This window comes from Hevea brasiliensis, chromosome 4, assembly GCF_030052815.1.
Source record: "Hevea brasiliensis isolate MT/VB/25A 57/8 chromosome 4, ASM3005281v1, whole genome shotgun sequence".
NCBI lineage: Eukaryota > Viridiplantae > Streptophyta > Magnoliopsida > Malpighiales > Euphorbiaceae > Hevea > Hevea brasiliensis.
The window spans coordinates 114,533,719-114,594,666 of NC_079496.1; the positions used below are offsets into that span (position 1 = coordinate 114,533,719).

At 32.6% G+C, this 60,948-nt stretch overlaps 3 protein-coding genes, 1 long non-coding RNA gene and 1 pseudogene across 6 annotated transcripts; 4 read left to right on the forward strand and 1 right to left on the reverse strand.

The window, feature by feature from the left end:
* The first annotated feature begins 22,306 nt into the window (after positions 1 to 22,306).
* LOC131179503 (uncharacterized) lies at positions 22,307 to 24,641 on the forward strand. Its single transcript, XM_058146372.1, has 4 exons — positions 22,307 to 22,833; positions 23,407 to 23,724; positions 23,813 to 24,193; positions 24,278 to 24,641. The coding sequence occupies exons 1-4, from the start codon at positions 22,307 to 22,309 to the stop codon at positions 24,639 to 24,641; spliced, it is 1,590 nt and encodes a 529-aa protein (XP_058002355.1).
* Positions 24,642 to 25,997: 1,356 nt separating this feature from the next.
* Positions 25,998 to 26,420, forward strand: LOC131179348 (uncharacterized). Its single transcript, XR_009148369.1, has 3 exons — positions 25,998 to 26,025; positions 26,155 to 26,259; positions 26,374 to 26,420. It is a non-coding gene; the product is annotated as an uncharacterized LOC131179348 (long non-coding RNA).
* Positions 26,421 to 28,947: 2,527 nt separating this feature from the next.
* LOC110654061 (uncharacterized) lies at positions 28,948 to 34,813 on the forward strand. 3 transcript variants are annotated; one of them, XM_021809927.2, is made up of 10 exons: positions 28,948 to 29,282; positions 29,876 to 29,974; positions 30,072 to 30,186; positions 31,147 to 31,183; positions 31,358 to 31,427; positions 31,648 to 31,752; positions 32,947 to 33,097; positions 33,221 to 33,303; positions 34,092 to 34,185; positions 34,300 to 34,813. In XM_021809927.2, the coding sequence occupies exons 2-10, from the start codon at positions 29,944 to 29,946 to the stop codon at positions 34,391 to 34,393; spliced, it is 780 nt and encodes a 259-aa protein (XP_021665619.2). In that variant the 5' UTR covers positions 28,948 to 29,282; positions 29,876 to 29,943; the 3' UTR covers positions 34,394 to 34,813. The 3 variants fall into 3 exon arrangements, with proteins under 3 accessions (XP_021665619.2, XP_021665622.2, XP_021665621.2); XM_021809930.2 differs by having other exon boundaries at positions 28,948 to 29,114; positions 29,845 to 29,974; XM_021809929.2 differs by having other exon boundaries at positions 28,948 to 29,114.
* A 1,072-nt stretch (positions 34,814 to 35,885) lies between these two features.
* On the reverse strand, positions 35,886 to 48,542 carry LOC110646057 (CRC domain-containing protein TSO1-like; annotated as a pseudogene).
* Positions 48,543 to 55,080: 6,538 nt separating this feature from the next.
* Positions 55,081 to 56,174, forward strand: LOC110646065 (RNA-binding protein involved in heterochromatin assembly dri1-like). Its single transcript, XM_021799381.2, has 3 exons — positions 55,081 to 55,155; positions 55,347 to 55,729; positions 55,871 to 56,174. Exons 2-3 carry the CDS (start codon positions 55,371 to 55,373, stop codon positions 55,962 to 55,964), a joined length of 453 nt encoding a protein of 150 aa, XP_021655073.2. The 5' UTR covers positions 55,081 to 55,155; positions 55,347 to 55,370; the 3' UTR covers positions 55,965 to 56,174.
* Positions 56,175 to 60,948: the final 4,774 nt, after the last annotated feature.

Genomic DNA, 60,948 nt, shown 5'->3' on the forward strand with positions numbered 1-60,948 from the left:
ATCTACAGTAACATGAACAGTGACTGGAATCACTTTGTTGGATGGGTTCTTGCCATAATTTGGGGTAGGTTCCTTCATGAAAGTTGTTTGTCTATGTCTTATCTTGTTTCTGTAAAAATTTCAGGTCAATTGACCATATCTACAGTGAGTTATGGCCAAATGAACAGTTACTGTTCATTTGGTCATTTCTGCAGGTGCTGTTGCAGGGTATCCGGATTGGGGCCAACTTTTGGTCCTCTTGCTTTGGTCTTTTGGGCATGGTTTCTTCAGCAAAAATGTGCCATTATAAGTCTACTTTCATGTCCAATTGGCCAAACACCAATTGGACCAACACAGCCAAAGATATGGCAGTCCAAGTAGGCTGGAATCACAGCCACCCTGCTGCACTCATTAGGCAGCCCACCAATTCAGTTTGCATCACTCTAAATCTCTTCAAATTATGGTGAACTTGCCTCAAATGGTCACTAATTGACCATTAAAATGTTCTTTTTCAATTTCATAAGCTAAATCCAAGTTTCACTACCAAACCCTAGCTCATTTTCAAGGATTACACCAATTACCTTAGTTAGCACACCAATTCATCATACATATATATATATACCTTAAACATCATCTTTAGTCCACTCTAAGTCCATCAAAAACACTTAATCTTGTTCCTCCCTAGGGCTGCCAAAATTCATTGTATACATACACATAAATTCCATTCATTTAATTCACAAATTCTTGCTTATTTTAGGTCTCTAATCATGGAAAGAGAAAGATGTATGCATAATAGGCACTAACCTCTTGTAGGGCAGAATTTTTCCAAGCTTGACTTCACTTTTTTTCACTTTCTTCTCTTCTAATGGCTGCCCAAATTTAGCTCTAGTGATAAGGAAAATTTTTTTGTGAAGAGAGGGTGAGGTTTTGGTGTAGTTGGCTATGGAATCAAGCTCATTTGGAGCTTTAATGGTGGTTTTCCTCTTTTTGTTTTCTTTGGTGCGGGAATGAAATGAAGGGGCTGCTTCTTTAATTTTTGGCCATATTTATCTCTTTTTATTTGTTAATTGAATGTTTGTTTAAATGTGATTGGTGGTAGCTTTTTAAATGACATCATCATATGTCATAATTTGCTTTTTATTTCATTTTTCTTTTCTTTTCATCACTACTCATTTTCACTTTAATTTTTAATAATATTTATTCATATTTTAGACCATAATAATTATTTACTCAACTGGACAAGTCGGCCAAAAATCGTCTCTGAAGGCGAAATGACCAAAATGCCCTCCGTTTGGCTTAACGGGTCAAAATTGTCTGTACCGATTGAAAAAATTTTCTAAATATTTTCTTGGCATTCTAATGCCATAGGAACCTTAATGACCCTTCTCTGGAGTCCCAATAATTATTTTATGAATTTTTCCCCGGGTCTAGGGCTCCTCGTTGCGAGAACAGTAACTTCCCTCTGGTTACCCATCGCTTGGGCACCGGCTCGTTTAACTTGGTTGTGTTTTATTTCTAAAATTTTTCCTAAATTTTTCTTATTAATATTTGAGTTAATTATGGTTCCTGACTTTAGTTTAAATATTTTTCCGAATGTTCTAGCTGTCCGGACCGACACCGGTCACCGGAACAGTAGAATGTACGGAGTTGCTACCGGGAGGGTGTTACATGACTTATGTTCCTTATCCTATAGTATTCTATGAGATGCTTTTTTGTAGCACCTATTATAGGTATCTTATTTGGCATCTTTACTTGTCCTATGGCCCTATTGGTCAACACCTATGCATCTTCTCATTCCGATAATACTTGGAATTCCCAATCTACTTGTGTCATTACTAAGGTCCTCAAATCAACCCCTGTCCATCTTATATAACTAGTTATGTAGAGCTCTATCCAAGTGTTGAGCATTCTTATTCTATCTATTAATAGTAGAAAGTGGGCTGGGCCTCTTCTCTAACCTAACAAAAGTCTACGTATTCCTAAGCCATCCAGTCAAAACAACTTATCATATACTAATCCTTTTCTGAAAAGAGAGTTACTTATCTTCTGCTTAAAATTTCTTACAATCTGACGTGCTTCCTGACACATTGGTACTTAAATCGAGGCTCCATTATTCCTTTATCTTACCATTTTACCATAATTTGTTTTAAACATCCCTTAGTGTGTCCCTAGCGTACTTATTCCTTCTTATCATCATCATTGTAACCAACTCTACTGAGTTTTTCACCTATCCTTTGGATCTCATCTTTTTTCTTTTTTTTTTTTTTTTTTTTTTTCTGCTAGTGTCGATATCTTTCCAGCTTATTTTACTTATTCTTTAACCTTTGTCCTCTCTCACCCTTATGCCTTTCTTTCAAGGATATCCATCCCAACATCTACTTTGACTTTCTTTTTATCTCTTGGTCCTATCTTGATTACTAGTTCCATTACTTCTGGGATTCTAACCTTACGATTGACTCCTAGCAGCACATCTTTCACATTATGTAGCACTTGTAATTGACCCTAGAAAATTCCTTTTGTGTCTCATTTCCTAACTTAACTATTAGAACATTATCATTCCTAACTACCCTTTGTAGGAAATTGCTCATCATAGTTAGATAGGAGCCCTTGAAACTATAAGTTACAGCTGAACTAACATGGCTGTGGAAAATGTGTGCTAGGCTATAATTTCGATCAAGATACTTCACGTGTTCATTGTCCTTAATACAACCACACATACTGCCCACGGCTCTCCAGACTTCAACCTTAAAGTTACCCATCAGCAACAATTTCATCCACTAAAACTTATTAACAACTTGCTCTTCCTTTAGCTTATAGTTCAGAAGGGTTGCGAGCCCCGGTGACTAACTCAACTTAATTCCGATCACTACTCTGATCATCCTTTCATATATAACATCAGGTACACACTTACCGTCATTTTCTTTTTAAGAAGAATGTATACAGACTGGTGCCTATCAAGTTCTTAAATATTAGGTCATCACAACATTATTTCCCTTGCTTATGTAGACTTTTAGGGCCAAAGGTACGATCTTAACTTGAAGAGAAGGAGAAATCTCCTCCTACTGACATCAACACATCATTCATGTCTCTTGGTCTTCTCCCTGAAATTTCATCATCTATATAAGATATCAACTACAACAATCCTTCTATTGTACCATCGATTTGCCTAATATATCATCTTAAGATTTTCTATCTCCAATGGTACTCCATTTCTACCTTTTTATGACTACCTTAACTCTTTTGCATCCCTATATTCTACTGTATTCAAGAAGATACCTCTCACTAATAAACTATTCCAAAATGGATTCCAATCATGCTTTATGTCATAACTCTTATCCTTGTACTTCTCAATAACTTGTGACTGTCACTCATACATATCTCTTTCTGCTCTATCTCCTCCTATCGTTTTGTCACTCATTTTCATTAATGTTTCCTTATAAAGTGACTTTATTGGTCATACTAAAAATACTTACCTAATCCTTGATAGCAGACCCCATAATTGCTATCTCGCCACCTCTGCTCAGGTCCTAAGCCTATGTGCTATTTGCCACTATCCTTTTTGTTCGTCCTGCCTATTTGAACCATTAGGTTTAGTTTTATTTAACTTACTACTTATTAATTCACTCCTTTGCCTGATAGAATAGTTCAAGACACCATTGCACATCCTATTACTTTTACTTGCTCTGGTTGCATTTCTCAACTAACTTTTCTCATACTATTAGAAGTCTAAACGGACTTATCCCATTGCTACCTACTCCATCTTGGAAATTGGAATAGATAGAGTTTGATCCATATCCTGCAACTCTGAACCCCATGTTTTGGCTCCTGACACTGCCCAAACCATGACCTGCTCTAAGTCCTACGCTTTTGGATTCTATATCCTGATAACTATCCTCACTCATATGCCGTCGATCTAGGTTTTCTAATATTGCCTTTCAGTTCATCCTATTTACCTTGCTCAGGATGGCACTTTATATACCTTATATCACACTTTGATTATGACACCCCTTACCCGTCTACAGTATATCCGAGTAAGATATGTAATATAGTATACTGGAACACTCTATTTTATCTTAATCATTTTTTATTCTTTCTTAATTTATTTTTATCATTGTTTTGAATATAATTTGTGAAATATAATTCATTTAAGTCATTTATTGAAATTTAATTTATTTGAGGTTCCGAAAATTTTATAGAAAATCCGACAGAGTACCGGCTAAAAATGGAGAAAACAGTTCTTTGGAACCTGTGAAAAACACCTCCAATAATCATTTTCAATCATTCTCAAACTCCAATAATCATCAAAATCTCAATATTTTTCAACAACATTTCCATTTCTCAATCATTCATTTCTCATGGTATTCATATATAAGCAATAAATAAATACTCAATTTTCCATTCATAAACACAATTTCTACTATTTACATTAACATTAAAATACATTACATAAGTCTCAATTACAAAAGAGAAAATAAAAATTAGTTACAAAATACCAAAATGAAACCCAGTGTCCTACCAATGCACTGAAGATGGTGAGGTGACACGGACACTATGCAGAGCTGCAGGAGGTCTCACCTAATCTGTGGTCTACTGGGCTCTCGGTCAGTATCTCCAGAACCTACGCGTGGCAAAAGCAACGCGCTAAGCAATAATACTTAGTGGTGCCAATAATAAAATAAAAAGAAATAACAAGAAGTAAATATGCAGTGCATATATTGATGTCCCATTGCAAATAAATTTTCGATGAGTATTTGTAGTCTTACTTATTTTGTACTTGTTATATTCATTATTTCATTAAATTTATCCACTTTCATTTTTGGTTGCCCAAGTAACCTAAACTAGATGACTGGACTGGATAAACAGGTAAACTGACACTGGGTATCTAATATCTCGGGCCGTCACACTATCGGTCACATATGCATCTCTCGGTGTGCAACAGAACAGCTAATAAACTGTAATAATAATAGGCACAAGGCCAAATATCAACATAATGTCAGAATGGCTAAAAGCCATGAAATCACAGAATGACATAATGCCATGTGCAGTACTGCTAACTGAACCCTATTGGCATGCCAAGCTATCCAAACCAATCTTGTTAGGTATACTAGGACATTTCACACTTTTAAGTTTCACAATTTTTGGAATTTAAGTTTTAGTGTTACTATTCCATTCATTGGTCAACAAAAATGTTGACTTTTGCATAGGCAATAGGTACATTGGTTTTAATATCATCAATATACCACATTTTGCATTCAAAATTTGTTGGTATTGGTTACCAATACCATTTCTAAGCTTAATGTTAGTTGGGCAGAATTTTCACTTTTTATGTCTTGTTTTTACTGTTCCATTGATCAATTTTGCAGTGGGAATTTGGCAAACTGATCAACATGAAAGTTGTTTTTTATTTTGTCTAGTTGCATTTTCTTTTTTGAATCACTCAATTTGGAGTTTTGTAGCTTAAGTTATGGTCCAAAAACTACAACTGGCCAGATTGAAATTTTTCTAGACTGACCATATCTACTGTGCAGTGAACAGTGATTACAACTCACTTGTTGGATAGGTTCTGGTCATAATTTTGGGCTATGTTTCTTCATGAAAGTTGTTGGTCTATATCTCATCTTGTTGCTGGTAAAATTTCAGGTCAATTGGACCATTCTACACTAAGTTATGGCCAAATGACCAAATAATGTTTATTTGGTCATTTTGCAGAAACAGACTGCAGATCACCCGGATTAGGGTAAGCTTTTGGTCTACTTGGTTTGGTTTTATGGGCATAGTTTCTTCACCAAAGTTGTGCCATTATGTGTCTAGTTTCATGTCCAATTAGCCTTGCACCAATTGAACCTGTAAAATTCAAGTTATGGCTGCCCAAACCTGCTGGACTCATGTCCAATTCTGCAGGTCACCATGGGCAGCCACACCAACTGCAATTTCCACTAATCAAATCACCTCATTTCTTGTTTACACATAACCAAATGGTTACTAATTGACCATCAACACTCACTTTCACATCAAAAAGGCAATTTGGAGCACTCACACACCTGACAAGGTCAAACAATACATATATGGGAGCTAATCCCCTATACAGCCCTCTTAATCCAACATGTGCCAGCGAAGAACTCAAGTCAGACTTTCGCTTAATAAACCAAATCGGGGTCCCAGTGAAGAACTCAAGCCGTTTCTACCCCGAAGGACCGGGTCCCAGCGAAGATCTCAAGCCGTGTCTACCCGTCCTGTCCATAGTCAATACCATACCGCACGCACGCCAACTCATGCACACTGCTCTAAATTACCACAATAACATCTATGGTACTTTAACAATTATGAATGCAACATAAAATGTGCCTAGTGTTTAACTACATAAATACATATTTATATGTGATGTATGGGCATGCTTGAACATATAATAATATCAAAAGTATAATTAAAATTAATATTTTACTCACAGACTTAACCGTAGTCACTGTGGTGGCTGGACAGAGGACGAAGGCTGTCCCGGCTCACCTGAAAATTTTTATTATAATTATTTAGTACATTTGACTTAATACAAGCTAAGAAAAAAAAAATAAAAGATGTCTTAAGTCATGCGGAAAATCCGACAAAGTCTCCACTATACCTAGGACCTATCCAACCTGCAAAAGGGCTAAAAACGTACTTCTATATCCACAAACTATACATCCACAACTCAATCACATCACACAGCCCCTCTTGGGCCCATCCAAACAGTCATCAATCATAATATGTAAAATTACAGTTTAGTCCTCATAATTTATCCCTTTTGCAAAAACTACCCAAATGAGTTCTAAAAATTCTAAAACTTTGCCCCGTGGTCCTTAGCATCATTACTAAGCTAATGCAAAAGGAATTATAATTTTCTAAGCTACCACGAATATTTTATGAATTTTTAATCTAATTCAAGCACTAGAAAATTACGAAAAAGCAATGTTCGGGTTTACCTATGCCGATTTTGACTCAGGGGACGCACTTGGGACGTCTGACAATGGTGGGGTAGCCAAAATCTTGATCCAATTCCAAGACTTTTTCGGTAGCCTGTCTGTCTAGCCGAAAATTTGCAAACCCAGGCAACCGTCGAATTTTCCGCGAATTGAAGGTACCTACACGAAGCCCACAACACAGGGTTAGTATATAATTTTTACGAAATTTTCTAAGCTCATTTAGTGCTTGAAAAAATACTACGAAGTTTCATGGGACCCACTAAAAAACGGTATCGAAAAATTTTGAAATTTATATTAGCGTAAAGCTCTCGACGAGTGAAGTGCTCTGGTACTCTCGGTTTTCTCGTGGGGGTTCACGGTTTGCGAAAAATCTAACCCCAAAATCGAAATGGGCTAAAACTTTTCGGACAAAAATTGGGCAAACCGCTCGATGAATTTTAGTGTTCTTGGTGTCTATAGAAAGCTCTCGAGATGTAGATGGTGTTTGACATAAGACCCGACCCAATCGGTGACTGGATCGATCGAATTTCGGTTGGGAAGCCGAAACGATACGCTGCGCGTTGCACCTCTTCGCTCGTCATTTTTGATAGCCTGGAAGACCTGCTGGGGTGGGAGAAGGCTGAAGCGGCGCGCCGGCAAGGTGGGGAGGGCTAGGCGGTGGCGGCGCTGCATGGGGAGGAGGGAGGAGAGAGAAAATGGGAGAGAAAGGAAGAGAGGTCGAGCGCACGGTGGAAGGGAGAATAAGAAAAAGAAAGGCCGGTCCTATTCGATCGGTCCGATTCGGTTCGGTTTGATTCGGCCAGTCCAATTCAAGATACAAAATTTGAATTTTTACTCTACCTTGGGACCAAAAATGAGGCCTAAAAATTCCGAAAAAATTCTAAAAAACTCAAAAAAATTCGTAGAGTCCAAATATATTTTTAGTTTTGCCACATGATTTTTAAATTAATTTTTAAAAATCATCAAAGTTTTATATTTTTGAAAAATCGAACCCGATTTCTAAAATCCAAAAAATTTCAAATAATTTCCTAAAATTTAAATAAAATATTAATATTTATCCACAAAATAATAAATTTTAAAAAAATTAGGGGTGTTACAAAAATAGTAGTATTATATTATTTTACTATAGTTAAAATACTCTAACAACCTTTAAAATTAGTATAAATATTATGTTACAGAACAGTAAAAATGAGAAAGATAGTGTTTTGACTAAAGTTAAAATAGTGAATGTAATAATTTGAATTTTAAAAATATGAATTTTATATTTCTTTATATGGTATTTGAATATTATTTTAATAGTATCTAACTAATTTGTAATTTTTGTAAAAACCCTCATTTATATATTCTTAATATTATTTCTAAACATATTTTATAAATTATTTAATAGTTTAATTTAATTGAAATGATTAGTTTTAAATATTAATATTTAATCAATTAATAAGATATAGCATTATATTATTTCTAACATTGATTTTAAGAATTGATTTAATTGTTAGTAATTTGATTATTGTCATTATTATCAATATTGTCGATATTATTTATTTTATATTCTTTATCATTTTAATTTTAATTTATTAAGTAAGAGTTTATTATAAATACTAATAATATTTTATCTATATTTTGATTAGAATTTAATAAAGGTGTTTAATAAATATTATGTATGTAAATGTTAAAAGTATTAGTTTTATATATTATAATATATTATAAATTTAATTAAATATATATGTAAAAAAAAAAGAAGATATGAGGTGACTTTACGTGTGGCAGTGGGACTTCCACTGTCAGCTGAAAAAAAAAAATTAAAAGAAAATCAGGAGGAGCTCCCCCCCCCCCCCCCATCTCTCTCATCTCCTCACCTCTCTTCTTCTTCTTCCTTTCTACGGTGACCGGCCGGCGACCTCCTTAGCGGCTCCACACTCACTGGTGGCATCACTAATGGCGACAGCAATCCAGAATTCGGCTAGCAGTGGAGAGAGAGAGAGATAAATAAGGTCCTAAATTTTGAACACTCATATCTGGTGATCCCGACGTTTGATCGGAATGATTCCAGCAGCTATAAACTCCTGATAGAGAGCTCTTTCAGCTGAAACTAGCCTCGCCAGATTTGGTGGCCGTTTTCGGCACCGGCGAGGAGAGAGAAAATCAATTTTTTTTTCTGATGAGATTTCTGACAATCCAACCGTTGGATCGATGATTCAAGACCACCTATGGACTTAAGAGGAGGAGAGAAACATTTTAGCGTGCCCAGTTCCGGCAGATGTCGCCAGCAACTGACGACCGACCACTGTGCGCGGTGGTTTCGGCAGTGGCTCCAGCGAGCTTTGGGGATGATTCAACTTTCAGAGGCTTCCTCATAAGTTTTTGAAATCTTTGAGACACAGATAAACTTTGGGTAACATTATTTTCATTATTTCTCAGTCTGTGGTGCTTAAATACAATATTTCTTAAATAGGAAAAATTGGAGAAAAATTCTAAGAAAAATATATGATGAAAGTAAAATTATTTAGAGATGTTCTATGGTATTTGTTGAATTTTTAAGTGATTGTGGAATATTTTTGAAAAATATATATGGATTTTAGTTAGATTTTTAGCATTTGAGCATATAAGATCATTTGAATTTATGGTATTTAAATTTTATATGATTGGTTGAAGCTTGAGAATTGAGAGTTAAATATGTGAATATTGAATTAAGTTGAATTAGGAACATGTTAGCCATTGAAAACTTATGGAATTGAGTAATATTATTGAATAAAAAATTCATAAAATATTCATGGGGATTAGAAAATTAAAATTCCTTTTGAGATAGCTTTATAATCTTATTAAGGGCTGTAGGACAAAATTTTAGAATTTTTAGAGCTTGTTTGAGTGGATTTCTACAAAATGTCAATTATAGGGGCTAAAATGTAATTTTTCAAGTTTATAAGTATTGTCTGATTTGGAGGGCCCAGGAGGGGCCATATGATATTGATGAGATGTGATTATAGAAATTGGTAAATTAGAAGCATTATTTGGATCTTTTTGCAGGTTGGGTAGGTCTTAGGTACAGGAAAAACTCTGTAGAATTTTCGGCATAAATTATGATGTGTTTGCCTTTTTAAATTTATTTTTATTTGAATTAGCGCTAATAAATTCATAACAAAAATTATGTAGGTGATCAGAGTTAACTATCTTCCATCACCCAACCTGTACAGTAGTCTCTAGTGTATTATGAGTAGATACTGATTTTAATTATAATTTCAATATTATTATTTATATTCAAGTATGCCCATGCATCACTTATAAATATAGTTATATAGTTAATTACTAGGCACGCTCTATATTACATTGTATTTATGTGATAAATTTATTATTGTTGTTGTTTTATGGTAATTTGAAGCAGTGTGTGTGTTGGCTTGCGTGTGGTGTGTGATATTGATTATGTACAGGACGAGTAGATGCAGGTGGAGCTTGATTCGCTGGGACCCGATCCTTTATGGATAAGTCGGGGTAGGCCCAGCTTTAGATGTACTCGCTGGCCTCCGTATTTGGTTTATTAAGAGAAAGTCCAGCTTGAGATGTACTCGCTGGCAAGGGTTAGATTTAAAAGGGTTGCATAGGGGATCAACTCCTATATATATATATATATATTGTTTGAACACTATATGGGTGTGTGAGTGCTCCAAATTACTTTTGGTTGTTTATGAAGTGATTTGTATGAAAACTATGAAGGTGTTGCATTCCATTGGGATGCATTATGTTTAGGTAGTTAGAGAAATTGTACTTAAAATCGGTATTTTACTCTCTGAGTCGAACGCTCACCCTTGTTCATCCTATTTTTCCTGGCTACAGGAGGAGACATTTTTCAGAATAACCTGCTTCTTTCTTTGCAGGTTATCAATAATTACTTAATTATTTTATTATTTTCTAAATTTGTAATTTAGAACTCCGCATGTACTAGCAGTAGCATTAATCTTATTAGAGACTATATGAATTTAAGTTTTTGTATTAATAAATGAAAAATTTTTATAATTTTTAAATAGTTTGTAAATAATATAATAGGGTAGAGCATGGCTCCCCTAATTTTAGTTTCTGATAATTATTGAGTTAAGTTGGCTCAAAATAAAATTATAATAGTTTAATTTAAATTATTTTATATGCATGTTGGGCCTAAATTGTAGGCCTAGTCATGGGTTTGGAAACAATAAGGTTTATTACGAGCCTCGGGGGCTTTAGGCTAGTCCAGATCCTAGTGTCAGTCCGGCCTATAGGTTGGGTCGTGACAGTAAACGTTATCTTAAAAGCGTTGTCTAACAGATAATAAACAAATTCAATCGAATTATTCTTAGAAAAAAATTTGTGATTCAGGGTTTACATAGAAATTTCCATCCAGATTCCATGGTTCACTTTGCCACCTTCTCTTTTGCAGGCTATGAATGAGTGAAAGTTTTGTTCTTCATTCTTCATCAATCATATACCGTTTTTATGGGCTCTTTGTGGCATTGGAGTTATCATTAAGACATAAAGTCTCGAATTTGAAAGGAACGACTGTGCCAAATATATATATATATATATATATATATATATATATATATAGTTTTTCTTATTCTTTTTTTTATTAGTTTCTGTTTGTATAATACAAAGATCTATCCCTTCAAGCTTTTAGCCTTTGGTTGTTCTAGTTTTCATCTATTGAATGATGAGATGGGGGAAAAGATGGGAATGTCACAGGTTCTGGTGGATGCTGTTGCAGGACCCAAAGGTCCTGCATCCAATTATCTCTTCATTTCGTTGGCTGAGCTTGTGCAGTTCCAGTGGAACCGCAAAGTAGCTGTACGTTCTGGACTTGGAAGTTGGAAGCAGTTCAGGTACTCATGGGAGTGTAGTAGAGCACCGATTTTGAGGATTTAGCAGGAACTTCACTTGCTATTCTGGGACTTCTTGCTAGATTCGAGGAAGGATTGAATTTCCATAATCAGAAGAGAGTACGTAAATATATAGTGAGTTGCATGTTGGAAGTGTTAAAAAGTTGGAGGTGCATGCTAAACAAGGAAGGTGCTGCTGAAATTCTTCTTCATCTGTTCGATGAAAGTGAGGGTTGAGTGAGAGATGCATTGACTTTGAGGATTGTCAACAATTCGAGCTGATCTCTTCGTGAGAGAGAGGATCATTGAAGGCTCCACAGAAAGCTGCTCAACTCATGAAGATGATAATATGTAGGCTCGCTTGGATCCTTGTATTGATGGAAATACCTTGTTTCTCCAGTGGTACCAGAGAGTAGAGATTACCCATATCACCATATAATCACATACTATAATTTTCCAAAGCCAAATCACTGAATTAAAATAAATAAAAAATTAAATTATTTCATCAAATATCACGACCTTATAGACGATTTAACTCTTAATTATTAACTCTCCTAATAATACCCAACAAGAATAGTCCATTTAGTAAGTATGGTAATTTTCCTTCCTTAAGAAAAAGAAAAGGCCGGTTCAATTCGATCGGTCCGATCGGTCCGGTTCGATTCAATCGGTCTGATTCAAGATATAAAATTTAAAATTTTTACTCTGCCTTGGAACCGAAAATGAGGTCCAAAAATTCTGAAAAAATTCTAGAAAACCCAGAAAAATTTGTAGAGTCCAAATATATTTTTAGTTTTTCTACGTGATCTTTAAATTAATTTTTAAAAATCATTAAAGTTTTATATTTTTAAAAAAATCAAACCCGATTTCTAAAATTCAAATAATTTCAAATAATTTCCTAAAATTTAAATAAAATAAAATACTAATATTTATTCACAAAATAATAAATTTAAAAATTTAAAGTGTTACATACTCAAGACGAGTGAGATGTGCACTCTTAAAATCACTCGAGACAAGAGAAATTTCGTTTGATGTGAAAAATTAGTCTCAAGATGCTCTAACCATAAAAAAAAAATTATAATAATCAACTAATTAGTTGAGAATCTTAGGATCTTAATATTCCTTTTGCAAGTTCAAAAAATTTTCGCATATTTCATGTAAAAGAGGCAAAGAATCTGCATATCAGAAGTACTACCTGCAATATATTTATGGATTCCTAATCAAATTTAGCCCTTAATTAATTTATATATATTCTTCATATTTGGGCCCTATCTCTTCATATTTTAGCATCCTTTTGGCATACCACTTCACTTTCTATAATTTTAAAAATTTTGCATATACTTTAATTCCTTTTCCTTTTTCAAGTTTTATTTTGAAATTATTTTGGTATATATGCTATAATTTTTTTTATATATTTGTAATTGAATTTGTCTCTTAATTATTTTTAACATAAAAAGAGTATTAACCGATATATTATAATAGATTATATATAGATGATATAGTTTATTTTTAGAGCAATGCTACTTGACCCAACAATAATGTCTTAACTGTGTCTCAACAATTATATATATATATATATATCCCTAAAAATTTAAATCCTAAAATTTTAAACCCAAAACTATAAAAATCTAAACCCTAAAATTCTAAATCCTAAATATTAAACTCTAAATCCTAAATTCAAAACCCTAAACCCTAAAAACTTAAACCCTAAATCCTAAATTCTAGAATTAGGTTTAGATTTTTATAATTTAAGTTTTTAGGGTTCATAGCTTAGGTTTTTAGGATTTAGAATTTAGAATTTAGAATTTAAAGTTTACAGTTTAGGATTTAGATTTTAGAATTTTGGGGTAGAATTTTAGAGTTTAGGGTTTAAAATTTTAGAATTTAGGTTTTAGTGTTTATAATTTAGATTTTTAAGGTTTTGGGTTTAGAATCTTAAAATTTTTAGGGTTAGATGGGATATATTATTGCTGGGTCAAGTAGAATTACTGATATTTTTAAGGTTAATATATATATATATATATATATATATATATATATATATATATATATATATATATATAAAAGCCTTTATTGATTATAATAAATGTTTAAAGCTTTAATTTGGATGTCTTAATTAATATTTCATTGTGTGTTGGTCCTTTATGGCTCTTATCTTATGAGAAAAATATTTGATCACTAATTAAATTAATTAGTGCTTTAATAATAAGAACACATAGAATATAATAATAATTAAAAATTAAGAAAGTACCCGGCATGTTTTGTTAATTATTCTCACTTTCAATCTAATCATCTATTTAAAATGATTATTAGGCATATATTTTAATTAATTAAATTAAGAAAAAGGTGGTGGCATGTATGATAAGTTTGTAATTAAACCATTGCATAAAACTTTGCAGCTTATTCCAAAGCAGAAGAGAAAATCTGCTCTAGTCCCATCTTATGATTATTCCAAAGCCAAAACAAGAAAGATTTTCTAATTATATATAATTAATTAACTATGATTCTCTTTTGTATTAGTTTTAATGGTGTGGGAAGAGTTGAAATTACGCTACAAAGCTCTTCATATTAATTAATTAATTAATTCTCTATCCTTAAAGATGATTCATAATTATAATTAAATAGAGTATCTCATACTTCCCACTAAATACATGACTCATCTTACATTGAACAACATTACGTGTTGTGGAAATGTCATCTTCTGAAGGAATTACAAGTGGGCATAAATTTATCAGTTCTTTTTTTAAAATAAAAAAAATTAAATTAAAGAGAATAATTCAGAAAGGTCTCTTCTATAGATTTTTTATTTTATTTTAAAATAACATTATTTTATTACTGAAAATAAATAGTTTAACGAAATTTTATAACCCGTGAATTTTTGTAAAAGAATTTTTTTTTTCTAAAATAATTAATTATGAAATATTATTAACTTAAAGAAAAAAAAATTACTTCATTAAAAAAATACATATAATATTTAATGTATTTTTTTACATGTTTTTCTATTAAGTTACTCTATCTTACATAGCGTTATCTATAATTGATTTTTTAACATTATTAAAAATATTATATATGCTTTTTATGTGAGGAAATTTTATTTTATTTTTATTAAATTATTACAATTTTCATAATTAACTACTTTAAAGAAAAAAAATCGTGTTTTGTAAAAATTTCTTGAGATGATTTATAAATTTATGTTAAATCTCAAACTTTTAGATAGAGAAACTTCTTACTGTAGAGAAACTTCTTAGTTCTTACTACTTTCCTTTTTCTTTGTTCTAAGGCACCGTCCCTCTCTCTGTTGGCTTGTGGCCTCCTTTGCCCCTTAAGGGGTAAGAAGGGCCTCCTCCTGCACCACCTGACAATGGGTCTATACCCTCTCCTTTCTCGGTTGACTTGTATATATTATTTTGGGTTTCTTTTGGAGGTCCAAAGTTTATTGGACTAACTTGAAGCAGCTCGTATCATAGCTAAATATGCGTTCGTGGGTCATTGTAGTCACTACAAGAAAATATCAGAATAGAAACCGAATTTAGAAACGGATTTATATCGGTTTATAATTTAAAACGGATTTTGAAACGGAAATCTGGTAGAACAACTTAAATACATTAAAAACCAAATAGCAACTGATTAGAAACCGAAATTAGAAACGGAAACTCGTCGGTTTCTAAATTATGAAGAACATTTTGATGGCAAATTTAGCAACTGTTTATAAACCGATTACAAACCGATTTTTGAAACCGAATAATTTTCCGTTTCTAATATTTGTCATATTAGAAACCGAATATATCGGTTCCTAATTTCTTTCACTTTAATTTAGAAACCGATTTAATTCGGTTTCAAAATAAAAGTATTATCTATTTATATTTAGAAACCGATTCGTATCGGTTTCAACATTCATATAATTTCCATTTTATTTACTAAAAATTAAAGTCTGTATAGAAACCGAATCCTATCGGTTTCAATTTTCCTTTGTTATATTTAGAAACCGATTTATTTCGGTTTCAAAATAAATCTAATCATTAATTTTATTTATTAAATTTTAAGGATAAATTAGGAACCGATTCATATCGGTTTCTAATTACCTGAAAATTTAGAAACCGATTTATATCGGTTTCAAAAGTAATGTAATTTCTATTTTATTTACTAAATTTTAAAATAAAATAGAAACCGATTCCTTTCGGTTTCTAATTACTCAATAAATTTAGAAACCGATTGCTTTCGGTTTCAAATTTTACTTAAAACGTTAGAAACCGATTCCTATCGGTTTCTATTTTCTTTTATTATATTTAGAAACCGATTTATGTCGGTTTCTAATTGAAAGTAATTTAGAAACCGATTTATTTCGGTTTCAAATATTAAATTGTTCTCTAATTATATTTATAATTTCTATATTATTTACTAAATTTTCAAAATAGAAACCGATTATTATCGGTTTCTAATTTTTTCACTGATGCTTAGAAACTGATAACTTTCGGTTTCAAAATTTATCGATTATATATTTGATTTAATAAATTTTAAAGTAAAGTTAGAAACCGATTTCTGTCGGTTTCAAAATCAATGAAATTTTAAAATAAATTAAGAACCGATTTATATCGGTTTCTAATTCTTTTAGTTATATTTAGAAACCGATAGCTTTCGGTTTCAAAAATTAAAGTGTTATCTAATTATTTTTATTTAATTTTAATTTTAATTATATAGAATTATATTAATTTTATTTTCATAAAACTATAGGGGATAATTTAATTTCAAATATATATATTATATTAATTTTTTTTCAACTATATTAATTTTTTATACTATTCTAGAGAAATGTCTTTCATAAACTTACGCTATTAAAATAATTTAAATCAATAATTAATTATATTTATAAAAATAAAAAAATATTTACAAGTAAATACTAATTTAATACTAGCTCCATTCTATGTCAATAATTTTTAAAATTTTTTATAAGAATTAAAAAATTATTGGATAAATATTTTTATAAAAATAATATTAAAAATTAATTAAAATTTCTTTATAATATCATTGAAATGTAAAAATATGTGAAAAAAATAAATATATTGAGAATAATAATAATTAAAGTAAAGTTAAAAAATAATTAATATTTTCATAATTTTATAAAATAACAAATAAAATAGAAATTTTTTTTTTAAATGAGAGTGCTAAATTACATAAAACTACGTAGTTTTAAGGATAGGTGACCTTAACAAACCTAAAACGCTCCTCTGTTCTTCATTGCCGCCCCTTGCTTCTTAAAGTTTCGATCACTCCTAGACGCGACGCCCTCAGTTGAACGAGTGTCTTGCTGTCAAGCTTGCTGTTGCATTCCTTCACGAAGCTCATCGTTCAAATTTTGTGCATTTTTACCTCTATTTTCAAGTGAAGCTCCTGTAATTTTCTATTTCCCTCTCTCTCACTCTCTTTTTTTGTTTATTTGTTTTTTTTTTATTCCTTCTTTCTGCGTTTACTCTTTTGTTTTCTCCTATACTCTATGTGGACCCTGTTATCATATTGTAGTTAGGGGTTTTTCTTTGAATTGCTAGATTTGTGCTTGCTTCTTCTATTTTGAGTTCATTGACCATTGATTTGTAGGGAGATTTGTTCTTTTGGGACAATGGTTATAAAGGGAGATTTGGGTTTTGTTGCTTCTTTATGTATTAATTTAGACCTTTAGATTTGAGGTGTTTTTCTAGAAAATTGCAGGTTAGTTTTTTAGATTTTATTATCTGTTAGTTTTTTGGAGCTTAATTATACAGTTCCGGCGTTAATTTGAAGCTTTCTTGGTGGTCATTCGGTTTTCTCTTCTAATAAGCCTTCTGGTGAGCATATGTTTTCTTTCTATATTTAGTTACTGATTTGTCTAACTTGTCTTTTTGTTTAAAGCTCTCTTTGGGTTTCTTGAGCCGAGTATAGGTTCTACTGGATTTCTTGAACCGAGTATAGGCATTCATTTCTCTTGCATTGGTATATTTGTTAACTTGTAAACTCAAGTGAAAATAAGAAATTTCATTACTTGATTTTCATCTGTATATGTAGCTTGTGCATGAGATATGAAATTACGAACAGGGACTATTCCCATTCTCGTTTCTTGATTGCTAAATTTGATTACTGACCTTAGTATAACATTAATATATGCAATGGTAGTGGGGGTGAGTTTGGTTGGTTGTGTGAGATTCATCAAACTTTAATGTCATTTTTATTGGGTAGGCAGTTGGATTTTAATTCTATTGTGTTATCTACATCATTGTGCCACATTCCTGTTTGCTACTGGCCTCCTTCACCATCCAACCTAATCTCTACTGAATCCTCTTCCCATCCAACCCTTCTCTGGCCTCCTTCACCAAACCTCCATGAAACTCTTTTTGGTTGTGTATATAGAACAGCAGCAGGGGAATCAAGCATTAACTTGTTTGCTGAAGCTAGTCCTTTTCCGGTGGAACCAATCCAATTTTCTTTCATTTTGCTGGAAAAGGTAGATCTTTCACCTGGGTTTTCAAAACAAAGACCTTTCCTCCAGTAATTGTCAACTCCATTTTGTTGAGAAGACAATGAACATGCGAAGTTGCCCTGGTTCTCAGAGTGGCTTCCACAGTCAGATCCTCTAATATGCTTATCTGATAGCACAGGTTCTTTATTCTGTCCATCTGCCCACCTTCTGGAGTCCATGGACCCAGAAACGTCCATGACCTCCTTCAAGAGAGGTAACAACTTCTTTCGACTTGTCCTCCAATTGGCGTTAACGATTTTGACTCTAATTCGATCGGAGATCTCAACAAATCGCTCAAAAGATTTAGCATAGGAATCGTCCATCTGTTTGTGTCCACATGAATCACTTACGGCTGAAGCGAGATTTTGCTTGAGAATTGCTCATATGCAAGCGTGATTGCCAAGTTGCACCGCTTGTTCTTATCGGCTCCAAGGACAGAGCTTTCTGCAAAATATATTTTTAATGAAAATTAGCCTATTACATTTAGATTAAACTTAATAGTTTACTCAAGTTATATTTGAGTGAAGAACAAAACTTACCTGTAATCTTTGTTCACCAAACCATAATCATGATCTTTGCAAGTAAGCCCGTGCCAAGTTCCCTAATATCTGTATCAGTTAAGTCACAAAGTGGAATAACGTCCAGAGATGTATGGTTAAAAGAAGACATAAAAAGAACAATCTAATAGAGATTGTATTCCACATTGATATTTCTTGTTCAATGGTTATTTGAATATTATTCCCTTGAGATCTTGCAATCTTTGTCCTCTTTCCACCAAAAGCTAAACCTTCTTCTATGTTCTTGATTTGCGATGCGGCATTTCAATCTCCTCATCAATTCTTCCGGACCTCAAATATTCAGACCAATGTGAAGATGAAATACATTACAACTCCATATAGCAACATTAATAGACATCATAAAACCCTCGATTTGCACACAAAGACGGAACAAGTTTCCTCTTAAGCAGAAATCATCCACCTGAGACAAAAAGAATACATGTTTCTTTGACATTTCCTTCGATTATAATTATATGCCTACAATGTCAAACAAATTGCTCAGTTTCTAGTGTGCATTAGTTGAATGCATTTATATGGTTCCTTACTTAAACTGCTTGTTTCTTATGTGACTTCTAACCAAGTTTGAGTTCCATTCTCTTTAGAAGTCCCATCACAAAACTTGAGCTCACCAGTAGCATAGTAAGACATTAAAACTCTGCAAACACTTGAAGAAGTAAAATTCATAATCTTTGATTCCTTGTAAATTCTATGCACAGCTTTTTAATACAAGCTAGTCTCATGAAATGTCACTCTCCCAAAACGTCACTCTCATAAATTCTATGCACAGCTTTTTGAGAATCAATTCATTATTTACATTAATCTAATAAACTAGAAGGGAATTAATTAATGATAAACGACTTGGATAGATTCCTATTATATATATGAAATAAAATATATAATAAATATTTTATCAATGAAATTTAATTTTATAATAATAGAGCTGTCTCTAAATTTATATCTTAATTTAAATTTTAATTAAATTTATATCTTACCATGTCATGCATATGATGTGGTGTAAAAACCAATAAAATGAATACACATCAATTATTAACTAATTAATTTTTTTATTCAAAATTCTAATGGATAATTGTAAACACAGTTTGTTTTTCCTTTTTCAAAGCAGTTTTTTCAAAGCAGTTTTTACCCCTGTGTCTTAATCTTACAGGTTAGGGCACTACTTCATTGTACACTGACTTCATGCAATAATTTCCCCCTTGATTTGGAGCAACCAAAGAGGATGCGTACAGTCATTTCCCATTGACTAAAAATAAGGTCCTGGCCGTTTATTTTCTTTCTTGCCAATAAAGTTAACTTATTTGGTTAAATTAAATTTATTATAAATTTAAACTATAAAATATATAATAAATTTTATTTATTAAATATTTAAATTTTATATATTTATATTTTAAAATTATAATAAATTAAATTTAAATAAAAATTTAACTCTTTTAAAATTATTTCATTGTTTTTCTTAGAAATTTCAAATTTTCATTCCTATATAACTAATGGAATGCTCATGCTATGCACAATAATATATATATTAAAAAAAATAAGAAAAATTTATATAAGATTTAATTTGATCATTAAATTATTATTAATTAAAAAAACTATTCTTTAATTAAAAGAATTTTAATAAAACTATTTAAAAAATTAAAACTCTAAATGTTAGCAACAAACTTTGGCCAAATGAGTTAATAGTTACTCTCAAATTAGTAATCTTAATAGTTATAAGTTTTTTTTCTTTTTTAATGACTGGGAGAGAAAATTTTTAAATATTGGTTTTTCTTTCAAAATAAATATGAGTATTAATTTTACTGCATTGGTGTGGTGCCCAGCTAAGTAAACAACAGAGGGTGAAAATTATTAGGTCCGGCCTCTCTCAGGGATCTTAGCTTACACGTGAGTCGTCCATGTGATTGTAAATTACACTATATTTATAATTACACTATATTTATTTATTTATTTACTTTGAGGTGTTAAATTTTATACAAGAATTTACTGACAGAATTTCTTTTTTTTTTTTTTTGGAACTACAGTCTGTCTCATTCTCTTTTGGTCACTATCTCTCGTTATTTTGTCCGTTGCTTTCAGTATCCATGCATTATTGGTAGAGATGATACAATTCTAATTGGGTTAGGGCCTTACCTTTCAACGCATGATAGGGGATATGATGTAATTCTAATATATGACATATCATTACTAATATTCACTTAATTATTACACAGCTATTAGCAAAATGGGATCAGATCGGAGATGGATGTATGCTAGGTTAAAAGATGGTCTATTGACCTCAGAATTCATAGAAGGTATTGAACAATTCATAACATTTGCTAAGCAACAACCAGAGTGGATGGATGGGGATAAACTGAAGTGTCCATGTAATCATCGTAAGTGCCAGAATCGTAATTATGCTGATGAGAATACAATTCGGTTACATTTGATGAAGCATGGATTCGTGCCATATTATTATAAATGGATTATACATGGGGAACCCCGCACAAGTAATATTGATAGTCAAAACATAAATGTTATGATAGCGGAGTCTGTTGAAGAGGTTAATAATAGCACAAGCAATACATATGAGCAAATGGTAATGGATGCAACAGGTCCAGATTTCTTTCAGGATGTAATGGAGGAGCCTCCAAATCCATCAGCTCAAAAATTGTATGACATGTTACAAGCTGCTAATCAAGAGGTGTGGCCAAGTTGTGAAAGCCATTCGCAACTCTTAGTTGTTACAAAGATGTTGAACATCAAGGCAGAACATCATTTTTCATAAAGGTGTTTTGATGACATTTGTCAACTTATGAAAGAGGTGTTACCAGATGAAAATTTAATGACTGAAAACTTTTCTGATCTGAAGAAGTTGGTTCAAGCATTGGGCCTACATTGAGAAGATTCATTGTTGTACTAATGGATGTATGTTATATTGGGCTGAAGATAGTGAGTTAACGAACTGCAAATTTTGTGACCATCCACGGTTCAAACGACATAGTCGAGGCTCTTCTAATTTTCAAACCAATGTGCCACATAAGAAAATGTACTACTTTCCTCTCACACAGAGATTGCAAAGATTATATGCTTCGAATGCAACAGCAAAAGAAATGAGATGGCATGCTGAGCATGACCATGAAGATGGGGTAATGTGTCATTGTTCAGATGCAACTACATGGAAGCATTTTAATAAAACACATCCTTCATTTGCTACTGAGGTTAGGAATGTAAGGCTAGGACTGTGCACCGATGGGTTTCAACCATTCGGTCAGTCTGGACAACAATATTCATCTTGGCCAGTCATTGTCACTCCTTACAATTTGCCTCCTTGCTTCTGAATGAAGGAAGAGAATATGTTCCTAACGTTAATAGTTCTGGTCAGAAACCCAAAAGACAAATTGGATGTGTACTTACCCCTTATTGCGAGTTGAAGCTTGATTGTGGGAAGTTGGAGTTGAGACATATGATGCATCAAAGAAGAATAATTTTAATATGAGGGTTGCGTTATTATGGACAATAAGTGATTTCCCTGCATATTCAATGTTGTCCGGTTGGAGCACAGCAGGCAAGACTGCTTGTCCATATTGTAGGGACGATTCAGATGCATTCACATTGACAAAGGGTGGTAAACAATCATGGTTTGACAATCACCGTAAATTCTTACCAGTTAACCATCCTTTCAGACGGAATAAAATTGCTTTTAGAAAGAACAAGACAGTTACAAAAAGTGCTCCCCCCATTCTATCTAGTGAGGAAATTTTAGAACAAATAGAACATCTAGGATTAATGTGTGTCACGGATATGGGTGCAGATGAGAATAACGATTTGCAAAGCAAAAACACGGGTTGGAAGAGACGGAGCATTTTTTGGGATTTGCCATATTGGACTACTAACATGCTTCGCCACAACCTGGATGTCATGCATATAGAGAAAAATGTATTTGAAAATATTTTTAATACTGTGATGAATGTTGAAGGGAAGACGAAGGACAATGCTCAATCAAGGGAAGATTTGAAAGAGTTTTGTCACGGACACTGAGTTAGAGAGGATATGGCAACAGGAAAGTATCCTAAAGCATGTTACACATTAGACAAACAATCAAAAGCGATGTTGTGTGAATGGCTTAAAATCTTAGATTCCCAGATGGTTATGTGTCAAACATGGGTAGGTGTATAGACATGCGAAAACTAAAGTTGTTTGGGATGAAAAGCCATGATTGTCATGTCTTTATGCAAAGATTACTCCCAATAGCATTTAGGGAATTGCTTCCAAAAAATGTGTGGCAAGCATTGATCGAATTGAGAAATTTCTTCAAATAGTTAACATCAACAACAATTAGAGAAGAAAACATGTTATGACATAATAAAGAGATTCCTATGATATTATGTAAACTAGAGCATACATTTTCTCCAAGCTTCTTTGGCTCCATGGAACATCTCCTGGTGCATTTGGCTTATTAAGCATGGATTGCTTGCCCTGTGCAATATCGGTGGATGTATCCATTTGAGAGGTAACTAGTTTAATGTATTGTTGTATACTATCATTACATGGAAAAATGAAAATTTGTTGTGACTAAATAGTAAATGGTACAGGTACCTTAGGAAGTTAAAAAATAATGTGAAAAATAAAGCCAAAGTGGAAGGTTCCATATGCAATGCATATTTAGTTGAAGAAGCATCGTCATTCTGCGCTCATTATTTTGAACCCCATGTCAACACAAGGCATCGAAAGGTTCCACGCAATGATGATACAGTCGAGCATATGGATGAACATCTAGGGAATCTATCAATTTTCACTCATTCCGGTAGGCCACTGGGAAAAGGAAAGGTTAGATATCTCACAGAACAAGAATTTCAAGCAGCACAAATGTACATCTTGTTGAATTGTATAGAAGTAAAACCGTACATTGAGTAAGTTTTTCTAATATTCAATTATTATAATTGTTGCAATGCCATTATTGATTCCAAACATGTAATTAACTATTTTCATTGTGTGCAGCATTTTTGTTAATGAGTTACACATGGCCAATCCAAATATCAATGATAAACAAGTTGATGAGAAACTAGAGCGTGAATTTGATAAGTGGTTCAATAAATATGTTCACAATCCCTCCAACAATATATCAAGCCAGTTTTTAAAGGATCTATCAAAGGGTCCATTAAGAAGTGTTATGTGCTACAATAGTTATGTAGTTAATGGTTATAAATTTCACACTAAAGGTTATGGTTCGCATAGGGCAACGATGAACAGTGGGGTATGTATCAAGGGGACTAATTACAGTACTAATGAAAGTGACTACTATGGACAATTAATTGAAGTGCTACGATTGGAGTACCCTGGATTACCAATCAAAAGAACTGTATTGTTTAAATGTGATTGGTTTGATCCAACACCAAATGTGGGAACAAAGATTCATCCAAAATATAAGCTTGTGGATATTAATCATAAAAGATCCTTCAATAGGTATGAACCATTTGTTCTTGCTATCCAAGCTGCTCAGGTGAATTATTCCATATATCCAAGCTTAAAACGTGACAAGGATGATTGGTGGGCTGTGTTCAAAATCAAAGCGAGATCTGTTATTGATCTTCCTGAGCAAGTGAATGTCACAACCCCCCCTGCACGGGAAGAACCATTTCAAGAAGATGAAATGGAAGTCCCTTTGATTCAAATTGACGATGATGATGATCAACAACAATACTTGAATGATCAAAACGGTGTACTAGTTGAAATTAATGAAGAGGATGTTGAAGATGAAGAAGAGCTTGAATTGGACTCAGAAAGTGATGAGGAATGCGATGATGTATATGATAGTGATACTAATTAGAATTAGGTATTTCTCTTAATGAATTTATATTTCTAAACTTGAAGTATAAACTCTAACTAATTTCATCTATATTATGTATCATAAGTTGAATGAAGCTAACTAATTAATACAATTATTTATGCAGGATGCGAGGCAACGCGGGGAGGTTTGTTGGGTCATTCACGGTCAAGGCGATTACACATGCGAGGATGAGCCCAATGATCAACTAGACCAATCTACACGGTCAGCCTCGGGTTCCTTCACGATCCACGGGAGGTCGGCACCGAGAGGGGTCTCTTGCTTCAACACGAGATCGAGCTACACCTCCACCTCCACGCCACCACCTATTACCCCATCTTACGAGCATGCAATTGGATCAACCTCTGGTCATGAAGGTCATTCAGTTGGGGCAGCACCAATATCATCGATGGATGGCCTATCACTCACTACATTTGGAAGAAAGAAAAGAATAAAGCTCATTAATGGCACGTAAGTATTTAAAATTAATTAACTTTATCTATGATTTGGTATTACATATCATTGGGAATTGAAATCTTGTGTTTCTACATTTACATAAAATCAATATATTTCTTTGTCTTTCTTTTGTACAAAGTTACATCCATCGAGGAATGTGCTAAGAAGATGAAGAATATCTTCAAGGAGAGGATGGACCCAGAGGGGCAACCTTTGTTGGAAAACTATCACTTTGAAACAAAAGAGTTTCTTGGGATGAATTTTTAGTAATAAAATAAATATTTAAATATTAGCTATCAGATAACTAATTTGCATAGTTTATGAAACCTCAAAAAAGAATGTTATGAATAAATATCATTTAAGTGATGAGAATTTGTGAATTAATGTAAAAGAACACAATTGAAGTATATTAATGCTTAAATGATCTATATGTACTTGTGTGATATTGAAAATATATATTGTTGTGAGTTGTTGTAGTTGGGGTGGATGTTATTTATTGTTGAGAATATATGAAGTGTTTTTAACAGGTGCAATTAATACCTAATAACTAGGTTGGATTGTCCAAAATTAAGGGGAAATGCTGTCAATTTTTTTCTAAAATATTATCATACTAATACAACTGTCTTAATTTTTATTTATTTTATACTAGAAATACTTTGATTGGCAAGAGGTGACTCCACTAGTAAAGGAAGCTTGGAGGCGTAAGGCTGCAGAGCGCTATAAGGCCCTAATGTGCAATGTCAGGAAAGGAAAATCCAAGGTCATCGTGCCTAATAGTACAATGCAAAAATGGAAGGAGGCATGGAGTAGCCCAGAGTTTAAAGCCAAGAGCCATCAATTCACTGCTAACCGTTGTAGTGAGATAGGGGGAGTTGGGGCAGGCATCTCTAGACACACAGGGGGTTCACATGCTACTCACGCAGATAGAATGGTAATGATTTCATATTTACTATAGGATGGTAATGATTTCATATTTACTAGTTTTGTTATCTGTCTACATATTAGTAGCAAATAATCGAACATTATTATAAACATCACTAAAATCATTATATCTTTTCAGGAAGCCCAGCTTGGCCGAAGACCTTTTCCTTATGAACTTTTCCATAAGACCCACACTAGGAAAGGCACCTCCGATATGGTTGATTCACGAGCGCAATCAATTAAGGTAAGTGAACAAGTATTTTATGTCTTTCAATTATATGAAAAAAATGAATAAGTGAGTTTGTTTATTCAATTGCCAAGAAAAATAAATTTAAAATATGTGTATTGACTTATGCAGGATGCATTTTTGGCGCTTAAGGAGCAGTCGTCTCAACCACAAGAGGGTGCTGTGACCCTCCTATTGTAGATGAGGTCGCACTATATTATCAAGTTGTGGGGGGGGAGAAGAAGAACAGGGTTTATGGCATTGGATCTCAAGCATCAATTTTTTACCCTAGCTCATCACATGGATCATCTTCTACTGCATCCTATTGTGCTCAGTCAGAGGCAATGGAGGAAGAGATTCAACAATTGCATCAGACTATTGCAACGCTCAAGGATAGTTTGGTTGCAATGGAGGAGAGAGATCGACAACGCGAGTTGATGCTAGAGGAGAGATATAGACAACGTGAGCGGAACCTTGGAGCGCATGCAACAAATGATGCAAAACATGATGGCACAAATGATGCAGGGTACGCAGTTTACAGCCCCAACTCCACATGCGACTCATCAAGATGATGGTAGAGAGGCTGATAGTGTTGATGAGTGATTATCTTGTTGATGACAAGTAGCTTGTTTTTTTGTTATTATGATATTTTATTTTTCCATACAGTATATTATTGTCATAACCCTTCACTGTCATATTTATATATAATATTGACTGATATTTGATATTTGATAGCCTGATATTATAAATATTATGATATTGAGCATTTAAAATTAATATTATATTATATGCTTCAATACAGGAAATAATATATTAAATAAAAAAATAAAAATTTTCTACTAGTAATTTGAAACGGATTAAAAACGAATTTTTCCGTTTCTAATCCAATAACACAAGGATCGGTTTCAGAATTTAGAAACCGATTTGAAACGGAATTTCTGTTTCAAAAAAATTGAAACCGAAATATCAGTTTTTAAATTAAAACGGAATTTGAAACCGAATATATGTGGTTTCTAAATTTGAAACGGAATAGTGGTTTGAAAATAGATTCAGAATTTGAAACGGACGCCATTTTCCGTTTCAAATTTATTTAGAAACTTGCGGATTTAAAACTGAATATTTCGGTTTCAAATCGGTTTCTAAATGTATTTAGAAACCGATTTTCACTGATTTGAAACCGAATATTCGGTTTCAAATCTCCTTTTTTCTTGTAGTGAGTGGTTTTGGAAGCCCTCTAAACGACATGTGCTCCTTTATTCTTGTAAGGTTTGGGAACCACTTTTGTCTAATGGTTCTACTCACGAGGCGCAATCTGGGACATTGGCCCAGAAGGTGCCAATGAGATTTCGAAGAACCCCACCAACGTTGTTCCTTGCTTGTTTTGGTGCCATTTCGTAGCTTTCATGGCTCTTCCAGGCTGTCCAACAACTTTTCTTTGTGTTTTCAGCACCATGGTTCCTTTTCTTTCCTTTGCAACACTTGCTATTGCATGCAAGATCTGTTTGTTTTTTCATCTTTCTAGTGCCTCTTCGGCTCTTCCTCAAGGAGGATGGTGTCCAACGGCATTGCATTGTTGTGGGCGGTGCAACACTATGACCTAAGATTGTATCCTCTTGCGATGACATTGCATTTCTTTGCTACTTAGGGTTCTTTTTAGTAGCTGAGCCTTGTAATGAATCTGGATAGAATATATTATTGTGCCTGTTGGCTGTATTGTTGAGTTTTCCCACATCTGATTTACTAGGTTGGCCTTGTTTTGTATTGCTTATGGCTATTCAGAGTAGGGATGGCCACAGATCAAGAACCGTTAGCTACAGTTCTTGAATCACCTATTTGAATTTAATGAAATTATGAATCTGAACTAAATCACCATGGGATGGTTTAAGGGACGTTTTCTGAATTGCTAGTTTTAGTTTGAGCCTCAATTTAAAACAATTTGAAGGACAGTTCAAGATAGTTTGGAGGATAGTTTAAGAACTGTTTGGATAAAAAATTTGGGAGGAAATCTTATTGATTTGAAATTAATTTATATTTATAAAAATATTTTAATTTTATTAGAAATCTTTCAATCAAAATAAAATAAAAAAATAAATTAATTTATCTTTAAGAAAAATTTAATAAGAAAATACTTGGACTTTATTAAAAAATTAAAAATGAAACGTATTCTTTTAGGATCTAGAGAAATCAAAGTTTTCGATTCTATTACTTATTCTTTATCTAAAGATTGTATGATAAAATTTAATAATAAAAAAATAAGAGATAAAAAAATTAAAATAAAGAGTATTAAAAATTTTATTAATGATATAAAATAATAATAAAATAATTGATCTGACATTGAAAACTTTAGTAAGTTTAGAAAATAATAAAATAAAAAAATTAAAAAAATATTAAAAATTAAAAAGAGATTAAAAAATAATTATGTAAAAAATTTAAAATTTATATAATTAAATTATGAGTAAATAAAATATTTATTAAATTTTTTATATTTAAATTATCAATTTGACTCGTTTAAAATTATTAATTCAATTTAATTTGAAATCGTTTGTACATAATTTTTAAAAATATAAATATAAATCAAATTGAAAAAAACAATTTAGATTCATTGTGACCGCCCAAATTCTTTGCTACGTAATAAAGTAATTTTACTATTAATAAAGTCAAATAATAATAGAAGACACCGTTTAGAGATTCTTTAGAAGTGATTCAGGCTGAAATTCATGACGTGTTTGGAGGGCATTTTGGTCATACAAATGGTGGTGGCAAGAAACACGGAGAGCTACTGGATTTTGCCTTTTGGAGCATGGACTAGTGCACTGTAGAGTAGTGTTTTTGTGTTCTTGGGGTTTCTGAGAAAATTTGAAACAGAAGAAAAGGTAAGAGAGAGAAGACGAAAGTGAAAAAGCCTAAATGCCTTTTGGGTTTTGTTCCACAATCAACACCAAGTTTTGGTACCCCATAAAAGCTTTAGGCTTTAAACTCAAAGCTTCAATCCCATTACTGTCATCTGATCTTTTTTTTTTTTTTTTTTGTCTATACCATATGTAAGTTGATGCTTGCTAGTACTTTCTTCCTTGCTCTCCATTTGTCGAGTGTTTACTTTTCAACTTCGAGATTTCAATCAACCATTTATAAATGTGTAGAATATATGGGTTGTTCTTCTCACCTGGCTATGAATTTTTCTTTTCTTGGGAGGGACATAATGGGAGAGAAGCAGCTGCTTTTAAAAAATAAAAAAATAAAAAAACAAATTTTGCGGTTGTATCCTTGGGCTGTTAAAGTTGAATTGCTTTATTTGCCCGCTGTCAACAAGGAATAAATTCTCTTTCTATTTGTGCATTGCGACTTAAATACTTTGTTGAGCTCATTTTTCAGCATTAATGTGCTTTGATCTTTCTGGATTCTTTGCTTACAAGGGGTTGCTGCTTTTTTTTTTAATATTTTTGTCACTTTCTTTCTTCTATCTCTGCTTTTCTTGGGTGCCTTTCATTTTCTGATGGTTTCTTTAGAAGTTTTAAGGAAGTGTATAAGTGGTGCAAGCAAGAGTTGTTGATGTAGACTGATGGGTCAAATTCCATTTTCACCCTTCTATTTGATTATAAATAGGGGTGGTCAATTTTGATTTTCTTCATTGCAGGAACTCGGCTTAAACCGTTTATCAATAATCAAGTAGTCTGCGCAGTGTGAATTGTTTGTTGGAATATAATGAGCAACACCACCACCACTGTTGGTTCTAGTTAGTCTTTGTTGCCACTCCAGTCTCGTGTTACGGCTGTTTATGAGGTTTATGTATCCATTACTAATTTTCGAATTCTTTGATTGTGACATTTTAGGTAGTAGAAGTACTGTGAAGACATTTGAGTTTGGAAGGACTCATGTGGTCAGGCCCAGAGGACAACACCAGGCCACCATAGTTTGGCTGCACGGTCTTGGTGACAAGGGATCAAGGTATTGATGTTAGCTTAGTTTTTTTCTGGCTTTAATTTTTTGTATTGTGAAATCTTTTCTGCCTGGTTTCCATTTGATGCTTGGCAAAGAGTTAGGTCTTTTTACCTGGTTTGTTAAAATAAATTTTTAGTTTACACTGGTTGATGATAATAGCACCTTCTGTTATTTGTGGTTTTGACGTTCTTGTATTTTGATATGTTTGAAAATTATCAAAATTAAGACTCTGAGGAATTGACGTTCTTGTATTTTGATATGTTTGTTTCTTCTTTACAAGAAGAATTTGCTGAAATTCTGCACCCTTCGTTTTAACTGAGCATCTGCTTTAAATAAGGATGATAAACTTGTTTAGACTAAGTATGGAAAGTCAATATCTTGTCCTCTTCTGCTGGAGAAATTTGTTGTTAAATTAACTTCTTGAACTATGTTTTTTCTAGAAGATTCTTATCATGTTGATTGTATGGAAGCGAGCATCTATACCATGGGTGGTATAGAATGTGATTGCTTGTCGCTTTCATCCTTCTTTATTGATATAAGCTATTTTGGAGGAGCCTGGAATCCAAATCTGGATATGCCAAGCCTTAGAATAGGGGACCACTCTTTCACTAGCTTGATTGGCCTTTCATGTTGCAGAGAAAGTTATATTTTTTCCAAATGATATAATATTAATTATTTAATTTTGTATTTCTTGGAATACGGTTACGGCAAACCAAGATAACTCATTTATTTTCATATTGTATGATCTGTGATATTGCTGCTAATGACTGGTGCTTAACTTTGAGCGTGGTCCCCCAAAGCTAAAAGGCATTTCTCAAGTTATAACATAATTTCTTCAAATGTTTTTAAGTGTGCTAGTAAGTAGTGACCCCTTTACAATTGGATCCTGTTTTGTTGCTTAAGCCGTTTCTTGGGTATATTGCATGGTGACTAATGGATCTCCCCATTCTATGCTTTGTATTGCAGCTGGTCCCAACTCCTGGAAACCCTTCCTCTTCCAAATGTAAGGGTGATTGTTAATTAAAGTACTGCATAGTTTCTACATGTTTCTACACAAAACATGCATTGGTCAATAGTTACCTTACTATATATTCTCCTAGTATTGGTTGCCCTTGTAGTAGGAGGATATGTTGCCACTTACTGGAGAGATGAACTTCTATTATGGCTTTTATTGCAGATTAAATGGATATGCCCAACTGCTCCAACAAGACCAGTAGCAATATTTGGCGGATTTCCATGCACTGCTTGTAAGAACTCAATGGTGGATCTGTCTTGTGGTTCAAAAATTCATAACTGTAATAAAATTCTAGATGGCTGCAAGCTTTAAAACTTATCTTGTGATTGCCTAACATGACAACCAGCAAAGTTCTTCATATCTGGTCAAAAAGAACTTAATACTCTATTTGTATTCCCTTATCTATTGTGCTTTAGTGAAATAATCTGAATAGCTTGTGTAATTTGTTTCAGGGTTTGATGTGGGAGACATTTCAGAAAATGCTCCTGATGACTTGGAGGGGCTGGATGCTTCAGCAGCACATGTTGCTAATCTGTTGTCAACAGAACCTGCAGACAGTAAGTGGCTTAGGATTTTTAAACCTCTTGTCCTAGACGTACGTAACATATTTAGTTATATACATCAAGTAGTTTCACCATATCAAAAGTAATCTATATTAATCCTGCATAGTGTGTCAATAAAAGGGTTTTTCGTAGAGGGGTAAATGGCAAGGTTTTCAAACCTGGCCCAGCTTTTAAATTGATAAAGGCAAATGGTCATGAGTCGGACCCAAGTATTTCGAGTATCAAGTTGAGTTCAAAGTACTCTAGTTTGAGTTTGAAGAATAAAACTTGATTGAGTTTGAGCTGAGTTTCAAGCCTTCAGATTTCTAATCAAATCAAGTTCACTAGGTATTGACTCAACTTAGCTGGATTATACCCCCCAAGTATTGCTAATTACATTGTCATCTTTTCAATTTCCACTCTCTTTTGTTTCTATTCGTTGAAAAATTAGTGGAGAATGTAACCTTTTTCCCTTCCATTTCTCAATTCTCAGTTTCATTGCACTACATCAATAAAGTTATTTTCTTTGATGGACTCTTTCAAGTTTGCAAGTTCCAACTCTAATTAGCTGAGTCTCCTGATTGGCGGGGACATTTTTCTATGTTTCCCGTTTCTTTTGGATTGTATCATGCAATTGAATGATATTGGCAGAAGTTATCTAGCATTTTGTGCTTCATACTTAAATTAAATAGGCGTGATCAATTTCCTTTGAGAACTGTTGCATGAGGTTGCTTCAAGATTTCTGTAAGTGTTTTTGCTTTTTATGCCTTCTGTGACTGTTGACAATTTACATCTTCATCCAACAGCATTTCCATGACCAAATAATTTATGACACAAATGTAAATCGCCATCAGTTTTTCCTTGATGAATATTGTACTGTTTTCCTCGAATTTTGTATGAATTTGAAAAAGATATGTGATGCTATAGCCACTTCCACGGAATTGATTGATACTTTTAACAATTTGATTCTGAAGAATTTTGAAATTTGCTAATTTCACAGGTATATGAGGGGATTGCATATGCCATGCCTGTGAAGAATGTGTTCTTTAATTGCTTAGATACTTTTTGGACTCTGATTAATGTCTGTTTCTTTTCATCGTGTATTTTGTAACAAGTCTCTATGTCAACTATCAACGGTGCTTCTCATTACCATGTTGATGCTTTGTAAACTCTTTTATCTATGTTAACTCATACATCACAATTTTGCAGTCAAACTTGGTGTTGGTGGCTTCAGCATGGGTGCTGCAACTGCCCTCTACTCAGCCACATGCCGTGTTTTAGGACAATATGGAAATGGAAATCGTTATCCTGTCAACCTAAATGCAGTTGTTGGTCTAAGTGGCTGGCTTCCATGCGCAAGGTATGGATTTTGAGTTCTGCGATGTGAATAAGCACCTCTACGCGCAAAGGATGTGCTTGTATGATATGCTTATATTCTTTGTGGTTAAGCAATTTATTCAGAAACACTGCCGTTTTCTTGCAGGAGTTTGAGGAGCCGGATTGAAGGATCTCATGAGGCTGCAAGGAATGCAGCATCCTTGCCCATTCTGCTCTGCCACGGATTATGTATTAACATTCATCTCCTGGATTTTATTAATACTTCAATTCTCTTTTTTATATCCTTTTTATTTAAATATGTTTATTAGAAAAGTATGCAGCGAGCTGAGTGTGGTTTATCCAATACTTTCTGACTTCTGCCAAAAAGGGAAAAGAAAAGTACTTATTGTTTGCTTTCTGTTCTGTGTTTTTAATTGATATAAACTAAAATATAAAAATTAGATAAAGTCGCAATGTATTTTCCCCTTAAACTAGTCATCAAGGGGCAAATCTCTCCAAAATTAACTTTTTGGCAAATTAGCCCATAAGGTTTATTTTTTGGGACAAGTCTTGAAATCTGACTAGAAGTCCAACAGCACGCACTCAGTTCAGTCAGAATTAGACATAATTTTGCCAAGAATAGAACTTACAGGCTAATTTACCCTTAAAGTTAATATTGGGGTGATTTGCACTTTGATGATAAGTTCAGGGGGGCAATTGCTACTTAAAAAATGCTTTCTAATTGCATTTCAAACAGTAGCCTTTATGCATCTTAGGTGCTTGATGTCAAAAGCTTAGTTAGGCTATTGCATTATCTGCTAAGTGATATGACATGCACAAATTGTTCATAACAATGAAGAAACCTGTCACATTACACGAGGGAAATGCTATGATAATCTGTCTTTGAATCCTTGATAATTGATAGACGAAAATGAAGTGCAGTCAAATATTAAGTATGCCTCAACCTCTAATGGAAGATCCAACAGTCCCTACATGGAAAGTGAAATTTCACCTGTTATCTTACTTTGCGGCTGCAGGTGATGATGTGGTTGCATATAATCATGGAGAGAAATCAGCACAGACCTTGATTTCAGCTGGATTTCGAAATCTTACATTTAAAACCTACAATGGGTCTCTCTCTCTCTCTCTCTCTCTCTCTCTCCTACTTGCCATATATGTATCATACTTTATTCATATTTTGTTCTTTGCATCTGAAAACTCACAAATGCTAAAACTTGAATGCAGGCTGGGTCACTACACAATCCCAGAAGAAACAGATGAAGTCTGTAATTGGCTAACAACAAGGTTGGGGCTGGAGGGGCATGATAATAAAAGGTGAAAATTTTGGTTAAGGAAACATGGAGATATCAAATCAAAGTACTAGGGTTAGACAAGGCACTCAAGAGTAGATGCTTGGTATGGGGAGTATAGGGTATAGTGCGATGTTCAACTTATTATATTATTATTCCTTTTTTATGTCAGTTTCTCTAAATAAACTGATTCTGTAATTTTCCTTTTTTCATTTCCCTGTGGTTTGTCTTTTAGTCTGAGTTACTCATGGTTGGATATTGAGGTAACTATGCAATTTTTGCCGTAGGAGGGTAGTGGGGAAAGGTAAAGCTTGGACCATTTGTGTGGCTCCTCTATCAAGGAAATTTTATGAATTATTTAACAAAGAATAATTGTATCTAAGAGGATGCTTGCTAGACATTGACTCTACTACATGATGCATAATAAAAGCTGGATATGGTCTGCTTCATGTTCATCTCTCTCATTCTTTCCTCCTTCCTACTTTCTTACGTATCCTCTTTCAGTGTTAAATTTGTAGATCTCATTGTTTTGGAGTTTCCTTCAATCCTTTGCATTCATTCATTTGATTGGTGTAATACATTCAAGTTCAACGTAATAAAGTATTTTCCAATTTGATGATCTTAGTTATTGGGTCTTATTGTTCATGCGAAAATTATTACCCTTTGTTGTGTAGTATTCTAATTATTACTTAATAAAAAGACTGCCACAAAATTACAATGCCTAGCCAACCTAGTGCCCAACTACAATAATAGTTGAGGCAGTTTTGAATTTGGGCTTGCTGCCGAGTCTGGGCTGAAGGGAGCTCATGCTGAAGCTTGGTCCAACTAGAACGACAAAGCATGCAATTCCATTATTGTTAATTTCTTCTATTGCTAAACTCTACAGGAACGTTTTTGCCAAGCTTTGTCATAAAGTATACAAATACTTGAGAGATTAATTTCTTCTATTGTCAAGTAATGCTAGTCTTTTTTTTTTCAGGAAGGAATTAATATTTTGATAGTATAATTTTGAGACAATGAATCACTGGTAATACTTATTCAACTAGCATTAAACAGTTTTATTTTCAGCTGATAGAGAGCAAAACTTAAGTACTCTCCAAGTATTGAAATCCAATTGAAGGAGCATCCGAAGAAACAACAAGAGATAATAATAACATGAGATGGGGAAAAAAGAAAGCAAAGACTGCATATGATGATACTTTAGCAACATCTCCTTTCAAATTTCACGCAATTATGCTTCGAACATGTGGCCATTCTTGCGGTCACCTGCCACGATAAGAAAGGCTGCGACGATTACGTAAATTACTTGTAGGCAAGGAACCTGAAATGGTCCATCTCCCATATCCAAACCTGGCACAATTTGTAACCCTCAAATCTTAACTGAATTGTTGCTTTACTGGACTGAGTATGACTATAGGAGCTTGTTCAAGCCAGAAAAAGCCGAGGACACAAGTCGGAATTAATATATTTATAGATAACAAGAAACATGACTTGGGCTCACCTCAAGCGTGTCTATTTTTGCTATTGTTTCTCATCTGTGCTGCCTTTGGAATCAATGCAAGGGGTGAGTGGCGGGAAGGATGGCACAGCTTTCAATATGAACTTGCGACCACTTTTCAAGCCTCCTGACGAGTTTGACCTAAGGTCATGGATATGTTTGTGAGGAGGAGAAACTCGCTTTTTATTTGGTGAACTTGCTTTCACAGATGTGGTGGGAATGGCAGCTTCCTTCAATATTTCAGTTGTGTCATCTTCCAAAATATCATAAAGCCCACTATCAATGTCATGCCCTTGATTTTTGGCCTCACTTTCACCCAACCTAGTCATTGGCGTAATTGGTGAACTACGCCATCGAAGGGATCGACCAGATGAGAAGTGCCCACTTCCAGGGCACAATTGGAGTCGTGAACCACCTGCCGCATCTCTTGTTTTAGATGAAGCTGAAGAAGCCCTGGCCATTGAGGGATTTTGCAATGGAGTAAGATCACATATATCTGCAAACGTATTGCATCTGGGTGAGAATTGATCCATCATTTCAGCAACATTATAACCCAGCCCTTGATCTCAGGAATTCATGCCCAGAAGTTCTTTACTCTTTTCTGGAATCATGTTGTTGCTGTGTGAATTCATGGAAGATCTTATGGATTTTGCATATGATGGCAAGATGGAAAAGTCTATCATTCCCAGCTTATCATCAATTCTGCCATCCGATCTTTCATCGCTGACTCTATAGCTTACCATTTCTTCAGTCATACCATATTCTGAAGAGAAAAAGAGAGCAATAACCACTCTAATATTCATTATTCACTTGTATAATAGTGATCCATTCCAACTCTTTTTTTTCAAGCATGCAAACAATGTCTATGAACTATAATCCAGGGTTTCCTGCAATCCCTCACAAAGTACCAAAAGAATATACATGACTTTCCATATTATATACATTTTCTAAGTGCATCCAAACATGATCTACCACCTCCCAAAGTACAACCAGATATCAAGATAAGTTGGGAACCTTTATGTCCCACTTTGTCAGCTGAAATAAGAATCTAAGAGGCAGAATAGAATGTTCTTCATTCATCAAACACCACCTCTCCATTTTTATTCTAATCTGTGATCAGTGATGAAGCAATGAAGAACTGAGAGACATAAGTTCAGATTTTGCGTCTTGCTAAGGATGGAATTGACTGGTTTCCATCTTCCTGTGAAATTTAATTTTATTACAAAGTCTCCAACTGAAATATGATTAGTAAGAAACTGAACATAGGGTTTAGTACCCCACTGACTGCTGCAAACTCATGAACGTCTTGGACAACCTTGGGAGCAAAAGCAAGTGGGTTACGCGATTCAATTTGTTGTCGCGCCTCAAGAACTGTGTCTTCATATTCAGGTCTGTTGAAGCAGCCTTGGCAAGCGCAAGGTTCAGCACAATAGATTCCAGCAGCAAAATAATCACAATATCTGAGAAAAAAAATAGAGGGGGAGGTTAATTAGTGAATCTGGCAATAATATGTATATGTGAATCAAACTCCTGCCAAGGAGAACTTGAATGCACTCACAGTTTCAGGCATTTAGTCCTCTTGCAGTTGCAATGTTTTCAACCATCAAGCCTTGCCGATTTCTTCCTGAAAAATATCACAAACATTTCACAGGTCCTTAAATATACACAGAAAAAAAAAATTAAAAAGCATGATAGACTCACCTTTTCTTTTCGGTTTTTCTCAGCTGGCCGAACTCCTCAAAATTGTCACCATGCTTCGGTTAAAACTTTGCCTTATTTAGTGGAGTTGACTGATGCTCAATTGGCTGCGACATATTTACAGGTTCCTCAATGTGAAATGACTCAGCTGTGGCAGCACTTGCAGCTAGTGAAGCATTAGTTTCAAGCATCCTGTCTTTAGGAGTGATTGCAACGTTCTCAACTAAATTTGATAGTCTTGAGCAATTACTGGATTTTATGCTTGCAGTTTCAGTGTGACCTACAGGCAAAGTGTTGACAATGCTATTTAGATGCAAGCCAATACCTGATGGCTTGGACACAACTATGGGAGACTTTTCACTACGACGAGGCGGAAACATGGAAGTCGGTTGGGACTGGTTAACCATTTGTTTCTTGTTCAAAGAGTCTGTTAAGTCCACAAGAGATGAATCAAGGCTCTCCAATTCCATAGCAGAAGCAGGTGATCCTGAACCAGTTACATTGTTTATTAGAATTGGAGAGGGGATGCTGTTTGTAGTTTTCCATCGAGTTTCTTCAAATTGAAGGCAGCGCCTACTCAAGCCACGTTGGAGTTGACTAGCCTACATTACTGTCACAATTACTCTTTGGAAAAAACTTTTTCCTCTTTTTCTCCCCCACTGAATAAATAACTGTTGAGCCAGTGGGTGTAGAATAGGTTTTGAGGCGTCTCTTAAGGTATTAATTGCTCCCATTAGATTACTACAAAGTTATGGTAATATACCTCTAGGATGCAATAAAATCTGAAATCTACAGACAGCAACTCCTGAAAATTTTTCTTAGGGTCTGTTTGGATGAGGGTGAGAGGGGGATAAATAAAGGTAAGGATAGATAATTAATTATTTTACCCTTGTTTGGGAAGAAGTGAGTTAATGGGGGGTAAGGGTAAGTAAGGGTAAGCCTTACCCTCCCTTACCCCTCAAATCTCAATTTTTTTTACACTCCATATTGGGGTGTAGGGGGGGGGGGGGGGGGTGCAAGGAGGGAGAGAGTATAGTTACGAATATTTTTATTTCTATACCCCTTAATTTTACTTCTCATTCACCTCTTTCCAAACATAAAGAATATATATTACCTCTCATTGCCTTTCCATTAATTCACTCCTTCCCAAACATGAGATTTTTTTTTTATTGTAACTCTCCTTACCCTTTCTCTTCCTTACCCTTCCATTATTTACTCTTCCCTCACCTCATCCAAACAGACCCTTAAGAACTCTTTATACGAACCGAATTTAGAGAGATTAGAAGAAAAGAAGAACAAGTAGAAATAGTATATATCTAAATTAAAAAACTCATTCATATTTATAAAGAATGAAAAGTTATGGTACATTTTCTAGATAGACACATCTATATATCTTCAATAAATACAACTGTTTGTGTAAAAGACATGTATGTTTATTAACAGTCACCTATACAAATAGTTATGACTGTTTGTATAGAATAGACATGTCTATTTATTAACAGATACCTATAAAAATAGTTATAACTGTTTATATAGAATAGACATGCCTTTTTATTAACAAACACCTATATAAACAGTTGTGACTTTTTATATAAAATAGACATATTTGTTTATTAACATACACCTATACAAACATTTGTGACTGTTTGTATAGAATTGATATGTCTATTTATTAATAGACGTATCTACTTGTTAATAAACACATATGTTCGTAATTTATTTAAGAAAATTACAATAAGATAATTAATTTATTTCACACATATACGTGCTAAGTGCCATAATACAATAATATATATATAATTCTATACACATTTCACTTTTGTCATTCCATCACTTTCTTATATTTTAACAATATAGGACTATCTAATATACAAGCTATTTATAATAATCCCCCACTTAACTTGTATTATTAGATCCCATTGTTTCATGCATAATGAAAAGTATCTTTTGATTTAAATTTTTTCTTAGTGTAAGTATTTTAAAATTCTAAAGAAATCATGGTGGCCTTAGCTTAAACCTATGTTCCTATTAAATAGAATCGGAAATACTACACACACGAATTAATTAATTCGACTTAAAAAGTTCACCAAAATTTTAGCGCGAATATGACCTTGTGCTACCTCCTGTTTTCATGAATATTTACAAAAGTTATTCTCACTTTTGTTGAAGCGGCACCACTTCCTATGTTCATATAGGTGAAGTTTCCTTTGAAATAATATTAAACTTCATTAAGAGTATATATATTCATCCCCATTCCATTAACTTAGTACACTAAGTACTTAATTACAACATTTATTAATGACTTGTTGTTACCCTTTAAACTTTATTTAGTAATAATACTATAGTGCAGGGTTCTCATCGCTAGTAAATTTAATGGAATATTTTAAATCCTAATCAGCACATGTACTTGTGATCATAACTCTCGAGAGCCCTTTTATTAAAGGATTTGTTAGATTATTATAGGATTTAACATAAATATGGTAATAACACCATTAGAGACTAATCGTCTTATATTTTCATGTTTTAAGCTTATATGTATACACTTTTAATTGTATATTTTACTATAAGTTCTAGCCATCATGGTTTGACTATCACAATATAAAAAAATAGATGGCACAGGTTGTGGCCACAACTTAATATCTGGTAACAAGTTTTTCAACCATTCTGCTTCTTTACCAATATTTGTCAAAGTTATAAATTCGGATTCCACCATAGAATGAGTTATACAAGTTTGTTTCTTTAATGCTCAAGAAATAGTACCTTCACCTAAAGTGGACACTTAACCAAAGGTTGACTTATTATCCTTAGCACTAGTTATCCAACTGGTATTTGTGTAACCCTAGGATCTCCACTATAATTGTTTCACTAATCTACCATGCAATCACATGTTTATAACATGACTACATAAATAATTCACAGTCTAGATATGTATCTTATTTGGAGAAATAAATTACTCCATAACTTGTTTAAAATGAGAGCATCCAAAATAAAGAACCAAGTTAAAATTGCACACACACACAAATGCATACTCATTTATCCTTTTGTCACTTCTTACAAATGACTTGTAAGGTTCTTATATTTACTACTCAAAATGTACTAACTTTTTAGCTAATAAATTCATCTCTTCATGCATATAACTATTAAGAAGAATAGATCTTTTCATTTGGTTACATCTTTTGGCCAAGGGACACAACTCTTTGCATGGATACAACTCTTTATATGATTTTAACAAAATTGAAAATTTATCACAGAACAATCCATAGTTTATAATTCCTTTTAAATATCCAAAAACCCTTGAAATTTCTTTTCAGTATTTCATACTAATATTACTAGTATAACTTGATAATTTACATACTGCGAAAGCAATATTAGGTCTAGTGTAATACATAGCATATATTAAGCTATCAATAGCATTAGTATACTCAATTTGAGCAATTGCCCTACCAAAATTTTTTAGTTAATTTGGAAAAAACATCATATAGAAATTTTGCTTCTTTGATTTTTTAAATGATTAAATATATTTAATATTTTCTCAACATAATGAGATTGGCAAGAGCAAAACCCTCACTATGTTATAGCTGGGTAGTTTAAGCAAATCCTTCAAGGATAATAACCAAAATATAAATCTAGACAGTAATTTTAAAATTCTCACAAGAATGAATTAACAAATAATAGTGTTAATTGTAGGTAGAAATGAAGAGAAAAGATAAAAAAGAAAAGTTGATAGATTTTTGTTTCAAACTGTTATTTATAAAGCATTTGCATCTCTTCGAACATATACAATAGTTCACTTTGTATCTATTAGAATAATTACATCTATTCACTTATATCTTTTACAACAGATACAACTGTTCACTTTGTATCTCTTAAAATAATTACATCTATTCACTTATGTCTTTTAGAATATATACAACTGTTTACTTTGTATCTCTTACAACAATTATATTTATTCTCTTATACCCTTTAGAACATATACAATCTATTCATTTATATCTCTTAGAACAATTATATTTATTCACTTATACCTCTTAGAAGATATTTAATTATTAGTAATAATCAGTTCATTTTGATAATTTTTAATGAACAGACATAACTCTTTCAATTATGGAATAACTTTTTCTATCAATAACTATTTCTAACAATATCCTCTACTTTATCAGTGATAAACACAATCAATATGAATTAGGATTTATGCATACAAAAAGTATTTTTCGACTCATGCACATAAATCTTATTACCTTTTTTAACACATTCACCATGAGTTTTAGCATCATAATATAACTTTATATTTCTTCTAATTATAAGTATGTCATCAACATAAAAATAAATTATCACATAAAAAACTTTTTAATGTGTAAGTATTTCTGAATCTGTTTAAGAAAAAAGTCGTATATGGCATATAGTAATTTCTTCCTATAATCATTCAAACTAGAAGTATGATGTGCTATTATTCCTCCTAATTGCAGTGATTTAGGAACTACCACTTTCAAATCCTTAAACATTGAAACAAAGTTATGCAACTCATGGACTTATCCATAACATGCATATTATCAAGTATTTAGAATTCAAAATATTTCATAATGAGAAATTTATCCATACCTTTTTTTTTCTGCAATGTATTCGAATTCTAACGAATTTCAGATTTCCTTTGGAGACTTGATAGAGATAAACAAATCTTATAGCCTATCTGATGAGTTGTTGAGAATATGACATTTGCATGGCAATTCATCTTCTTTTCCTTATCTATTTTCACCTTCTCAATGAACATAATTTATTCCTTAAAATAATCAAGTTTTATGAACTATTGATTCATCACGAAAACAACCTTAGACTCCATTGTGATTAATACCTTAAAATTATTGAGGCAGTGGGTGTAGAATAGGCTTTGAGGCGTGATAAATTACTATCTTTGAGGTATTAATTGCCCTCATTAAATTGCTGCAAGGTTATGGCAATATACCTCCAGGATACAACGAAGCCTGAAATCTACAGACAGCAACTCCTGAAAATTTCTCTTAAGAACTATTTATACGAACTGAATTTAGAGATACTAGAAGAAAAGAAAAAGAAGTAGAAGTAGTATATATCTAGATTGAAAAACTCATCCATATTTATAAAGAATGAAAAGTTATGGTATATTTCTAGATAGACACATCTATCTATATTCAACAGACACAACTGTTTGTGTAAAAGATATGTATATTTATTAACAGTCATATATACAAATAGTTGTGACTGTTTGTATAGAATAGACATGTCTGTTTATTAACAGACACTTATACAAATAGTTATGACTTTTTATATAAAATAGATATGTTTGTTTATTAATAGACACCTATATAAACAGTTGTGACTGTTTGTATAGAATTGAAATGTCTGTTTATTAATAGACATATCTACTTGTTAATAAACACATCTGTTCGTAATTTATTTACGAAAATTACAATAAGATAATTATCTTATTTTACACATATACATGCTAAGTGCCATAATAGAATAATATATATTTATTTATATATATATATATATAATTCTATACATATTTAACTCTTATCACTCCTTCACTTTTTTATATTTTAACAATATAAGACCATCTAACATACAAGCTATTTATAACAATGACCTCATAATAAACATGTTTATGCATCAAATAACCTAAAATAAATTACATAAGCCAATGACAACAAACACATAACAGGCCTAGACTATGATCAATCATATAAAATCCATCATATGACTATAATATGAAGAAGGCAAACATGGAAAAACAATAGAAGGCATCACATCATTCTCCTTTATGAGCCTTTTACAACTTAGCCAGACTCCATCTATTTAAAAGGGCATGAACTCTAATGCAGTTCTAAACAAAGAATGATTGAAAGATTTCCATGTTAAGAATTATAACAAATCACACATTACACATAGCCAAATAGAAATATAAAATTTAAGACAAAATAGTTTCTACCTCTGATTCACAGTGTGCTATGTTGCGAATGGCTCCTTGAAAGGAAGCCCCCACCTTCTCACTGTAATATTCATGTGCCTGAACAACCTGCAAATATTTCAGGGGCAATTAATGTTAACAATTACCTCATGCATTTTGCAACACAAACAAAGACCAGTAGTATAACATGTGCATTTAGGTTTTACATGTCCTATACATAATTTCACAAACTAAAAAAAACCTTGAGTAGCTGAGTTCCTAAATCATCACATTGTTTTTTCTCAAGAGCATGTTCCAAGGGCATGTCAAACTCAATAGTTGGGTATTTAATAGATGGCTATTTGTTACCACTTTGCTTCTCTTCAACATGTGCCGGCTTAACTTCAAATCTGGACTGCCATTGAAGACCCTGTTCAGGTTGCTCAAACAAGGCTTGTGACACATCCATTTCTGCCTTCATGTGATTTTTGTCATCAAACTTCAATATAACTTTGTTTGAGTAGGTTAAAATGCTTACTGATGATTGAAGGACATCATATTGTTTCGCACTTGGGTTTACCAAATTCACAAAGGTTGCACCATCCACATCCATAGGATCGTATAGGTATTCATCAACACACCCTGAGGAACTGCCAAGTTGGTCCGTTGCTGAGTTTCCAGCATCATTGTCCCTATGGGTGCCCGTGATGAACTTGTTGCAACAGGTAACTGATTCACCTAAATTCTTTGAAAGGCTAGCTGTTTCGTGATTTTCCAGCCACAGGAACGCAATAATAGGAAGAACAAAGAATAGAGGGAGAATCAATAGAATTCAGAGAGAGAGACACTTCTTCATTGATTTATTATCCAAGATACATCATACAAATATTCTTTCATTATTTATACAACTGGTAGCTATAGAAGAGTAGCTAAAGAAGATAGATGAATGCTCTGCTTCTTCCCATATTCTATTCAACAGTTGACATGCTTCTTCTTTGCATTGGTGAATAGTAAAATAGCTCTAAACCGTTTATCAACAGCATATTCTTGTATCAATACTCCCCCCCCTTCAAATTCCTTATCCTCAAGGAATGCAAGAAACCAAGCTCTTAACTCATTGGCGTGCTCCCAGGAAACTCCAGAGAAGCATCTGCAAGATTTGAAGCACCTTGCTTCATCTTGCATTTAATCATTCTCAAATATCCAATTGAATGTTGGTTTAACATTTGTTTCATCTTACATCTAATTCTTTCCAAGAATAGCTTAAAAAGAAAAAGAACTTGTTTACCAACACTCGTTTCCTTGTAATCTTTCTAATCAAATTCAGTAATATCAACTCTTACATATTGGCAACCTTTTATCTGTGAGTATCTCTTGAACATTTTGAATGCATCCATTGCAAACAAAGACACTGGACATATATCCTCTTCACCATACCCCATAGAACTTGAAATCCTTTTAAATGGGTAGAACTTCTTCTCAGGAACATATACATTTTCTTGATGAACTTCATTTGCTAAAATTGTTTTTTGGCTATTCTCAATAAGAACCTGATTAACATCCTTGGACCTTGCATCTTCTAGTTTCTTTTTAGACTAACAAATTTCCAATTCAGACCCAGTCAATTCATCAAGATAGTATGGAACAAGATAGCCACCGTAGAAAGTAATTGAAGTAGAGTACAAGGGGTGGTCAAACTAGTCATATGAGATTTTCTCGTCAGTAGAATCTAGTGAAAGGTTGCCAATTTTCCCAACTTCCTCAAACTTCAAAACTTCAGTTTCAGCCTTAACAAGGTTGTGGGTTTAGTAGATGGTTTGGACTTATTTTGAATTTTTGCTACAGTTAGCTCCTGCAACTTAGCCAGATTGTAAGCATCTGCAATTGTTTTTGGCTTAAACATTCTCACTGCCACTTGCAACTCATCAACTAACCCATTGAGGAAAAAATTCAAAGCTTGCTCTTCTTAAACTCTAGCTTTTGAGTATAACTAATTAAAGGAATTTCAGTAATCTTGCAAGTTAAATTCTTGTTTCAAATTCCTTAAATCCTCTAATGAATCTTCCTTTGCTCTTGTAGAATCACCTTGATTTATATTACCAGTAATCTTCACATTGCACACATTTATACTAGTAAGCAAGGATTTAATTTCTTTCAAACCTTATTGATGTCGTTGCTCTGCTTCCTTCCACAAAACCTCCTGCCTTTGCTCTAGTTGTTGCATCATGATAGTGAACCTGTACAAGATACTGAGATTACATGTCTTTCATCATGCCCAAGGATCTAATAGCTCTATTTCATAACAAGAAAGAACCGACGAAACAAATTTAGAGAAGAGAATGACCAATATATTTTTTTTATTATTTTTGGTGCAAGAAGGTTGAGAATTTCGGTGTGCAGGTTTAAGGAAGGAAGAATCTTATGGTGCATTCTATCTCTGGTGGAAAGGAAAACAAGAGAAGATTGAAGGGACTATTGTGAAAATAGAGAAACACAGAAGAACATAGGAGAGGAAAAACCAGATTCAAGAAAGAAGGAAGGGCAATTCAAGAATTAGTAGCATAACCCATGAAAAATTAGAGAAGAGAGAATCCAGAAAGGGAAAGAAAGATTAGAAAGAACAAAGAAGAGGGAGGAACCCTAGATTCAAGAAGGGAAGAAGAGTAGAAGAAAGAACCAGAAAGCAACATAAGAAGGAAGAATTTGATTCAAGATATCAAGAAAGAAAGAAGAATTTGAGAAGAAATTGGATAGAATTAAAAGAGAAAGGAAAAACAAGGAGAATGAGAATAGAAGAGAAAGGAAAAGAAGATCAAAACTTGTAATTCCACCATGGCCGAGAATCAACCAGCTCTGATACCATTGTTACGTGATTTTGCAGTCACAGGAACACAATAATAGGAAGAATGAAGAATAGAGGGAGAATCAATAGAATTCAAAGAGAGAGATACTTCTTCATTGATCTATTATCCAAGATACATCATACGAATATTCTTTCATTATTTATACAACTGGTAGCTATAGAAAAATAGCTAAAGAAGAATGATGAATGCTCTGCTTCTTCCCATATTCTACGCTACATGCTTCTTCTTTGCATCGGTGAATAGTAAAACAGCTCAAAACCATTTTATTAACAGCATGTTCCCTTGTCACCAGCCAAATTCTTTCTTCCATTATCATTCTCAAGTATTTCAGCGTTGGGTATCTGTGAGAGTTGTGACCTGAGAAAAAAAAAATCTCATGTAATAAGAGTTTAAGCCACAATTAATGTCCTTGAAAGTTAAAACAACCAACTTCTAAATCAAAGCATCTCAAACCTTTGAAAGAAACTTGTTTCGCGGTTTGGTATTGTACGAGGCGATGTGAAAACAAGAGGAGAATTGACTCCTAAGAATCCTTGAGCCACATGTGCAGCTTCCAGAGGCTTTATTGGAGATAAATTGCTTATGTAATGTGAAAAAGGAGATTCCTGAGAACAAAGGAAAAGTGATGAACACAATTTCACCATTGTTTAAGGTGTACATGAAAAAGCTTCTATCGTGTAGAATCTATGCTTGTCGAAGGTTTACGGCCAAAACTGGCATTCTAAAATTGATAACTAACTGCCAAACCTTTTGGTGGTTGCTTGATTAAAATATAAAAACCTCCAATGGAGTGCATGGGCACCAGTGAATGCAAGAAAAATGAAGAGAAAAACAAATTCTCTCCCTTCTTCGATTCTCCTCACTTGCAGTATGATTCTTTGTGAAATTTTCTGCCTTGCCGAAGTTTTAGGCTGTGGAAGGAAGGGCAATTTCCGCTTTGTGATTTCGTCCTTCAACTAGTATGGTTCATAGCTCAATTCAGTATGTTTTTGGTTTAAAGCTTCCACAATTTCGACTTCCAATATTTGCCAATCCCGATTACCTACTCAAAAAATCTCGATGAAAGGGAAACAAAAGTAAGAAGTCACATTTTACCAGACAGCAGAAAAATAAAAGCCTTCATAGGCATTTCTTTTCATTTGGGTTTAGGTAGCTTCAGAGGATGATAGTAAAAGAGGGTTCGATTGACCCTCGTTTTTTTGAATTAGTCATAAGTATTTATATATTTGTTTAATTGACCTTATAAATTTAGGTGTTAGTTGAATACTCTTTTTTAATAATAAGAAATCAATTGATCCTGTATATTTAACAAATTATCATATGTATATAGTACACCATGTGCACTTTCACCTACAAAGATACAAAGATGAGAGTCTCATCTTTTTAAGAGTTAACTATATATGTATGAATATTCAATCTACTTACACTGCATAAAATTTTTTTTCTTGATCCGCCATAAAGAACCTTGAATTGCTACAAACTGGAACAAAAGCTCATGCACTCTTTGATATATAAAGCACATTTCAGATCCACCATTTTAAGGCATCCCTCCAAAACCAATGCAAATGCGAATGATCAACCAATCCTAATTCAGATTCCACCCCAGCAACAAAGTTGGAAAAACATCAGACGCATCAACTATACAAAATCTAGCACACCACCAAAAGCAAGTCAGATTCCACCCCACCAACAAAGTTGGAAAAGCATCAGGCACTGATCACCAACTGCTCAACAAAGGCAAGTTTGCTTAGTTAAAAGATATGTACAAGCTCAACAAAATCCTAGTGACCCACTTGCACCAAATCCTAACCACATTGAGAAATAAAATAAATAAAATTTTCCACAAACTATCCCTAAATCCAAGCCACCAAAGCTTAAATCCATCAAACAAGTTGGGAAAAAAAGGAGGAGATTTAAAAACAATCGATGATAAACAAAATTCTCCAGCAAATAATGAAAATAATAGAAAAATCCAAGTCCAAACATAGAGAAGAAAAATTAAAACCCAAAATTGAAGTAAAATAAGAATTGAAAATGCGAAGACTTGAACAGGAGAGGAATCGGAAAAAGTAGCAGCAATGACATTGGCGGTGGTGGAGGTGGCAGTATTAGCAGATTGAGGCGAATCCATGGACTGATACCCTAATTATTTTAACCCTACAAGCCACTCTTTGCATCTTTCTCTCCCTCTCTCTCTCTCTGTGTGCTGTGAGGCTGAGAGTGACGCTGAAAATTCGATGAAGAAAGAGCCGTAGCATAGGAAGGCGGGGTTTTAAAAAACCGAAATCCGAGCGGGAAACCATTTTTCTGCTTATGGGCAGGGGCCCAGATTGCCATAAAATGGGCTGTTATGGCCTGAGTTTAGCTAACTCTTTGCAGTACGAATTTAGTCCATGCCCTTCTTCATGGGCCGTGGGCTAGAAAACTGTAACATTAAAAGCCCAGTTGTAGAGGATAGCTCAAGAAAGAAACAAAAGCCCAACTTTATGTTAACCCCACAACTCACTGAAAAGTGGCAAATTATTTGATGCATCTTATGTATTAAAAAGTAGTACACTAATCACTCACAAAAAGCTATTGTTCCTTAAATTTAAGAATGTAGGGCCAACTGGGTGAGTTGATCCTACACTTAAAAAAAGACCAAAGTTTAAGGGATTACGGCGTGTGAGTTGAGTGTTATGGTGTACTATGGTGATCCTAACATATCTTATATCGCCTGATTAGTATGTGTGTGTGATATATGGATTAATATGCTTAATCAAAATTATTATGGTTTTAACTAAAGGTGTGTCCTGTCTGTATCACACAATCAGTTTCTATAAAAAAAATTAAAAAAAAAAAAAAAGAGTGTAGAGCAACTTCTTTGTGAGTGAGAATGCAGCATTCACTAATTTGCCTTGCAAAGTTATGTTATCAAACACCCATAAGTTAAAATTAAGTAAAAGGCCTATTTCAGAGCTTAAACTATTGATCAAAAACCTAATAAGCTCTTAAACTTTTTTTAGGTCTAAAAAAGCCCCTCAATTATATAAATTAGTTCATTTAAGACTAAAATTAATAAATATTAGTTCACTCTAGATTTCCATTGGCTTGATCAAAACAAGTTTTTTAAATAGAAACCCAACCCTTCTTTAGATGAATAACTAAGAGTTTGTTTGATATTGTAATTCAAATTGGCTTCTTAGAAAATTATCTTTTTAAATGTTATTAAAAAATAAATTGAATAATATATTTTGTTATTTTAAATTTTATGATTAAAATATATTAAAATTAATATAATTTTTTTAATAATATTTATTTTATATATTTAAAATAATAACAGTTGAAATAATAATACTAAAATATTATCTTAAAAGTAATCAATTTACTGTATTTACATATTAAATAATTAATTTAGGATTTTAATGAATATAATAATTGAAATATTTTTTCAATTTATCAATATATGTGATTGAAAATTAAATAAAAATATTGGAGATTGAGATTTTAATAGCTATTGTTTAAATGAAACATTTTGTTTAACTATTAAATAAATATTTTTTAATTTCTTTTTTAAAAATAAGAGGCTATTTTCTTTAAAAATAACTTAATTTTTCCTTAGAGGATGAAAATATTTTCCGTTTATCTATTTTTTTTAGTATTTAAATATTAGAAAATATAAAAAATATTTTTTAATTTTTTTTAACATTTGGGCACTAAAAAAAATTGACTATTTTTCTATTATATATTATCGTAAAAATTAAAGAATATATAAGTTAAAGAAATTTATAATTAATTCAATATAATTATTATATAATATTATAAAAAAATAAAATTGGCCATTATTGTATATATAATAATGTATAAAAATAAATATATTTTAATCATTAATTACAATAAAATTCAAATAAAATTCATCATGATTAATGGCCAGAATATAATTACACTGACAGTTTGTATTTTAAAGTTTTTCAGGGTAATGGTTTTGATCATGATCATTCATGGAGGCATTTCCCAAAGAGAATCGAATCAACCCCCTTTGCTTTTTCTTTTCACAGTTTGCTACAGCCTTTCTTTACCATTCCCCAAGAAAATGGTGGGTGATATCGTATTTTTTTTTCTTTTTTTTTTTAATTGATCTCCTTTTATTTCAATTGTTCTTTCTCTTCCTTCATCAACCATTAATCGATTCAATTAAATATATATATACACGTATAATATATGTTTAATTCATAGAAAATTTAAAATAATTCAAATTCAAAAATTAAGAGCTCAATTAAAAACCAATTTAATGATTTAATTTCAATCTAATTCTTGAAATAATTTTTATTAAGAGATGTGTTGTTGATATCCTTTGTGTGTTCTTTGGGAAAAAAAATTATTGATGTAAAAATTAATAAAAATTTAATTTTTTTAATGAAATTTTAATATTTTTATAAAAATTACCTTTATTTTTAAAATTAAATTATTTTTACTAAAGAGCTTTAACTCAGTTATATTGCAATTGTATCCAAGACTAAAATCCGAGTTCGAGTCCCAATTGAATCTAATTGTAAAAAAACAGAAGGAGTTAAATTTAATGTAAAATTTTAAAGCAATTTTTATAGTTTGTCCCTAAACGTTCTTTTATGTTTCATTTCTGTCTTTTAACTTTAATTTGTTAATTAAAAAATCCCTAAATTTTAATTTTATTTCATAAAAAAATATCTTTAATATGCAATAGCAAATTTACATATTAAAAAAATTCTTTTAATTTACAGTATAACGTCTACAAATGCAGTTCTAATACTTTTCTATGAAGGATAAATTCTCTTATTTTTCAAAAAATATATTATTATGATGGCATTGATATTTTTGTAATAGTTTCAAATGGTAATTAAAATTGCCTGTGTTTTTTTGAGTGTAAGAGAAAATAAGGTAAAAAAATAATTTGATTTTTTTTTAACCTGTAAACTAATTATAGCAGGTTAGAAGAATTGTTATAAAATAACATCAAAGTTTAAGAATTTTTTAATAATAAATTAAAATTAATGAATGAAAGCAAAATATATAATAAAATTTAAAGACGAAGTATAAAAATTACCCTAAAAGTCTGTTTATACAACAATTCAATAATCAATGTAAATCGATACATAGTCTGAAATAACATCATCTTAATATATATATATATATATAACTCATGATTTAAAATAATTCGAATTCAAATTTGCATGATTTGATTCATTAATTAACTTTTCGAGAGGAGGAGAGATGGGCAATGAACATTAAAAAAAAAAAAAAGTGAGGGTAAGAGAATAATTTAGAGAAAGAGAAAAAGAAAATGAAAATGAAAAAAAGCTAGAAGAGGGTGAAGAAGAAAAGAAAAGATAAGATAAGATGGTCAAAATTTGAACATCAAAGAATTATTTTCCATCATCAACTTCAACTATCTTTATTGAAACTCTATAATTTCCCCCTCCTTTAATTTTGAATCCTATATTCTCTTAAGAAATTTTTTGTTCTATATCTGATTCATTATTAATTTAAGGCATAAAAATTCATATACTTAATAAAAAAATCTCACTAAACATTTTATATTTTGTATTTTAAATTCATAATAAATTAGATTTAGACAAAAATTTATATTAGAATCCGATTAATTTATCCCCACGAATAAAGTTTCGAATACGAATAAAAAGAATATTAAAAAATGAAACGTAATATTTTCTTATATACAAGCTCTATTGTTGTTGAGGTTACTATTAAAATACTATTTATTAAATATATTTATTAAAAGATGCTAAAAATCAATTTAAAATTAAATTTGATATGATTTAATTAGTTATAAAAACTCTAAAGCCAATCAAATAACTTTTTTAAAATTTTTTTTAATGTTATTTAAAATCACTTTTTAATTTTTTTTTAAATCTCTCAACCATAATGTAAACAAAGTAAGAGATTGTAGAAGGCAGAGATGGCAATAGGTTGAATATCTTTTAGCACCCAATCCGAACAAACACTATTAAGACAAGTTTAAATAGTAAATAATTAGATTTATAATGGATTAAATTTATAAAATAATTAATATTTATCTGGAATTTGGATCATCAGATTAAAATTTGTGTTGAATATTTAAATATGTAACTAATTAATTGAATGTAATTTTTTTATATAATAATATTTATAATTTTAAATATTTTATAGGATTGTCAATTCTAAAATATAAATTATGAGTACAAATATATTTTTATATAAATTATTAATTAAAAATATAAATTAAGCTAAATAAATTTGAGTAATTGCGATGTATTCGAATAATTTAGCAAGAATTTAATAATTAATTAGATTTGGAATAAAATCAACTATTAAAGAATTTGAGTAACATTATTTTTAGGAATAATTCTACCATTAGATATGTATCATCCCTCTTATAGGAGGTTATTGGGTTCCAAAAGTTATAATATTGAAAGGTGACATGACCAATCGACTGTTCTATAATATATATATAATAGAACAGTCGATTGGTAACTAATTAATTGAATGTAATTTTTTTATATAATAATATTTATAATTTTAAATATTTTATAGGATTGTCAATTCTAAAATATAAATTATGAGTATAAATATATTTTTATATAAATTATTAATTAAAAATATAAATTAAGCTAAATAAATTTGAGTAATTGGGATGTAGTCGAATAATTTAGCAAGAATTTAATAATTAATTAGATTTGGAATAAAATCAACTATTAAAGAATTTGAGTAACATTATTTTTAGGAATAATTCTACCATTAGATATGTATCATCCCTCTTATAGGAGGTTATTGGTTTCCAAAAGTTATAATATTGAAAGGTGACATGGCCAATCGACTGTTCTATAATATATATATATATATATATATATATATATATATATATATGTAAGGTGCACGTACATCTCTTCTTTGGAATATTCAATTTGTCTGCAAACAAGTAGTGAATTTAATTTGTTCCTCCTTATCAACTCCCGGACTACAGAAGTCTTAGATATGGTTCATTCTCACTGCTCGCTAGCTTGAATGGACCTTAATTTTATTAGCCATGACAATTGACGCAAAGAATTAGCAAGGGCCCTATATGCATGCCATATGGTCAAAAGGTTGGTTTCTCTTTGGCTCAGGAGAAAAATGGATATTGAGTAGCTTGTGTTGTGCTTAGATGCTACAATTCATGCTTTACGTACACTGGGCATGCACTCTTACAGGCAGCTAGCTTAATTCACTCGCAACTTATAACATCTTCCCTGCTTCGATCATTTGTTTTAATCTATCGTTGTAATTAAGGGATTTAATGGTTATCTTAGAGCATAAAATATCAAAGTTCAATTTTAAATAGAGTGAAAATTTTCAATTTGAATCCTTCATTTATTAATATTGTTAGCGTAATGATCACAATTGTATGTGAAATTTAGAGAAAATCTTTTCTTAATATATATTATTAATGGGAGCAATATTAATTAATCGGATGAATGATTATTTCTTACGAAAGTGTATGACTTCCATTTTAAAGCTATTCTTAATTGACTGAAATTTCTATTAATATTATAATTGAGAGGACTAATATTATAAATAAAAATATTTTATGAGAGATAATTTAGCTTTATTCTGTGTTTAGATAATGACTTAAAGTTTAAGAAGTGACGAATATGTTGTTTAGCAAGTTATTGCCCATATAATAAAAATAGCCTTTGAGTGTGTTTTGAAAATATAGTAGATGTATTAGTCATATTTAAAAGAGAATGAAAGGAACAAATTAATATATTTACTATGAAAAGTTAAATACTGCGATGTTTTTTACATATGTAATGGGATAGAGTAGTTTTTTTTTTTATTTTTTTTTTAAGTAGACCTTAGGTATCTCATAACCCACTAGAATAGGCTTAATCCTATTAACGTCGGGGAGATTTATTATGGTGGTAAAGTGCTCTTAGTGACGATTTTTTATATTCATAAAGATCAAATACTTTACTTCGCTTAAAAGATACAAAGTTTTTTATCATTCATACCATTCTGTTGGTAGATAGAGTTATTCTTTGATTATGTTGAATTTTTGATATTAATAATATATTTGTATAGTTTTGATTGATAATGAAAGATTTATATTTAACTTTAGTAAAAGAATAAATCATAATTTATCACAATACATTGGACAAAGAACATTGACGTTGGCATACTCAATTGCCAAAAAGAGAATAGAATCCCGTGAATTATTACAAAATGAATATGCTAAACATATATGGCGCTTGATTTAGATGCTGATTATGATTATGATTACGATTCGCAGCCACAATTAGTATAACAATTGATTATGGAGCTAACGATAAGAAGATTAACTATGCGGAGGAATTAACAAGGGCATGTTTGGAAGTTCAATGCGAAATTCTTAGTTGACGTGCTTATGCACTCTTGCCACCCTCCAGAAGGAAGCCCTAAAAAGAGGTAGCAGTAGCTAGATCTTTATCAATTATTCAATTTCTTTTTTTTCTTTGGAATCTGATTTTCAAAATTTCTTTACCTCTTTTTCTAATTATTGTCACTTGCGATTCCATTGTTCAAGGAGAACCAGAGTGAAGAATATGAAAAAGAAAGCCTAAATGGCTAAACCCACTCTGCTGGCTACCCTCAATCTCCACCCCATTATCGAGGCCTACCCAAGTATGTATATATATATATATATATATATATAAACCTCCTTAACCCAAAACCTAAATCACAAGGAAACAATTAATCTCTTCTTCTTCTTCTTCTTCTTCTTCAACTTCACTACCATTCGTACTCATCCTCCTTTCTTTCATTTCTTTGCTTGCTAAGGTAAGGGCTTAGCTCTAGTTAGCTGGAAGGTGTATATATATACATATACAATGTTGGTTTCATCAAGTTATTAAAGGGGATGGAAATGTTATAATCCATGATCTCTTGAATTATGAGACATGCATTCGATTATTGGGCTACTTTTCCGATGGCAGGTTTCTTATAATGTTATTGGTTCTCATACTCCACAGGTAAATTTAGAAAAGGGGAAGAAGATGAGCAGACCAGGGGACTGGAATTGCAGGTCATGCCAGTATCTCAACTTCCAAAGGAGAGAGTCATGCCAGCGTTGTGGAGAGCCAAGGCCTGGGGAGAAGGGTGACCATTACGGAAGTTTTGGAGGGCAAGGTGACTCTTCTTTTGGACTTACCGGACCTGACGTTAGGGCTGGTGACTGGTATTGCACATGTAGAGTTCACAACTATGCTAGCCGTTCCAGCTGCTTCAAGTGTGGTGCCTCCAAGGACGACTCTTCTGGTGGATTTGACAGCGACACGTCACGGACGAAAGGCTTTGCGTCCGGCAGCAGCACTAGTCGCTCAGGTTGGAAATCTGGAGACTGGCTTTGCACCAGGTTAATTAATTAATTTCTTTTCTCACTCTATACCCATGCTTCTTCTTTCATCAAATTTATTTCGGTGCATTAATTTCTAATTTAAACTCAAGTTACTGTTAATTAATGAGTGGTGTATGCTGATATATTTTAACTTCACAGGTCTGGCTGCAACGAGCACAACTTCGCTAGCAGGACTGAATGCTACAGATGCAATGCACCAAGGGATTCATCTGCTGGCAAGTCTTCGCATTAATCATAGATTAATTTACAGCTCCAAGGAGAAAATGATGAAGTTAAGACAGTTATGTTGCTGCTCTACATCCCAGATAGCTCTTTAATTTTTGCCCCTACATCTACTTTGGTTATCTTTATTTTGGATATATATTCTATATCTTCTTCTTCTGCTGCTGAGGAGAGCTTTAGAAGGATCGTGGTATGAGACTAAATTACAAATTATTGAACAGATAAGGAGAGCTACATGCAGCATTTTGTGAGATAACTTAATTAACAGGGAAGTTATTGCCTTGTATTACAGACTCAATATATAAATATGTGTGATCTATTTATTTAAAAGGCGAGTAATAATTTATATTTTGAATTTATGGTGGACTAGATTTAAATAAGAAAAATCCTAATTATATAATTAAGTTATATATAAAAATAAATACGATTATGTATTATATATTCATTAGTTTATGTTTGACAATGATATGCTGATTATTTAAAATAGCTATTAAAAATATTCATCTTATTAATTAGTAGAGATAATATATTTTTTTAATATAATTAACTAACTCAAACTCATAGTTTTAAAAAAAAATTTAGTACTACTAAATTAAAGTACAAAAATGAATAAAACTAGAGCAGATTATTTATAGAGATAATATATTTAATTATACCATCTCTCGTTGTATAATATATTTAATTATACCATCTATCTCGTTGTATGTAAGGTTTGAAGGCAGCTTTATCCAGCACAAGGTGGTCCAAGTAATATTTGACTTAAATTGTATATAACCAATGTCTTTCTCCAAAGCAACTAAAGGCAAAGGGAGTTGCTGATGGATCATAGTGGGATCTTTTGGATAAATTAATGTGAGAGAATTAAGTAATATATATATATATATATATATATATATATATATATATATATATATATATATATAACTTAGAAAAATTAAGATCTTATGTAAATCTCACCATAATTAATGATTATAATAAAATCATTATATTTATATCGATTTTATTAAATAAAAATTTATATATGTTATAACAAGCACGCAAATCTAAGGTACACATACGAATCGCACAATCACACAGCATAGAAAAGAGAAGAAGAATAGCACAGGATTTAACGTGGTTTAACTGTAAGGTTTATGTCCACGAACAAGACAAGAGAAAAAGTTTCACTATGATAAAAAGAGCAAGATACAATCACTTAGAATTCTCAAAATCTATCCCCAGTGTATTTCCCGAATATGTCACAACTCTACCGCAAAGGGTAGAATGTTACAATATTTATACTGGTCCATATAGTGGGGGTGTTGCCCCCACACCCCTAAGGAGATTAATGGTGGGCTTCCTACCATAGATCTCACCTTTTATCCCAATTGAGTCGTAGCGCGAAACTTTTAAGTTGGATCACAATTAAAGTCCATAAAAAATATATCCAAAATTCAAGCCACAAAAATAAAAATACTTTCCCTTAGTTTGAATTCCCTCAATCATCAATAAAATAACTACAAACAATCTATCTTGCCATATGCCCTCGCAAGGGCATTTCTGAACACTACAAACACCAACCAATCCTAGGCAATGCCTAAACTTGCTGACTGGGACTCCCTTGGTCATCGTATCTGCTGGATTATCATATGTAGAGACTTCTGCACAACTACAGTTTCATAAGATACAACGTCCCAAATGAAGAGATATCTGACATAAATGTGCTTAATTCGCTCATGGTATATCTGATTCTTTGTAAGATGTATTACACTTTAGCTGCCACAAAATACTGTTGCTTTGTTCTGTATCAACCCAAGATCACCCATCAAACCTTGTAATCATAAAGCTTCCTTTACTGCTTCTGCTAAGGCCATATATTCAGCCTCTGTGGTAGACAAAGCAACTGTAGCTTGCAATATTGCCTTCCAACTGATAGCACTTCCAGAAAGAGTAAACAAATAACCTGTTAAAGATCTCCTCTTATCTAAGTCCTCTACAAAATCTGAATCCACATAGTCAACAATTGAATCATTTATCTTGGCCCTGTCAAATGTCAGACCAACATCTGTAGTACCCTTCAAATACCTCAAAATCTATTTCATTGCTTGCCAATGCTCTTTCTCAGGACATGCCATGTGTTTACTCACAATACTAACTGCATGTGAAATGTCAGGTCGGGTGCATACCATAGCGTACATGATGCTATCAACAGTACTCGAATGGGGAACACTGGACATGTGCTCCATCTTCTCATTTGTTTTTTGTGACATATCTGCAGATAACTTGAAATGGGTAGTAAACAGAACAGTCACAGGCTTAGCATTATTTATGTTGAAACGCTTAAGCACTTTCTCAACATAGGCCTGTTGAGACAAGAAAAGCTTTCCAACACTTATATCCCTGGTAATTTCCATTCCCAATATCTTTTTTGCAGTACCCAAATCTTTTATCTTAAACTCATCACCCAACTGCTTTTTTAGAATGTTAATTTGTGACATGCATTTAGCAGTAATAAGCATTTCATCCACGTATAACAGTAAATAAACAAAGGAATCATCTGAAAGCTTCTTATGATATACACAACTGTCATATGAACTACGATTAAAGCCATTACGAACTATGAATGTATCAAATCTTTTGTACCACTGCCTAGGGGACTGTTTTAGACCATATAAAGATTTCTTAAGTAAGCAAATATGGTTTTTCATACCTGGAATGACAAATCCCTCAGGCTGACACATATAAATTTGCTCCTCCAACTCACCATGTAAAAATGATGTCTTCACATCTAGTTGTTTAAGCTTTAGATCATGAAGAGCAACCATAGCAAGTAAGACTTTGATAGAACCGTACTTCACAACTAGAGAAAACATGTCATTAAAGTCAATCCTCTCCCTCTGAGTAAAGCCTTTTGCTACCAACCATGCCTTATATCGAGATGCTTCAACCCCTAGAGTGCCTTCTTTTTTTTTGAATACCCATTTGTAACCTACCACTTTTTGTCCCTTAGGCAATGTTACAAGCTTCCAAGTCTGATTCTTGTGAAGAGATTCAATTTCTTCGCTCATAGGACTGACCCACTGATTTGCATATGAACAAGAAATAGCTTTTTTATAATTACTGGATTCATGCATATCAACTATCACGATAACTGACAAGGCAAATGCAACTAGATCTGCATATGTATATCTCTGTAGTAGTATAATCTGTCTTCTCTCTCTACCAGTTGCAATGCTATATGGTTCCTGTTATTGTTGCTCAGGTGCATCCTCTTGTTGATCAGGATCTTACACCTTATCCTCTGAATCACTAGACTGAATTGTTGAAGTATCAATATCAAGCTCCACCTGTTCTCTGACACCGTGATCTGATTCTGCTATTGACTTCTCCCTCTGATTATCCAATGAAGCAGACTTATTAAATGTCACATCCCTACTGATAATTAATCCTGGAGACTTTGGATCATTGCACCACAACCTGTAGCATTTTCACTCTAGATGCATACCCTAGAAATATACATTTCCTTGCCCTCGGCTCAAGCTTACTGTAACGCCCTCACCGTAGGTAGTCCGTACATTCTACTGTTCCGATAACTAATATCTGTTCGAACAGTCAGGATATCTGGAACTACACTTAAACTATAGTGGGGAGGCATAAATTGATGGAATAAATGTTAAGAAAATTTAACAAAATATAGGAAATAATTTTGGGACCTAATTAAAGGTTTATTTAGGTAAAAATAATATCAAAGATGTTAAAGAAAATTTAGAGAAAATAAAATAAAATTTAGAGAATTTATTAATTAGTACAAAAATAATAAAAATAACCCAATATGCACACCAAAGGGTATTTTGGTCATTTCACCCTCCAGCGATGAATTTTGACATAAATGTCAAATTAAAAATTGAGAGAATGATATAATTAACATAAATTAAAATTTATGAAATGAATTGGAAAAAAAAAAGAGAAGAGAAAAGAAAAGGATAAAAAAAAGGCTTATGAAATTTAAAAAAAAAATTTAAGTACACATAAATAAATATATATATATATATATATATATATATATATATATATAAATACTCACAAGAGACAAAACCCCACCAACCATCTTCTTCTTCCTCTTCTCTCTCTCTTTGTCGTCTCCCTTGGTCTCTCCCTTCCACCATTGTTGTTAAGCTTAAAACTTAATTTCTTCTTCATTTACCCATCAAAACCTTTAGCTCTCCTCATTAAAAATCATCTCCACCCCATAAGGAAGCTATTGGTAGCCATTAGAAGAAGGAAAATTGAAGTTTGCAAGTTGGGTCACAAAGGTAAGTGCAAGATACCACTTTCTCTCTTCTTTAAATCTTGTAAGAATGATGAGATGAGTGAGTATCACATGAAAATGAAAATAAATGATAAGAAAATGAAACGCTTAAATTTCGACAGCCATGGAACCCTTGGGGTTTGATGATTTAAAATGATGAAAATGGGTTCCATGAGAATGTTTGATAAGTTGATATGTTGGGAGTTTGAATGTGTAGTGTTTGTGAAAATTGGAACTTTGAAACTAGGGTTTATGTACATGATGTGGGGACTTTATGTAAATGCTTGAAATTGGCTTGGTTAAGTTGATATTGTTGCTTATAGAAGTGCTATGCATGCCAATTGAAGTAAGGAAGATGGAAGAAATTGAAATTAGGAGTGCTTGTTTTCTACAGGTTTTGGGACTCAATGAGTCCAGCACAAGTTTTAAACTGTAACTGAAATTATGTGACTCTAATTGGTATGAGATCAATTAGAGGTAAAACTAGACCCAAAATAGCCCATTTTCTATGAAGATGAGCAGTTCAAGAGGGATAGACAAGAAGAGAGGGTGCAGACTTGGCGATCCAAAGACAACTTTGCGAGAGCAAGAGACCCAGGGGGTCTCAAGGTCAGATTTAGAGCAGAGAACAGAAGCAGAGGTTCCAGTTTGCCCCAAGGAGAGGAGGTCAAACGGGTGTATCAGTTGGCAGTTTTGTGGGTCCTGT

Coding starts and splice junctions, on each gene's coding strand:
- LOC131179503 (XM_058146372.1), top strand. CDS start 22,307: ATGAGGGTTGCGTTATTATGGACAATAAGTGATTTCCCTGCATATTCA. Junction 22,834..23,406: donor TCAAGGGAAGATTTGAAAGA/GTTTTGTCACGG, acceptor TAAATGGTACAG/GTACCTTAGGAAGTTAAAAA. Junction 23,725..23,812: donor GAAGTAAAACCGTACATTGA/GTAAGTTTTTCT, acceptor CATTGTGTGCAG/CATTTTTGTTAATGAGTTAC.
- LOC110654061 (XM_021809927.2), top strand. CDS start 29,944: ATGAGCAACACCACCACCACTGTTGGTTCTA. Junction 30,187..31,146: donor CTTGGTGACAAGGGATCAAG/GTATTGATGTTA, acceptor TTTGTATTGCAG/CTGGTCCCAACTCCTGGAAA. Junction 33,098..33,220: donor GGCTGGCTTCCATGCGCAAG/GTATGGATTTTG, acceptor GTTTTCTTGCAG/GAGTTTGAGGAGCCGGATTG.
- LOC110646065 (XM_021799381.2), top strand. CDS start 55,371: ATGAGCAGACCAGGGGACTGGAATTGCAGGTCATGCCAGTATCTCAAC. Junction 55,730..55,870: donor GGAGACTGGCTTTGCACCAG/GTTAATTAATTA, acceptor TTAACTTCACAG/GTCTGGCTGCAACGAGCACA.